The 62,486-nt window shown below is 34.0% G+C and overlaps 1 protein-coding gene, 2 long non-coding RNA genes and 12 other non-coding genes across 15 annotated transcripts; 1 reads left to right on the top strand and 14 right to left on the bottom strand.

Moving 5' to 3' along the window:
• The first annotated feature begins 24,391 nt into the window (after positions 1 to 24,391).
• Positions 24,392 to 26,527, top strand: LOC145588783 (uncharacterized). Its single transcript, XR_014101619.1, has 2 exons — positions 24,392 to 25,336; positions 26,025 to 26,527. It is a non-coding gene; the product is annotated as an uncharacterized LOC145588783 (long non-coding RNA).
• A 17,091-nt stretch (positions 26,528 to 43,618) lies between these two features.
• On the bottom strand, positions 43,619 to 47,943 carry LOC145601636 (uncharacterized). Its single transcript, XR_014104426.1, has 2 exons — positions 47,696 to 47,943; positions 43,619 to 46,808 (listed from the first exon to the last, which is right to left on the bottom strand). It is a non-coding gene; the product is annotated as an uncharacterized LOC145601636 (long non-coding RNA).
• LOC145608690 (small nucleolar RNA Z103) lies at positions 44,173 to 44,269 on the bottom strand. Its single transcript, XR_014105865.1, has one exon. It is a non-coding gene; the product is annotated as a small nucleolar RNA Z103 (small nucleolar RNA).
• LOC145608736 (small nucleolar RNA R44/J54/Z268 family) lies at positions 44,489 to 44,582 on the bottom strand. Its single transcript, XR_014105877.1, has one exon. It is a non-coding gene; the product is annotated as a small nucleolar RNA R44/J54/Z268 family (small nucleolar RNA).
• Positions 44,666 to 44,757, bottom strand: LOC145607303 (small nucleolar RNA SNORD96 family). The gene has a single exon (XR_014105540.1). It is a non-coding gene; the product is annotated as a small nucleolar RNA SNORD96 family (small nucleolar RNA).
• On the bottom strand, positions 44,966 to 45,061 carry LOC145608743 (small nucleolar RNA R44/J54/Z268 family). The gene has a single exon (XR_014105878.1). It is a non-coding gene; the product is annotated as a small nucleolar RNA R44/J54/Z268 family (small nucleolar RNA).
• Positions 45,520 to 45,610, bottom strand: LOC145608834 (small nucleolar RNA snoR26). Its single transcript, XR_014105906.1, has one exon. It is a non-coding gene; the product is annotated as a small nucleolar RNA snoR26 (small nucleolar RNA).
• On the bottom strand, positions 45,635 to 45,731 carry LOC145608848 (small nucleolar RNA snoR27). The gene has a single exon (XR_014105909.1). It is a non-coding gene; the product is annotated as a small nucleolar RNA snoR27 (small nucleolar RNA).
• Positions 45,992 to 46,088, bottom strand: LOC145608697 (small nucleolar RNA Z103). The gene has a single exon (XR_014105868.1). It is a non-coding gene; the product is annotated as a small nucleolar RNA Z103 (small nucleolar RNA).
• LOC145608730 (small nucleolar RNA R44/J54/Z268 family) lies at positions 46,722 to 46,815 on the bottom strand. Its single transcript, XR_014105876.1, has one exon. It is a non-coding gene; the product is annotated as a small nucleolar RNA R44/J54/Z268 family (small nucleolar RNA).
• Positions 46,879 to 46,953, bottom strand: LOC145608710 (small nucleolar RNA Z267). Its single transcript, XR_014105871.1, has one exon. It is a non-coding gene; the product is annotated as a small nucleolar RNA Z267 (small nucleolar RNA).
• LOC145607236 (small nucleolar RNA SNORD96 family) lies at positions 47,027 to 47,117 on the bottom strand. The gene has a single exon (XR_014105528.1). It is a non-coding gene; the product is annotated as a small nucleolar RNA SNORD96 family (small nucleolar RNA).
• LOC145608851 (small nucleolar RNA snoR31) lies at positions 47,466 to 47,558 on the bottom strand. Its single transcript, XR_014105919.1, has one exon. It is a non-coding gene; the product is annotated as a small nucleolar RNA snoR31 (small nucleolar RNA).
• On the bottom strand, positions 47,690 to 47,797 carry LOC145608789 (small nucleolar RNA Z107/R87). The gene has a single exon (XR_014105896.1). It is a non-coding gene; the product is annotated as a small nucleolar RNA Z107/R87 (small nucleolar RNA).
• A 6,680-nt stretch (positions 47,944 to 54,623) lies between the features above and the next one.
• LOC145588779 (histidine biosynthesis bifunctional protein hisIE, chloroplastic-like) lies at positions 54,624 to 58,716 on the bottom strand. The gene is made up of 6 exons (XM_081645386.1): positions 58,537 to 58,716; positions 57,866 to 58,031; positions 55,750 to 55,995; positions 55,563 to 55,658; positions 55,308 to 55,459; positions 54,624 to 55,126 (listed from the first exon to the last, which is right to left on the bottom strand). The coding sequence occupies exons 2-6, from the start codon at positions 58,022 to 58,024 to the stop codon at positions 54,934 to 54,936; spliced, it is 846 nt and encodes a 281-aa protein (XP_081501512.1). The 5' UTR covers positions 58,025 to 58,031; positions 58,537 to 58,716; the 3' UTR covers positions 54,624 to 54,933.
• Positions 58,717 to 62,486: the final 3,770 nt, after the last annotated feature.

Below are 62,486 nucleotides of genomic sequence, written 5' to 3'. Positions count from 1 at the left end.
GAGTACATACAAACTACAACGCACAAAACCTAGCATGCTCAACTAGTTAAAGTAAATAAATATACAACTTGAATTCATTAATCAAGACTCCACACTTAAACAATTCAATTGACTCAACATACTTTGCTAATCAATTCCAAACACTTGACTCTTTATATTTAATTTAATTAATTTAGTTTGGAGTAAGCAATAGACGAGGTTGTCCAATCCACCAAATCATTTTGGTCCCAAATGACCATTTAAAATAAAAGTTTAGCGCGATGCAAGAATGGGCGCGACTCCATTCTCACAAAGTTAGTCTAGGATCCCATCTAACTTTCATTATAAAATAAAATGTAAATACCAAAAGAGAAGAGGACATGTTGATCAAACAAGCCTCAAAAAGCCACGGGCTACCACCGTGTACCCCAACCCATAATTGTCAATACTCTAGAAGTGCACGCTTTCCAGAGTTTTATTACTCATCCATGTTTCACTTTACGTGATTACAATTTTAATTAATAGCCGACTCAATCAAGAAGACCATACATAACAATCATACATCAATTATTTTTAATCTTATTTAGGGAAATGGTGATCACATCACAAATTGACCTTTAATTCCATTAAACTTCCAAATTATCCAAAATTGTTGAACATAGTCAACCCACCTAGCCATTTCGGCTTAATCCACCTTTACTCAACATACTAATAAGTCATGATTGAGTAATAAATAAATAAATAATAACCTTGTGGAATAATTAATAAATTCATTCCACTTAAACCATTCAATTCCAATCCTTTAATAATCCAAATGTGGTTAACAAACCAATCCAATAAAAATATGCTTGTATCGACATTCCATACAAACAATTAATCCAATATAATTCAACATGTTGGCATCCATAATTCCATACAAACATAATCAATTCACCAGAACATGTCTCATTAACATAAGCACATAAATTAAATCAATGTGTAACCAAACAATTTCCATCCAAGTGTTCCCTAATCATGAAACTAAGTTCTTTCCTTTTGGTACCTAAACATGATACTACTTGCAACGAAGTAGACATGTACGTACCTCGTATAAACAATCCTTTGTGCCACTTTTAATCACTTAAAAGTCTCCTAAGAAATAATCACTTCTTAGAAAACAAGCAACAACAATAAATTAATACTTAACCAAATTTCCAGCAATATAATTTAGATTAAAAGTCCTTAAAACTCCATTAAAAACATGTTTTTATGGTTAATTAATCATTATAATTACAATAGGAACAAAAGCCCCAAATTAATTGCTCATTAGAACCCTAAAATCCCAATTTGAATAAATTGAAACCCTAGGTTTAAAAATTATAAAATCTGAAAATTATAACAACAATTATAATCTGAAATTATTAGTTTAAAACATCAAAACATGATTTTGATACTAAAAATATAATCTTTATACTACAAAAACAAAACCCAAAACAATTAAATCAAGTATCAAGCAAAAGAAACAAAGGAGGAGGAAGAAAGGGGGGTGGCCACAGCTGGGCTGCCTGGTGGGCCGGCAGGGTCGTCGGCGGCGGTAGGGGGGGCGCGCCGGTGGTGGCCGGCGGCATAAGGGTGGCAGCAAGGTGAGTGCAAACTCACGTAGGAAGGAGGAGGAAAAGAAAAGAAAGGAAAAAAAAAAGAAAAGAAAAAGGAAAAGAAAATAAAATAAAGGAAAAAGGAAAAAGGAAATAAATAAAATAAAGGGAAAATAAAATAAAGAAAATAAAGAGGATGAAAAATAAGACTAACCTTTTGTGTGGGAAAAATTTGGGGATGTATGGGGTATTTATAGGAGAGAGAGTGGTGTAGGGTTAGTTTTAAGATTGGGCCTCATAAAATTAATGGGCCTCATAAGATAAATGAAATGGGCTAGCTTTGTTTAATATGTATGGCATAAATTGTTGAATGAACAATTAAAAATCCTTTTAGAACAAAATCAATCATCAACCCAAAAATAATTTGGAACTTTAAAACTTAAATCCCGGAAAAACACATATAAATATTATTAATAAAATAAAAATTCATTTATAATATATTTATAAATATGGGGGATTACAGCGGAGGCCTTATCGGGTTTGATTTCTAGAGCGGTGGAGAGGGGTTGTCTCCATGGGGTGAAAGTGGCATCGTCAGCTCCTATGGTTTCACATCTATTTTTCGCGGATGATAGTATTATTTTTTCGAAGGCGAAACTGGAGGAGGTGAACACGATTCGAGCAATATTGAAGGTATATGAGGAGGCTTCGGGTCAAATGGTGAACTTTGACAAAACAACGGTGTCATTTAGTAAGGGTGTGAGTGGATCGAGAAGGAATGAGTTAGCAAGTTTGTTGGGGGTGAAGGAGGTGGATGTGCATGATAAGTACTTGGGCTTACCAACGGTGATTGGGAGGTCTAAGAGGGTTCTTAAGAAAGGAATTAGAGAGAAGTTGTGGAAGAGACTTCAAGGATGGAAGGGGGGTTTTTATCTAAAGCAAGTCGGGAGGTGTTGATTAAGGCAGTGGCCTAATCTATCCCAACCTACGCGATGAGTGTGTTTAAATTCCCTTCTTCTTTTTGTGACGAAATGCGATCTTTAGTGGCAAACTTTTGGTGGGGGCAAAAGAAGGGCGAGAGAAAAATCCATTGGATTGCTTGGAAAAAATTATGTGAACCAAAGGCTAAGGGAGGATTGGGATTTCGTGATTATAAATTTTTTAATGCTGCCCTTTTAGCCAAACAAGGCTGGCGATTGATGCAGTACCCAGAGAGCTTAATTGCAAAAATCTTGAAGGCCCGATATTTCCCTAATGGGGATTATTTATCTTCGGAGGTAGGAAGTACCCCAAGCTATACTTGGCGGGGGATTTGGGGAGTGAAGTGGGTGCTGCTACGGGGTCTTTGTTGGCGTGTTGGGGATGGACTGAATATCTCGGTTTGGAGGGATGCTTGGATTCCGGGTACTCAAACTCGGAAGATTATTTCTCCTAGAGGAAGCGCGCTAGAGGACTTACGTGTGTGTGATCTTATTCACTTAGCAGCTGCTCGATGGAATGAACCTTTAATTGAGTCTCTTTTCTTACCTTTTGAGAAGGAGAGAATACTTAGAATTCCTTTAAGCTTCCGTCTTCCGGAGGATACTCTTGCGTGGGATCTTGAGAAGAGTGGGGAATTTTCTGTACGCTCAGCTTATCGTGCCATATATGGTGATTCTAAAGCAGAAGATGAGGCCTCTCCTTCGAGTCCGAGTACTATTTGGCAACAGGTATGGCATGCGAATACTCTCCTAAGAATCAAACTGTTCTTTTGGAGAGCTTGTTGTGGCGCTTTACCGATACTACAAGGGTTGAGCAAGAGATTGCCAGGAAAGGAGCCTACCTGCTCGTTATGTGGTGTTGAAAATGAGACGGAACTTCACTGTCTAAGGGATTGTATAATTGCGAGAATGATCTGGGATGCGAGTGGTTTTGCGGGTGAGCTAAGTGGGTTTTTTCACAATTTTGGAGAAATGGCTCTTACTTGTTTGGATAGATTGCCTAAGAAGGATCGTGGTCTGTTTATGACAATCTGTTGGTCGATATGGAATGCTAGAAACCGTTGGATTTTTGAAGGAGAAGCTTGCAATCCGATTACCTCGATGGAGTATGTTTGGAAGCTCATGAAAGAGCTGTCTTGCGAGGAGGAGAGTGGGCTGGGTACCAACTTATCAAGCCGTGTGTGTTGGAAGCCTCCTGAGGGTAATGTGCTGAAGCTCAATGTGGATGGTGGGACGGTGGAAGGGCTGGGGTCATCTGCAGGGGCTATAGTGAGAAACTCTGAAGGCGCTGCAGTGTGGGCGATGACTTGGAGAACGGAGAGTAAGTGGCAGGCGCATATTGCTGAAGCGATGGCTTTACTTGTTGGTTTGAAAGGTGCTGTTGAGTACGGTTTTAGGCATTTAATTGTGGAGAGTGATTGTCTTAATTTGATCAATGCTATTAAGTCACAAAGTAGAGGGGGGAGTAACTTTCACTTGATTTTAGATGATATTAATCATGTTAGTCGTTCTCTAGCTTCGGTTTCGTGGAGTTTTGTGCGTAGGGTAATAAAGTGGCTCATGAGCTTGCTCATTGTATGCCATGGATAGTAGGTAGTAGTTATTTTGTTTCGGATTTCCCTGATTGTATTGTCCCTCTCTTGGTTTCTGATTTTCCTATTAATGATAATTAGTCCCCCTTAGGGGCTTTTATTCAAAAAAAAAAAATATTTAATCATAATAATAATTAATATTTAATTATAATAACAATTAATATTTAATAATAATATAATTAATATTTGATATTAAAAATAATATTATTGTTATTATTATTAATTATTAAATATTAATTATAAATTATTAAATATTAATTAATTATTATTTACTTTCAAAAAATAATAATTAATTAATATTTAATAATAAAAAGAATAATTAATAATAATATTTAATAACAATAATAAATATGCGATAATAATAAAATCTTATGCTATATATGCTGAAATCTTATCTGCTCTGCCTAAAAGCTCAAAGAACTGGGCGTAAATGTGTTTAAAAAAAAAAGTAAGATATAGTAAATGAAAAAGGGTGAATGAGTAGATTGGTTACTTTAAACTATCATTTACGGAGGAGTTGATAGAATAAAAAGGTGGCCGGCTTGGAGGCGTTAGAAATTATGGAAAGTTAATAAATAACGGATGAAAATGTGTATGTATTGCGAGGTAATAATAATACCTCAAAACGGGTAAATAAATCGAGAGTACACAACTTTTATAAAAATACAAGTACTATAGTTTGCAATTCAATGGAGCAAGGAAAAACTACACTAAACATATAAATTCCATGTCACGAACATTTCTAAAGGTGATCTGACATATCTCATGTTTACTATTCCTAATACGAATACGACTTCGACCTACACACAAATTCATTAATGCAATAATAATATTGCCGATTGAAGCTTCATGCGACATTGGTCCGACATGAACACTAGAAAGTTAGCTTATACATATACAAAAATATTACTTCAATTTTTCAATTTAAATAGCCATTGACTTAATTACCCTATATATAGCCAATATAGGGTTATTTGTTATATTGTTATACGTATCATGTTTCTAACCTTATTCTTACGACAAACTTCTTAAAAAATTGGATTTATAATAAAATATTATACATTCGTTATAAAATTATCCTAAAATAAGCAAAAGTAACCCCTAAAACGAATAAAAGTTACTCCAATATTCATAAAAGTAACCCAATACTAATAAATATTATCTACGCTTTATTAATAAAGAATCACATTTTAAATTACTAAATATTAATTATTAGTGGTTGAATGTAATTAAATTACCTTTATAAATTTTTCTTGTTGTCTATATTATTAAATTTTACCCAAAAAAGACAAAAATTTACCCTGAAATTAGCTAAAAATTACCCTTATAATGCTCGATGTATACTAATATTAGTGTAAACTGGGTGTATACAAAAAGTTTTCATCCTCTTAAGTCGTGTTTACAACTTACAAGGAGATGCGCTTTGTTTATATGTAAAAAGAAATTTACAAATTTCACCATAAGTAATAAAGTCATTACTTGAATTTAATAGCTAGCACTTAGTTAAGTACGTATTGGTCTTGTAGGAATCTGTTTCCTTCCCCTTTCCATTTCATAGTACAATATATATATATACAAAGTATTTTGGGAATAATACAAGACATCTAGGGAATGAATATTACAATGATAGTAAATGCAACATCACAATTACATAGGCATAGGCTAATACACCCCCTCAGTTCGAGCGGGAGGTAATCGGATGCTTAAACTGGAACGGAAGTCTTCGAATAGGATTTGTGGTAGCCCCTTTGTGAAGATGTCGGCGATTTGGTACCTTGAGGGGACGTGAAGAACACGAACCTGACCTTTGCTTACTTTTTCCCTAACAAAGTGGATGTCCATTTCTATGTGTTTGGTTCGTTGATGTTGAACCGGATTTCCCGAGAGATACACGGCGCTCACATTATCACAGTAGACTACCGTGGCTTTATGTATGGGACGACGAAGCTCGAGGAGGAGATTACGTAACCAACAGGATTCGGCCACTACATTGGCCACTCCCCTGTATTCGGCCTCGGCACTAGAACGCGAGAGGGTGGGCTGCCGTTTGGCAGACCATGAAATCAAATTGTCACCGAGAAAGACGCAGTAGCCGGAAGTCGAACGGCGCGTGTCTGGGCAGCCACCCCAGTCCGCGTCCGTGTAGGATATGAGTGACGAAATGGAAGAGGGATAGAGGTGTAGACCAAGCTTAAGAGTGCCTTGAAGGTAGCGAAGGATACGCCGTAGAGCTTGCATATGTTCTTGACGGGGTTCATGCATAAACAAGCATATTTTTTGTACGGCGTATGAAATGTCAGGCCGTGTAAACGTGAGGTATTGCAATACTCCGGAAAGGCTTCGATATAATGTTGGGTCAGCTACCGGTGGACCGGAGGTCGTGCTTAATTTGGCCTTGGAGTCAACTGGAGTGCTTGACGGTTTGCAAGATGACATATTCGCCCTTGCGATGATATCCTCGGCATAGGATTTTTGACATAAAAATAGCCCACTTGAGTGATGAGTAACTGAAATCCCAAGAAATGAGTTCAAGAGGCCGAGATCTTTCATTGCAAATTCGGATTGTAACTTACTCATGATAGATAGCCGAAGAGCTTTGGAGGAGGAGGTGAGAATGATGTCGTCGACATAGAGCAATATGTATGCAATGTCCTTGCCGTGAGAGTAGATGAAAAGTGAGTGATCTGATTTGCTGTGAATAAACCCAATAGTAGACACAAAGTTTGCAAACCGACGATACCAAGCCCGGGGAGCTTGCTTGAGACCGTATAATGCCTTTTTGAGACGGCACACATGAGAAGGTTGATTCATATCTCGAAGTCCCGATGGTTGATGCATATAGACGGTTTCCTCAAGATCACCGTTCAAGAATGCATTTTTGACATCCATTTGGTGTATCGACCAAGACTTGGAAAGGGCAATGCTAAGAACGGTGCGGATGGTAGCCGGTTTTACTACCGGGCTAAATGTCTCATCACAATCCACGCCAACCTGTTGATTCCTGCCATTAACAACAAGACGGGCTTTGTGCCTCTCAAAATCACCGTTAGCATTTTTCTTGTGGCGATAAAGCCACATGCATGGAATAATGTTAACATTAGATGGTCGGGGCACCAACTCCCAAGTCTTAGATTTAATTAGAGCATTAAATTCGTCAAGCATAACATCTTTCCAATTCGGGTCCGAGAGAGCCGCTATGGGGTTGCGTGGAAGAGGTGATGGAGAAGTGGAGGTGTGTAGTTTGAATGGTGTTTTTGGTTTATATATGCCATGTGAGCTACGGGTTCTCATTTGAGGAGAAGGGGGAGAGTGCTGCACTTGAGAGTTAGGAATTTCATTGCTGGGCTGATCCAGATGAGGTGGGTTAGGGGAGGTGTATTGGGCCGCGGCATGCTGGGTAGAAGAAGAGGCCCGCGTAGCTGGGCTGCTAAAGATAGGAGAGTTACGGGTTTGAGGGGTTGGAGTTGTGTGGGCCGTGGGAGAGTGAGGAGTGTGTTGGGCTGCTGGAATGGGAGAGGTAGTGTTTTGGGCCGGATCAGGAGAAGAGAGATTTGTGAGATGGTGAACAAGAGAAGGTGAGAGCCCACTGTCCAGAAATTCGTATGTGTTGACAGTGGGTGTGTGGACTTTTGCAAAAGGAAATTGTGTTTCGTCAAACACCACGTGCCTTGAAATGAAAATTTTGTTACTTGACATATCGTAACATTTGTAACCCCGATGATTCGAGGGGTACCCTAAGAACACACACGGAGTGGAGCGAGCTTGAAGTTTGTTTATGGATGTGGATGGGAAGAGGGGATAGCATAGGCATCCAAAGACTTTAAGATGAGAGTATGACGGGTCTTTGTGATAAAGGATTTTGGTGGGAGAATGGAGGCCGGTTGTTTTAGAAGGGAGGATATTGTGAAGGTAAGTAGCCATGTGGAGGGCGTGGTGCCAAAATGATGGGGGCATGGAAGAGTGAGCAAGGAGAGTACATATCATGTTATTGATAGTACGGATTTTGCGTCCCGCTTTACCTTTTTGTGAGGAGGTGTGGGGACATGAGAAGCGGAAAACCATACCGTTTTGGTCACATAAAATATGGAAAGGGCCATTGTCATATTCCTTCCCGTTATCACATTGAAAACACTTTATTTCTTTTTCAAATTGAGTTTTAGCATAGGCACGAAATTGGAGAAAGTATGAGTGAACTTGAGATTTTTTGCATATAGGATAAGTCCATAAAAAATTACTAAAATCATCCAAGAACAACACATAATAAAGATGGCCCGCGGAACTCATTTGAGGGGATGTCCAAAGATCACTGTGGATTATATCAAATGACATACAAGTAGTAGAATGAGAATTAGAAAATGGCAGTTTAACTAATTTACCAAGGGGACATGACACACAAATTGAAGAGTTCAAATTTCTTTTACAATCAACAAAATTGTGCCTAACAAGAGACTGTAAAATATTGGTGTCGGGATGCCCGAGTCGTGCGTGCCAAAGGGAAGGGGACAAAGCAGCGAAGGAGGACGGTGAGGAGGATAGGGAGGTGGCGGTGGAGATGGAGATGGGGTAGAGGTCGCCGGAGCTATCACATCGCATACGAGTTGTTCCCGTCGTGAGGTCCTTCACAGAAAAACCAAACGGGTCAAATTCAATTGAAACCCAATTGTCACAAGTGAATTTTCGTACTGAAATCAGATTTTTAATAAGCTTTGGGGCATGAAGAACACCATTCAAAGAGAAAGGAGGGTATGGGGAAGGAAGGGAAGTGCAACCGATGCCTCGAATTGGAATAGCATGCCCATTACCGACAATAATATTGCGAGAATTGCTCAAATTAAAGTAAGACGAGAGAGTACCTGACTGAGATGTCATGTGGGAGGTGGCGCCGGTGTCCATGTACCACCCTTCATCCGGCGGTGTGAGGGAGAGAGTGTGTAAAGCTGCGTCGATATCGGTAGGGGCGTAGTTTGCGGTGGGAGGAGCTTGAACAGAGTAAGCTTGCTGAGGTTGTTGTGGCCGTGGGCCAAGGATGCCCTGCTGACGTGGCCCGGTGTGCCGCGACCAAGGAGTGGTGGGATACGGGCAAGGTGGTGCCGTCCACGGTTGCGACCCCCACTGTGCCCAGGGAGGGAAGTTCTGCCACGGAGCCCATGACTGCCAGTTTTGGTTATTGTGGGATTGATATCCGCCACGAGCGTTGTTGTGGTGGTTTCTGCCACGGCCGCGACCTCCGCTGCCGCGGTTTCGGCCACCGCGACCGCCTCCCCTGTTTCCTCCGTTGCTGTTGTGGGTGTTGGGGCGATAATTGTGGTCTTGTGACGAGGAATTTTCCTGGTGATAGGGAGTAGAGTCATTTCCAGAGGCAATAAGGGCTGACCCGGCGGCAATGGCTTCGCTGGCGGCCTAAGTAGAGAGGCGTGACTCTTCAAGAATTAACATCGATTGGGCTTTGTAGAAGGAGGGTAAGGGTTCGGTCTGTTGCAAAATTGAAGCAACACCATCGTAAGATTTGGGAAGGCCACGAATCAATGTGAGGACGAGGCGGTGTTCGTTCACCGGCGCACCAACATTCCCAAGTTGGTCGGCAATTGATTTTACCTGCTGACAGTAGGTTGAGATGTTGGGGTAATCCTTCATATCAATGGAAGAGAAGACACATTCCAATTGAACCGCTCTAGAAGTTTTATTGTCTTGAAATATGTCGCGAAGGCGTTCCCACGCTTGTTGAGCAGTGGAATCTGGTTCTAAAATTGTTTGAAGGAGTTCGTTGGATATCGTTCCATATATCCATTGGAGCGCGATTGCATCAAGGCGGGTCCAGAGAGCCTTGTCCGCTGGTTCTTCGAATTCAGCAGGCGGGATAATGTGGTGGAGGAGATCGTGAGCACGAGCTTGAATTTTGAATAATTCAGCCCAGGAGGAGTAAAGAACATTTTTCATCTCCAATGTGATTGGAATTAGAGTTTTTATATTGCTGACTGCCATTGCAGGGTGAAAAGAGGAGGCTTTGGGCTGCTCAGTCGCCATGGAAGAAAGGGGACAGACGGAATGAAGGAAAGACTGAGAAAGAGCGGAGTAGAGGAAGGAGAGAGAGAGAGAGGGAGATGAAAAGACAAAAGGTTCTAAACCTAGTCTGATACTATGTAGGAATCTGTTTCCTTCCCCTTTCCATTTCATAGTACAATATATATATACAAAGTATTTTGGGAATAATACAAGACATCTAGGGAATGAATATTACAATGATAGTAAATGCAACATCACAATTACATAGGCATAGGCTAATAGGTCTATTGGTTGAGCCATTGAGGCGATTTATGAATTTGTGCCTACCTTGAGGAGTTGAGGCTTGTGAGTTGTGAGTGTGACCATAATACAAGAAAGTTAGAGGTCATATGTCTGGAGCATACAACTCGATTTTTGAAAGTGGGAATGTAGAAAATATACGTAGATCTTATTGTCCTCTTATACTTTGTATATATTGATCAATGAAAATCACTCCTAAGATAAACAAAGATATACTATTACTCGTACAAAATAGGAACATATCCTACACCTAATTCTCCGTCCATACCCTCATCCCCGATCCTCCAAAAGTCTAACCTATGTTGATTATTAAACTATAAAATGGTTAATTTCAATCGAATGAGGTCATTCAATTCTCCCCCATAGATCTACAAATACAATTGATTGAGGTTTGACCACTATAATTGAGTGTAAGGTGGCAAAATTTGGAGAAGGTGTTTACACCTGAATGATCAGTGTACATGAGTACATGCATAGGTTGACACTTTGGCCTTTTGGTTCTGATTATTGTGCATGAAACTTTGAAACGTGACTTCCTTATTGTAACAACAACTGTTGCACATTCAGTTGCAAAGTGTTTTTTTGGACATTTTATGTTCATTTTGTTATTGTCCCACTTATCAAAAATGAAGTAACCCTACTACATACAAACTCAATTCCGATTTTGTTTCCTTGATAGAATGATATTTTAGTTTGTTGTTCGATTAATTCCAAAGTAGCTCACAAGTACTACGGTTTCATGATTTCACTATGTTTGGTTGTAGTGCTTTGTATAGTGAATGTGTTGTTTAGAGCATTTGATGTTGGTTTGTAGAGATAACATCGGGTTGTGTTAGCAGAAAAAGTTGTACAGGCGAATATATGACAATTATGTGATCGTAACTAGGCATAGTGACCTAACATTTAGGTCCCCTACACTGGGATTGTCACTTGTGCGTATGGGGGTTAGGGGTTTTTGGATGGCAAAATAACAAGGGCCGAGTACAATGAGTTAGCACGAAGAAAGTCATGAATAAGCTAGCATGGTTCATTACTAGCCTACCTAATCTCTTTTGTCTATCTTTTTCTATCCGTCTTGCTTCGTATGTGCTATGTAGTATAAATTTGTTAAGGAGTACCTCACTAAGTTATATAAAAGTACTCATTATGAATTTTTGAATCTTCATAAGAAAAACACTCGACACGTTATTTTTTATTATATTGATATTTAATATGAGATGGTTTAGTTGTTACTGATTTTCAATGGTATCAATCGCTAGTATATATATTTTGGAGCAACATATAAAATGTTTACCATAATATAAATACAAAGTATATTTTAATTAAAAATTACTGTTAAAAAATTGTAACCTACTTAAACTTCTTTTACAAAACAACCTGTACAACGGCTAATTATGGTTTAGTCTTTTTTATATTAAGTTTCGAGTGCAAGATATAATTGCTACCTATAGCCTACGTAAAATCTCAATTTGAAAGGTCAATTATTACATGCTATCCAATTTTAAATTACAATTATATAATACTCTTACTACGTTTTAAGCTCTAATAAAGTAAAATATGCTCAAATAAGAAATACTTGTAGAATCTCGATTTTAACCACCTTGATCTTAATAAAATAAATTAATAGAAATTGAGGTTCTTTTAATTTGCATAATTGCCCTAGCTTTCAAAAGTGTAAGAAATATTCTTAGTTAGTTAGTTAAATTACGTATATGGAAGATGAGCTCAAATGCGGTAGCAAAAGTGAGACAATATGATGCTCGCTTTAATTCTCCGCTTCTATCTGTAAAGCAACTTTGATGACTGTTATCAATTTAACTCAATTCTTCTTTTAATTAGTTCATATTTAGTGACCTTTACGTGATCCTCTTCGTCAGGCTTCACTGTTTTTTGCTCCTTTTTACTAATTAATCTAAATTATTACATCTTTCTAGCTATACGTTACTTCATTAATTATTCTATTTGAAATTAGTCGTCACATCATACTGCCTCCTCGCCTTTCAATGAAGATATAACATGATTTTTAATTTTCGTATCAACTTAGACAATTCAATCGGACTCTATGTACATATAAATATTTTCTCTGCTTTTTATTAGTTGCACGGCTTTAACTTTAGAGTAGCAAATCTTTAAAGATGGTATTAGCACCCCTGCTTTAATTTAATTTAGAAGTAGCATCTTCAAAAATGACTGGGATAATTTCTTTTGTCAGAATAGTTTTGTTTTGTTTAATGTTGGTATTTATTCCTTTATGACACAACATGCAAAGTTGTCAACTGCCAAAACCGAAAACCGCCTAATCCATTTATAGATTTTTAATTTGAAGTAATAAACCTAGTCTTACTTTAATTTATACACCTTATTATTGTCATCAGTTGCCAATTTTATTAATTGGCACTGCATGTGGCACTAGCTACTGGACTAATGTAATTGCATCTAGCAAGGTTATATGCTTAAGAATTTTTTTTTTTTTTAACATTCATTTTTCTACTCTTAAACTAGTTTGAATTTTAAGGTGATGATAAATACTTAGGCTGTGTTTGGTAAACAACTTATTTGAGCAAAATTAGCTTATTTGACCAATATTAGCTTATTGACTATTAAATAAGCTAATTAATTCAAAGGTGTTTGGTGGTAAGCTTATTTGAAGAGCTTATTCCACTAAATAAGCTCTTTTTCAAAAAGTTTATGGTGATGAAATGACACTTATACCCTCATTTAATTTAAAATCCTACCTAAACTACCTACCCCACAATTAGCTGATTGGTAATTTCACATACTCAATCAAATTTAAGCTATTGGCCCTGTTTGGTAGTTAGCTTATTGGGGGTATATTAGCTTATTTGACTAACTTTAGCTGATTGACTAGTCAAACGAGCTAATACAAGTGTTTGGTACTAAGCTTATTGAAAGAGCTTATTCCACTAAATAAGCTCTTTTTGAAAAAGCTCATTTTAAGAGCTTTTTCAATTAGCTTATTCATTAATTATTGTGAAATTACACTTATAACCTCATTTAATTTAAAATCCTACCTAAACTACCTACCCCACAATTAGCTTATTGGTCATTTCAAATACTCAATCACCTTTAAGCTATCAGCTATTTACCAAACACTTTTATATAATCAGTTAATACAATAAGTTAGTCAATTCAGTTAATAAAATCAGCTAGTCAAAATCAGCTAACTCAATCAGGTTCAGCTTTCAGCTTTCTCCCAAACAGGGCCATTAGCTATTTACCAACATACTTTTATACAATCAGCTAATAAAATAAGTTAGTCAAATCGGTATACAATTAGCTAGTGAAAATCAGCTAACATAATCAGATTCAGCTTTCAGCTTTAAGCTATTCACCAAACATGGCCTTAATATAATTTGTTTCATATAAGATATAAGTACCAGAAAACGAAATGGCAAAAAGAGGTACTTTGTATTCCATTTCTTGGACTGAAATATTATTTTGTACACAACATTAATAAATGCATGGAATGTATGTAACGTATGACACTTATTACCAAATAAACAATTGATACCTTTTCTAAATTTGTACTCTGTATGATCATAATAACATACTCATGTGTCAATCGGTGTGATTAATATTCTACTTCACTAATTATTTTCACAACCCTTATCATTTTCCTAAATAATACTCCGTAATATAAGGAGTACGTCAAGGTGCAAAAAAAATTCAATAATACTTGGTATTTCCATATACAACAGCTGATCTGATCTTCTCCTGAACTTGTACGTACGACTTGTAGAAGAAGATTGAGATTAGAAAAAATTAGAAAAGAGTAAAACAAAGAAGATAATAGGGTGAGAACTAAGAAGGAAGAGAAGTTGATATTTTATCGTTGCCATAAAAATGAAAAGGTGGGGGAAGGAGCATGGACCGCATGGCCAAGTAACGGCCTCAACGCCCAACCTACGAATCTGTACCCATTTCAAGGTGCGGTGTTACCATTTTTTAAATTCGGCGCCTGCAAAATTACAATTAAAATATACGCACACAGAGTATCTAATTCTAATATATAGCTAAAATTTTGTATGTCAAGCTTCGAATAACTCTTTACTATACTCTTTATTCCAAAATAAAATTGCACACTTCGTATTTGACCTATATCAGGTCGATAACTTGAAAAAAGAGCTCAAACTTTGGAATCAAAATTTGATTCAAATTGTTTTTTACGCCCTCCGTTTTTAAGTACTTGTTACATTTATCTTGGACACGTATGCCGATTCTAATCTTTGATCAATAATATCTCTAATTACTAATAAGTATATATTATAACAATTGAAAATTAATAATCTATTTATTGAGACGATTTTAACATGTACCCGCAAGGCTATATACTACCTCCGATTTTTTAGTTGCAACTTCGGGATATTATTTGAGAGATATAATATATTCCAAAGTTGTAACTTAAAAAAAAAAGTCGGAGGTAGTATATTTGTTACTAGGTTAGTTTCCGTGCAATGCACGGTAATTTTCAATAAGCATTATTTTTTTTTAAGAGTTCAATAACCATTATTAAACAATCATTTTTATAATTAATAAATGTAAACAAAAAAAATTCTAAAAATATAGTTGGCAGAATATATTTTTTATATATATGAATATGTGTTTTACAGATATAAAACGTATCAATTTTTTTATTTTAAGTAATTATATTTTTTTATTTTTTTTGAAAGAATGTTTTAAGTAATAATATTGTACAAGGTCAGACAATTATTTTTGTAAAAAAAATTTGTTTATTTAATTAATTTTATTTAAAAAAAAAAAAACTAAGGGCACACCATAAAATGACACATGTCATAAATAATAAACATTAGTGAAAGTTGGACAAATGAATAGTGTAAAAAATAGAAATTAAACAAGTATTTAAAAATGGAGGGAGTATCAAATTTCAGGTTTTTTTAAATTGTGAGAGTTTTTAATAACTCTATGACTCATATTAATCCGTATTACTACGGTATTAGAGATATGGGAATGAGGGAATTGTTTTATGCATTAGGAGAATTATTTGAGAAAAAGTAAATTAAAGAATCATGAGAAAGGTTATTTGGAATATTTATACAGAGAGGAAGCACATGGAGAGTGATGTGTGTAATGACATAAGAATACGGTTAAATGAACATATGCGCGCTCTTTATCATGTCATGACTCATGAACTCATAAAGTCATAACCAGAAATATAAGATGGTCCAAGCCAATTACCACTTGGCTCCTCTCATTTAGACTTATTAATGTGTATACAGTACACTCCATTTTTACATGCATTTCTTTTGTTTTTTTTTAAAAAAAAAAAAAAAAAAAAAAAAAAAAACAGTATTGTTTACAAAATACGGTATATGTTTATATAGCAATAATTTTATGAAAAATTGTAAATAATCATCCCTCAAATTACCTAAAAGGCTAAAACTAATTTTACCACCTTTTTTTTTTTTTGTTTATTACAGATAACCAGCCTTTTAAATAAATAAAAAAAATTAAAATCACCAGGCCACCCTTTAAAATCAATTTTAGGTGCTTTGAGGGGTCGTTATTAACTATTTCAAAAAAAAAAAGGTCGTTATTAACAATTCTTCCTAAATTTATATACCTAAGCTAATCAATTACCACTTTGTTGATAATCACCTCAATATTGGTTTAACACTCTATTATACCCCTTCATATGAGAGCCAATAATAAGCTTAAAATATGGATACAATACAGAGTTATAGACTTTTTCATACCGGGCCGTAAATATTCCATTATCTAAAAGAAGTGGTGGATGAGATTTAAACATATGATATTTTTTTCACTTTAATTCTTAATACAGAGTATCGATCATATTAAAGAACAAATTCAACCAAAATCGTCTTGAACTACTTTTATACATGCTATCACCTATAGCACGGCCAAGGATCGTGTAGGGTTTTGTGAGAAAAGAGAGAGAAAACTCTAGTAGGGCTCTGATACCATGTAGAATATTGGTGGAGGCTTTCTCATTAATTGAATATATATAGGATTTACAACCTAAGTACGAGATAACTTAAATTACACAAGATACATTTTACAGAATATTCACAAGATAATACAAACCTATTATATATAACAAGGATGATAATCAAGTAAAGAATGAAGCACGTTGTTGGCACCACAAAATCCGGTGAAGTGGTGATTAAGCTCACAGTGTGTAGTCGTGAGTGTAGTCTGTGGTACTCAGCAACAATTACATAATACAGTACAGAGTATAGACTACAAAATACTCGAAAGTTACAACGACAAACAGTGCGTGTTACCTGGAATTCTGACTGTAAAAAGCACTCTATCATCATATTACATGTTTTTTTAATAACCGTAAGAAGTGATTTGGAGGGAAAATCAAACCCAACTGCCAATTTCATGTTAATTGGTGATTCTGTTGTGCATTTTTGTCAGCTATTTCATTCTCGTATTTCCCATCTTTTCTACTTTTTCATGTTTTAATCCTTTTTTAATGCGTTATTTGACCAAAGTCTTTGTAATTTCAATTAGGACATACTTTCATGCAAGCAAGAGTATGTAGGCGGTTACGCACTCTTCATTTCTATATTACGGTTATTAGTAGTAACTGAATGCAGAGTATGGAGTATTTTGTATTTTAAAGTTGTGGTGGAAAATTTATTTTATTTTACTCGTTAATTAGGAGGTGATTCGCATATTTTCCCATCTTCACAAATTTATAGCATGATCTCATTGATCGAACTGAGCTGAAATAAACTGAATTTATTAGAGCTGAACTGAACTCAACAGAACTTATAAGAGCTGAATTGAATTGAACTGAACTAAACTGAAATGAAATGAATATTTTATAAGAGAAGGAAATTAGGAGCTGAACTGAACCAAACTGAACTTAGGGCATGTTCTCACTAATTAAACTCAGCTGAACTGAACTGAACTAGGCTGAGCTGAACTGAACTGAATATTTTATAAGAGGAGGAAATTAGGAGCTAAACTGAACTGAACTGAAATGAAATGAATTGAAAATAAACGTATGTATGAGAACAAGCCCTTATTAGAGTTGAACTGAACTGAACTTATTAGAGCTGAAATGAACTGAACTAAACTTATTAGAGCTGAACTGAACTGAACTGAACTGAAAATAATCGTATCAGAACAGACCCTTAGGTCGTACGTTCTGAAGGGGAGTAAATGAGCCGATACTGTTCTGAAACCTCTTTTATGTCTTTGCCTATTATACTCAATACTATATACTTTAAATTTTTTTTATTTTTCAATCTAATCAAATCGGCTAATCTAATGAAAGAAAAGAAAAAGAAAAAAAGTGCGTGCATACAATTTCTTTAACCTTGCTGCTATTGAAGAAAAGGCTAGAACAAGCAAATTAATTATGATGTCCCTAAAAAAATTTAACATGATTTTGAAGTTGCGTTACTAATGTTCTTAACAAATTAAAGTTATCTGTTGATTTGGACTCACAATTAGGTGTCCGAGTAAATTATTCACTTTTGCTAATATAATTTCAATCAATGAGTTAAATTGTCTTTGTAATTTTCTACGTAATAACGCCATGTGCATGTTTGTCGTAATTATAAAGACGTAAATTAAAAGTTGATTGTTTTAAAAAAAAAAAAAACAAGACGTAAAGTTGATGTTTTGGATCTCTAAGATTAATTAAGGAGACTAAATAATATGAATTCTCTTCTTAAATGTTATTACAATTAGGGAGTTTATTGATAAAAGTTAACTAATCTTAAGATACAACTATACAAGCCCAAGAAAAAAATATATTGATGATTTACTACCATCGTTTATGATATTTTTCCACATATTCCAAGCTAAGGAAAAATGAATAAGATAAGACGGAACAAGCTAAGTCTTTCTGCATATATTTTGTGGAGAAACGGAATGAGCAGCAAAATCAACATATATCTCACATAATGCACCAAATAGGTTTAGTAATTAAAGTTAGTAAGATGAATTTGATTCCTAACTTTAAAAGGGTGTCACACACTGCACTTTATAGGGTTCCTTGTCATATGTTACAATATGTAACGTTCATAAAATTATTTGAGGTAAAAAAAAAATAAATAAAAAATAAAAAAAATAAAAAAAAAAACTTTAGGGGTTGTTGTATGTGGGTGAAATAAGTTGAATAATTATCAAATTGAACAACTCTTGATCGTTTTAGAGAAAGAGAGAGAGGGAATGAAGTTGAGATATAAAAATGGATTTGTGCTATATATTAAAGGTATAACTAGTAATTGTATGAGGATTATGTTGTAAATATGTACTAGATTTATTAAATATATTTATGTAAAATATATATCCGGTGCAAAAACTTTAGTGAAGATGAATGCGACAGCGGCATACAGAATAAAATCATGAAAATGTAGAGAAAAAAAGGAGGGAAAAAAACTGGGTTCCTTTAAAATATTGAAAAATAGGTGGGTATTTCTAAGTAGTGTCTAGTGTGTCTTGAGAGGTGGTTATTTACAAATTATCCTTTATTAATTGAATTCAATAGTCCGTTTTTAGAATTTTCATGTAAATATACTTTTTTTATTTAATTTTGCTCTTCTCATTTTGAAATAAACTAAATGGGAGAATCTATTAAAAAAAAATACAAAAAAACTAAATGGGAGAATATATAAAGTTATTTTCAACTTCAAAAAAAAAAAAAAAAAAAAAAAAAAAAAAAAAAAAAAAAAACATTTTTAGCATATAAATCATAATGCAATCATCTTGGATCTTTAAACATACAAAGTATATATTAATAGTGGAACGTGTGTAAGAGATCAGAGAAGGTAAAAAGGAAAGGTATGTAAGCAACTAAAATAAAGGTATATAAGGAACTATTAAATTTAGGGCATGTTTGGCTCTAGTTTTTTTAGTATCTTTTAGTGGTCAAACCACTACTTAACAAAAAAAATGTGATTGTTTGGTAAAGTAGTGTGGTTATGGTAGCTTTTAATGGTGGAGGTACCTTTTATGAAAATTTAAAAATATTAGCTTTTAAAGTTAGATGTAGATTTTGAAGTAGCTGTTGAAATTTAATCTATAGTTTTTTTAAAAAATAGGAATAATTGATGGGAATAATCCCACCTTTTGAGTGTCGGAGATTAATAATCCCACCTTTGGGATTCTTTTTAATAATCCCACCTTTGATATCAATCCGCTGAAAATAGTCCCGGGTGACCAGTAACCGGTTGAAGAGGTAATATTTTTTTTTATTAAGTTTATTTTACACGTGTTATAATTTGATTTGTCTAAAATAAAAAATAAAAAAAAAAAAAAAAAAAAAAAAAGATAAAAGAAAACCAACACCAGGCCACCTCAGCCACTCCACAACCACCACCATCCAAACCCATAATCAGAACCACCACCCCACCACCCAGACCCAAAACCACCGCCACCACTAGCCACACCCGAAACCACCGTACCGCAGTCCACCCCTGCCAACCCAACCCCAAAACCACCTTTAAAAAATCAAAAACCCACCAAACCCAAAACCACCTTCAATAATCGAAAACCCACCAATCCGACTGAATCAAAGCCGAGGAAAAGGGAGGGAAGCCGAGATCGGGACTGAGGAAGGGGACGGAACCCACCCCTCCCCTGAACCATTGCGCCGACGACAACCAGCCTAACCCCAATGGTGGGATTTCAAAAAATCGAAACCCACCAAACCAGACCTAGAAGAAGAAGGCTGAAAACGGAACGGGGAAAGGGCGAGGTGAAGAGGAGGGAGGCGTGGTGGTGGTTTAAACGTGCCTGAGTTTCGTGGAATTGTGGGTGAGGGAGGGGGTTGGTGATTCAGGGGAGGCTGGCGCTGCCACCAGCGCTGTCCCCGACGTCGTGTCTGAGAGCTTGGTGGTCGGAGACGCGGGGCAGGGGAACTAACAGAATCAGGGGCGGGGATAGTACGTGGCTGGAATTGGTGGGTTTGGTTTTTAATTATTAATTTTTTTTCCATAAAAAAATCTATTTTTTTTTAAATAATTATTTTATTTATATTTTTTGACCAATCACAGACCGCCACGTGTCATGTAACTTGTTATAACAGGTTACATGACCGGTTGGGACTATTTTCAGCAGATCAATATCAAAGGTGGGATTATAAAAAAGAATCCCAAAGGTGGGATTATTAATCTCCGACGCTAAAAAGGTGGGATTATTCCCATCAATTTTTCCAAAAAAATATTGATTATTATATGTAATAGTTAGCCAATCGCTACTTTACCGAACACTAATACCTAAATTATCTATCTTCACAGCTAATAGCTTGTTGATAGCTAACAACTATCGACACAGATAACAGTTACATTCACAGCTATATCTTGTCGAACACGCCTAGCTAGGTGTTGAAGAAATACTGCACTATTGCTGTGACGGAGTATTATTTATTCTAAAATAATTAAATAAATTGACTAAATGCAAATATCTAACTAAAATATTTAACATTGTAACATAGTTAATGAAGATGTTACAAAATTAATGAATTAAAATTTTATTGTTAAAACTTAGTTGAATTTACATATATTTAGATATAATATGATTTTACATTATAAATAGCTTTGTTTTATTTGTAATATATATATATATATATATATATATATATATATATATATATATATATATATATATATATATATATATATATATATATATATATATATATCTAAACAAATATAAACTAACGAAAATTCATCAAATAATAAAAGAAAATATTTTCAAGAATCATTCCTCTCTAATTTTTATTTTCCGGTAAATCAGTTAGATGTCCAATCAAGGGACCAATAAGAGGGATCCATGTAGGATGAAACATTAACAGATGTAAAGGTGGGCATCGTGTCGTGTCGTGCCGGGCCGTGCCTGACTGTGCCTGGGGGTGGCTCGTGTCGGGCAGTGCCGTGCTTACTTTATGGAGGGCCGTGCAATGCGGTGCCACCTTTTGGCTCACCCCAGCTCACGGCACGGCAGCGGGCCGCTTCAGTTTTAAAAAAAAAAACAATATATATTTTTTTGAACAACTTTAAAAATGAGTATATTTAAATATTTTATTAATTTATGTTTATGTTTTTGTATTATTATATTACTCCGTATTATTTAGCAAAAAGCAACAATTCATATAATTAAAAAATTTACGAGTGCAATAAGCCGATAACTAAAAAATTGATGAATAACTTATTTTATTATATGCCGGTACGATAAATCGATAATACAATAATTTATAATGATAATTAAAATTCATACAATAATTGGTGAATAACTTAATTTTATAGCTTATTTTACTATATGCAATACGGGGTTTGATAATACAAAAACTGTACAATAACTTTGCACGTGTGGTGCCGTGTCAGGCCGCATGCCGTGCTATGGGTCTTGCCTCTGTCGGGCTCGTGTCAGGCCGTACCGGTTTTGTGTCGGGCTCGTGCCGGCACGGCCCATGCCTACCTCTAAATAAATGCATTTAGGTGGATGTATCCAAATCATTGGAAAAGTAACGGTACTAAGAATATTAACATAGAGGATGATTTGAATGAGAAATTAGTTATTGATTTGGGTAATGCCCCGGATCAATTAAAAGTGCAATATGCCACCTAAAAAATATTACCTCCAGTGTCGTAAGAAATGAGAATAATTGAAACGTACTACCTTCAAATGTAAATTATACGCACTTACTCATAAGAGTAATTGAAACTGTATCACTTGTACGTATATTATGAAAGAGACCTAAAAATTACATATAGACACATGCTACAAACCCAAACCAATTCAAAAGATAGTAGAAAAAAGTACGAAAATAAAAACCTTTAGCATACAATTTCTTTTAATTGAAGTTTGAGTTAGAAAAACAAAAGAATAAGATCATATTAATAACATCTAAATTTTATTCATTTTACGTTTACAAAATCAAATAATAAGCAATGAACTATTACTTTATAAAATTGTTCGATGCTTATTGGATCTAATGTATAAGTATCCAATGAATATCATTTAATATTAGGAGTTGTTTAGTTTACCTTATTTTTACTTTTCAGGACAAATAAATTTAGATTAGATTAGATCAGAAAAAATAAGTTCAGATTAGATCATCGTTTTATGTGCAATTTTTTATCGCTAAATATCTTTGATTTCTTAATAAAAAAATTATGAAATATTACATATTTAATTAAATAAATATTATTACGAATCTAATATGATCACACTTGATATATATTTTTACCTACAGATAATTGTACACTTAAGGTCATAGATTGGTCAAATCAAACAATAAGATCTGATCAGATGAGACCAAACCAGATAAGAAAAAAACAAGTGAACAAAACTGGGCTTTAGCCTCCATATATTCTAGCTCAATTAAATAAGAATTGAATATTAAATGTGCGACATGTCATACTCACATAACATGCCAAATGTCATCATAATTTGTAATTCTTGAGTTTTATTGATATTATAGATATGAAATCAACAAAGTGTTCGAATATATAAGGGAATAAGAGTTAGTCAAAAACAACAATTTTGTAAAATCAATTTAATTTTAGGGTTTAGAAAATCTCTTAAAAGATATTTGATATCATTTAGGAAAATTTGATATCACCATTATTAAGTATGATCCTTTTACTTAAGAAGGACACAACAATCGATTAACTCATGGCAATCCCAACTTTAAGAGATCGTTTTTAAAAAGGACCCTCTAAATTAAAGTTATAGGCATCCTAAGTTATTTAGAACCTTTTACATACTAGTCCTAGTCAAGCACACTGCACACTTGCTTCACGATCCCATCAACAGACAAATCAATCAAAGCATGTGTAAGTAAGAGTGTTTGTATGAATGTTGCGAAGTATTTGATAACTTTTACAATTTGTGGATTAATATATACAAATGAATTGTATTTTTTTATTTATAGAATGCAAGCCCATAAGGCCCTAAGCCTAGAGTCATTTTGAAGTTAGATAATTCTAACCTTCTCTCAAGGAGAGTTCTACTTCTACACACTAACTCAAAAATATGTACAATAGATTTATTTCTTGACAATCCACAACATCACCCAAGTGGCCTTTTAGAACACTCTAGTCCCTTCCAAAAAAAAAAAACACCACAGCTATGCTATGCACGTAATGTATATTCAAGAGTTCATTTTGGGAATCAATTTGGCCATCAACTTCACAAATTCTTAGCTACACTAAGCTGCTGATATATGAACATATAACACATAAAAAATGAACATATACTTTTTCCCTTCTTTTTATCTCAACACACTCTCTCTCCTTATTTCTTATCTATATGAATTTTCTCTTTCCTCTGTTTTCTTTTTCATTCCAAATTTTCTCTCTCCTCTTTTTTTCCTTTTCTTATTCGTTAATTTTCTTCAATCTTTACACTTCTTTGTTCTTCCACTTCGGATATTCTCCAATTTGTCACCATTGTTGCATTCTCCATCATCATCATCTTCGTCACGATGGTGATCTTGAGGTAAATTTGATTTTTTTTTTTTTTTTGTTTTTTTATAATTATGTGAATTAATTTTGCATTTGTGCTTCATAATCTACCATGTTATAGATCGATAATTGTTGTCTCTATGATGAATAAAAATTAAATTTAAAGTGAATATTTAAATTTTTAGAGTTAAAATAATTACAATCGAACTTGTGTATACTTTCCGTAAAAAAAAATGAACATGCACTACTTTAAATTTGAACATTTTATACAAAATAAACATTTACTACGCTAAGATGGAACATTTAGTACTGAAAAAATGAAATTTTTTAACGATTTAAATATTTTATCCTTGTTTTTCCTTTAATAATTATATATAATTTACTTGAACCTACATGAATATATGAAAATCATGTTCATTTTGAATATACTAAAGGTTCCTAATTTTTTTTTTTTGACGTGTTCATTTTATTCCATGTTTGTTTTTTATACTAAATGTTCATTTTATTTGGCGCTCATATATTTTGTGAAATATTCATTTTATTAGATATGGTCAAGCTATTCTATAATTATATGATAAATATTCATATATAATATAATAAGTGTTCATATTTCTTTTTTAACGTGTTCACTTTTTATTGTTAAATGTCCGTTTTCTATTACATATATGTTCATATTTTATTACTATTTTTTTTTTGGTGCGATATATATATATATTTTTTTTTACGTGTTCATAATTTATTTTTACTAAATTCATTTTTAAGGTTGTGGTCCATCAATTTTATGATTGTATGATAATCATGTGTCATGTTTAGTATACTACAAAATGATCAAAATTTTTTAACATGTTCACTTTTTAGTACTAAATGTGCATTTTTTTTACGTGTTCATTTTTTTTATTAATGAATGTTCATTTTATTTTTACGTGTTCATATTTTCTTACTTAATGTTCATTACTTTTTACGTGTTCAGATTTTTTTTTACTAAATATTCAACTTATAGGGTGGTGCAGCTATCTTAGGTGCATAAAGTGCAGCTAAGACTTATTGCATCAACTTTATTAAATGCTTGAAGTATTGCGGACCATCATCATGTAGCCTGTTTTGGCCCACAAAATAAATTCATGTCGAATGGATTTTAAAATTTTTACCTACAACCCCCTCTAGGGAAAGTTCCTTAGTCCCCCCTCCCAAACTACCTGGTTTATTCTTCTGATACATTCTTGATTTCTCTCTCTTCTCAGTTGTTTGTGAACATTTTCTCTCTTATCATAATTGTTTTTTGATCTAATATCTTCGCTCGATTGAAAAACCTTACTCTTCGTTGTTTCCATGGAATTTTCTTCGATCGGAAATTCGAAGGTTTTGCTACTGAAAATGCAGTTGCGTATTCTTTGATTTCAAATTTTGATCGTGATTTTGAGATTGTGTTTCCATCTGGTGTTGGATCGGATTGCTTAATTTGTTTGTTGATCAATGTAAGTTTTCATTCAATTTTTCATTAATTTTGTTGTGTGTGTTTTATTTTCTCGCTCTTTTAGTTCAATTTGTAATACTTTGATTTTAATTAATATTGCTTTTGTTTATCAAATGTGAGTATAATTTGTTGATTTATTTTGTTGTCGTGAATCATTCATCAATGTTGTTGTTGTTATCTATTTTTATTTCAATTCTAATACTATGATTTTTATAATTATAGTTTTAGTTCAATTTGTTGATCAATTTAAGTGATAATACATAGCTATTGTGTTTCATTGTTTTGCAGTTTTAATTTCTTAATTGCAATTTGCTTACTGTTTTATTTAATTTATAACATTATTTTAATGTATAATCCTAAATAATCAAATATTTTTATAGTTGTATTGTGATAAATCTTATAATGCTAAATGATCATTCATAAGGCTTATATATCAATTTTATTACTGTTAAATGAAAGTTCATAATCGATAAATGTTCAATTTTATTAATGCTAAATGAATATTTATAATGCAAAATGATAAGGATAAATGAACACTTTGATAATACTAAATGTTCATTCATAATATCAACAAATTAATTTTAATAATTATGATCAAATAGGTAATGATAAATGATCATTTATAATGATTTTGTTTAAATATTAAACATGTATGCCAATGTTTGTGTTCATTTGTTTTTAAAATGCAGTGGGAAAAAAGGATGAAATTGTTGTTGAAGAAGCAAGTAAATTTGAGTTACTTAATTTGTAAAGAAGCTATGAAAGGTACAATGAATATGCTTTTAAGAAAGATTTTAGTATTGTACATGCAAGTGCGTGCTCCAAGAAAAGGCCAAGTTCCTTAAAGTGCTCCAAGTAATGTCCAAGTTTCTTTAAGTGTGCTAAGAAAAAAGGTTCAATTTTGTCCAAGTGTTTCAAGAAATTTTCAAGTTCCTCCAAGTGTTCCAAGAGATGTTCAAAGTGTTCAACATGGTAGCTAGTCAACATATTACTTCTAAGTATGATAGGTTGTTAGTTTTTTTGACACTAATATAGCGAATAAGTTGGCAAATAATAATAAGTAAGTATTTGGATTGAAACAATATATATTTGTTTGAGCTTAATTTTTTTCTGATAAGTGATATGTAATTGAACATATTTTCTTTTGACACTGAACATTTGCCTTTTTGCTTATGATCATTTTATTGTATTTCGTTATAACTGTTACGTAATTGAACATATTTTATTCTGATAATGAATATATGACTTCTTGATAATGAACATTTTCATTCCAGTAAAAAAAATATATAAATGCATATGTATATGTATATGTATATAACAAGCACTAATGAATTAAAAAAAATATTAATGTACTTGATCAATTAGAAATCCATGAATGATCAAATATTTGAAAGAATAATATTTTTAGTAATCTAAGTTTCCATAATTCTTCTTGCTCCTTTTCTATTGCCTCTAGCTTTTGTTTAATCCAAATAGCATCAATTGAGCAATGTACTGTATTTTCAGCTACTTGATTTGGTTTATCTACAATTCAAACAAATTACAATGTCAATGTGTGTATTCATTATTTTAAAAATGAACATTATGCTATATGTCAAATCAACTTACTTGTGGTTCAATATATGTTTCTATCAAAATATGATTCCCACCAATTACTATGTTGTTCATTTTTATCTTTCAATATAATTGATGGCATTATCTCTTGTATAAATATAGGATCAGAGTGTCCATCTCTAAATTATTGCAACGTGTGTTTCACTCTATATAGAACATCACTACAATTTATATTGTGTTTGTATATCAATATATATGCATAAACATTATATTGATATTACAAATTTAATGAATGTTCAATTGGCAAAACAAAAATGTACATTATGTTTTATATAAATGAACAAATTATCACAAATAACATGAACATATATATTCTAACCAAAATTCAAAATATACATGTACTGTTCAAGAAGATATATAAAAATGAACATTAATTATCTTTCAATTATGTTACATGAACCTAAAAAATCTATATCAAAGTGTTAGTGAAATGAACATTTTTATATACTTAAATGAACAATCATGCATAAACATATATATATGTATCAAAAGAATTTAAAAAAAATTATCATGTCAAAACGTACATATAATCTATTATAAATGATTATTACACATTGCAATTGCAGATATGTCTTTTTCAACAGGGACACTTGTTATTATATCTTTTAAGAGTTGAATATCAATTGTATTTTATTCACTCTTTGATTGAATAGGAATATCATCGTCATCACTGTTTATACAAATTTAAAAAAAAATAAAAAAAAAATCAATTAAGAATTATATAACTCCATAATGTAAGTGACAATATGTGATTTATTTTTGAACATTTTTTAAAATAGAATAATATTTTAAAATAGAATCATCAAAGGTTTATGATGAAGGAACAATATGTGATTTATTTTTGAACATTTTTTGACATGTGAATGAACATACATTAATATACGTGTGAATATACACATATCCATATGAATATCTACGTATCAAATTCAAATAAGCATCTATCAATTCAATATTAGAGCTAAAATGTATGTCATATAATATTCAAATGACGCTCATCAACATATAATTTAATATGAAGTTAATTAAACATGTATTATTATAGTCTATGTGGATATTTTCAATATGAGAAAGAACATGTACATATTTACATTCAAATAAACATATGTTTAAATACCAGCAAACATTTATTAATATGTGAAGATCATAAACAAAATTAAAATAATCTTCTCTCAAGAATAAACCCTATATAGATGTAAGGTAAGAATGTAAATAATCATATACTAATATCATAATGAACATCTATCAAAATGAAAATGAATATTTACCAAAAGTGAACAGTTGTTCATCAACCGTCTTCTCCGATGGAACCTTCGAAGTGTTCTTCTCTGTTTTGTTTCTACAAAAATACCACCAAATATAGTTGATTTTAGTCTATTTTGCACATAAATAAGTGTAATTATAGTAGATTTTGTTTTAGAAAATAAAAAAAAATAATAAAAAAACTAGGGTTTACACTCGATCGAAATTATACTAAAATGAACAAATTCTTACTCTTCTTTTTCGAAATTTAGTTGCAATTCACGAACTTCATCTCGAATGTCAGGCATTTTTAGAAGTTTTGATGCAATTTGAAGTAATTTTGAAGCAGTTTGTAGGGATTTTCATGCGAATTTTTTGTTTTTGATGAAAGAGAATTTTTGAAAAATGGGTTTGAAATGATGCTTTTGTTTTTTTTTTTTTTTTTTTTTTTGGTATACATGTGAGGAATGAGCGGTTACTTGCATTTACCGTGGTTAATGGTTGGTAACTGCTTGGTTAGTGGGTTGTGGGTAAGGGTTTTATTGTAATTTCGGGTGGGGGGAGTAGGTAGTAATGGCTAAAGGGGGTGTAGCCATTAAGAATTAAAATGGATTTTCACTGGGAAATTAGAACACAAACATATTCTAATCCTCTGCTCCTAGCATCAAAATTAGTTTTACTCTTTATTTGATGATTAAACGAAATACCTATGAGTATAGGTTACTCATATGTATATAATACACTCCCCCTGGCAGGCTAGCACCGTATAGGGCCATAAGCAATAAGCACATTAATTTGATTAATATACAAGTTAGTTTAATTTGAATCTATAATTAAGTAATGAATCAATTTTTTTTTATCACAAAAGGGAAAGTACTTATATTATACCATGATAAATCTGATGAAAGAAAACATCAGACCAAAAAAGGATAGTAATCTGATGATAAAGATCAACAGACCAAAATGATGATAATAAGAGGACGTAGATATCCACTTCAAATTATCAAAGTTTATCTTACAGCCATAGATAACAACATAACTAAAAGCAGAAATAAAAGAAACAGAATAATAATAATAATAATAATAATAATAATAATAATAATAATAATAATAATAATAATAATAATAATAATAATAATAATAATAATAATAATAATAATAATAATAATAATAATAATAATAAGGAAAAATTGATTCTAATAATCCCACCTTTGGCCAATTTGTTGTTAATAATCCCACCTTTAGATTATTATTTAATAACCCCACCTTTGTAAGGAATCTTCTTCTATTGGTCCTTAGTGACCGGTAACCTGTACATTAGGTTAATTATTTTGTTTTTTAATTTGAGTGACACATGTCACCAAATAATTGGTCAAAGAGAAAAACAAAAACCTTTAAAAATATTCTGATTAAAAAAAAATTCTTTTAAAAAAAAAACCAACCGACCCCAACAACCACCCTAACCCCCAACCTCCGGCGGCTCTCCTCCCCATCCCCACCGTTGGAACGCGCGCCCATCCATACCGCCGGAACCCTTATTTCGAACCCCACTCAAGGAAACCAGCCATTATTTCAATGAATTAAGAAAAAAAAAAGTAAAAAAAAAAAACCTTCAATAGCAGAAGGGGATGGCTTGGGTAGGAGTTTCAAAGGCTAAAGGGTCTTTTTCGGTGGTTTTTGGCGGTGAAAGGAGGTTTTTGATGGTTTATGACATTTTTCAAGGTGGTGTTTATGGTGGTTTCGGGGTTGGATTCGTTTTAGAGGGTGATATCGTGGGTGCCTTTTGATCGGCTGGGTGGGTTCTGATTGTAGGGGATTTTAGGTACTACGCAGCGGGAATAATCATGAATCATATTCATATAGCACCTAACCAAGGATCTCATGCATAACACATAAAGAGTAAGAATAATACCTTTGAAGCGTGATTCCACAAGTGATCGAGCAAGAACAATAAGGAGAACAAGAACCCCACGTGTGATTCCTCTACTTAGTCCACGAGCACGGATTAAACCTCCACTAATGCTAGTTAGTTGTGACTGAACGCTTCAATCAACCTTCAACGGAGATCCGAGTCACGAACACACCACACCACCACCCACGCGCCACCACACGCGCCACCCACAAGGGAGAGTCGTACAGACAGGAAGGAGAGAGAGTGAGGGCCGAATAGAGAGAGAGAGAATCAGGGTTTTGGGATGCTTGGTTGCTTGTGTGACAATTTACTGTATGTCAATTGTTCTGTCATGCAACCCTAGGCATGGTTTATATTTATAGATCATATCTAGAAATAAAGCCATGTCCTGTCCAAAACCCATTATACTCTTCTAATTCTCCAAGCCCAAATATCAATGTGGTATGTCATGAACTCATGAGGCCCAATAATGGGCCTCTAACTTGTTTAACCCAATACTCTTATGTGTGACCTTGTAGGATCCATTCTATAAGGCTTTGGGCCATTAAGCTAGCCAAAGATCAATTGTCATATCTAGCACCAAACATTGACGACCCTATAGAATGAACTTATTATCTCCATAAAAGTGATCCTTGATATATCTAGTAATTGCACTTATCGAAGACATAACTCCTTCAATCTCCCACTTGTCTGAGACAAGTGCGCAATATTCAAATTCCTTAAGTCAATGTGTGTCGATTTGATAATATGATTGCATCTCATGTCGTGATCATATTAGTCTACAAATCTTTTCTTGAAAACTGAGTGAGAATTACAAAACAAATGATTACTATGTAATCTATTTGAGCATGGCCATGCATTTTTCTGAATTCTCCCTCTTCAAGAGGCCAAGACACATTCCTAATTAAATAGGTAGACTCAATTCAATCTTGTGGCTACCAAAGCTCCCACTCAATTTCTGAAATAACCGGGAAACACCCTTTATAATCTCCCGTTACGGGCAGACGTTTGAGTGTACCACAGCTATAACATCCATTGAATGAAATCAATGTTCCACTCATGTCAAAGGAATCCACTAATATATCCGGAAGCTCTATACTTGAACTTCAAAGTAGGTCTATAGTTCGATCATGCATCATTCATGCATATCCATTTGATTGACCGAGCCTCACTATGCTCCTATAGCCCATGAAACTGCGCTATCCAATCAATCTTACATGCTAGTCAATTATTAGAAATCATTTATGTCCAATTTAATGACTCTGAACTAGGAACTTTAAATAATATATGGATTTTGTTCACCTGTGGGGTTTCATTCACCAGGTCATCAACCTGATGAGCCCATCAATCCATAATTATTTTGGACATTTTATTTAATATTGAAAACCATCATTAAATAAGAGAAATAATAAAATTTCTGATTAAACATAATTCTGCAAATGAATGTATTACATATGTAAATTATTTTTCTCCAAAAATAAATACAACTTCTAATTACATCATTTGCCTCAATCCAGATTTACTAGCATGTTTCTCATGCTTTGGAAGTGGAAGGGGTTTAGTAAGTGGATCAGCGATGTTCTCATCCGTATGAATTTTGCACATCTTGACATCTCCTCTGTCAACGATCTCTCGAATGAGGTAATATTTCCTCTCTACATGTTTGGATTTTAAGTGTGACCTAGGCTCCTTTGACTGAGCAATGGCGCCATTATTATCACAATACAACTCGATTCCCTTTTGAGCACTTGGTATGATATCCAGCTCAGCTAGGAACTTCTTAATCCAAACTTCTTCCTTAGCTACTTCAACAACAGCTAAATATTCTGATTCTGTTGTAGAGTCTGCGACAGTGCTTTGCTTCGAACTCTTCCAGCTCAATGCTCCTCCATTCAGACAGAAAATGTATCCAAATTGTGATCTGAAATCATATCTATCTGTTTGGAAACTCGCATCAGTATAACCTTTGACAACCAACTCATTTTCGCCACCATATACTAGAAACATTCCTTTAGTCCTTCTCAAGTACTTAAGGATGTTCTTGGCAGCTGTCCAGTGTGCTTCTCCTGGATTTGCCTGAAACCTGCTACACATACTCAGAGCATATGCAACATCCGGCCTCGTACATATCATGGCATACATGATTGACCCTATTGCCAAAGCATAAGGTTTATCAACAATACGTCTCATCTCTTCTGGCGTGTTAGGGCATTGAGATTTACTGAGCGTAATGCCATGAGACATGGGGAGAAATCCTCTCTTAGAGTCTTTCATGGAATACCTGTCAAGAACCTTATCAATATAAGTTTCTTGACTTAATCCAATCATCCTTCGAGATCTGTCTCGATGTATCTTGATCCCCAATATGTATTCAGCCTCTCCTAAGTCCTTCATGGAAAAACAACTCTTCAACCATTCCTTGACTGACTCAAGCATTGGTATGTCATTTCCCATGAGTAGTATGTCATCTAAGTACAAGACTAGGAAGACAATGCTGCTCCAACTAGACTTCTTGTATACACAAGGTTCCTCTTCACTTGTGATAAAATCAAACTGTTTGATTGCTTTATCAAAACGAAGATTCCAACTCCTGGATGCTTGCTTCAATCCATAAATGGATTTCTGAAGTTTGCATACCTTTCTAGGATTTTCTGGATCTTCAAAACCCTCAGGTTGTATCATATACACTTCCTCCGTCAAGAATCCATTCAAGAAGGCGGTTTTGACATCCATCTGCCAAATTTCATAATCGAAAAATGCAGCAATCGCTAGAAGAATCTGAATGGACTTAAGCATGGCTACTGGGGAAAAGGTCTCATCATAGTCAATACCATGAATCTGTCTGTAACCTTTTGCAACCAGTCTTGCTTTATGGATGTAGGCATTTCCATCCTTGTCTGTTTTAATTTTGTAAACCCATTTGCAACCAATAGGTTTTACCCCATCAGGCAAGTCAACTAGGGTCCACACTTCATTTTCAGACATTGATTCCATTTCGGACTTCATGGCCTCAAGCCATTTATCTGAGTTGGGGCTCGCCAAAGCTTGCTTGTAGGTTATGGGTTCTTCATTCTCCAATAAGAAGATTTCAGAATCCTCAGTTATCAGAACCTCAACAAACTGTTTGTTTCTGATTCTGACAGACCTACGAGGGGTAGGAGCAACAACAGAAATATTCTCTCCAACTCTTTGAAGATTTTCACAAGAACTAGGTTCAAGTGGGATTATAGGAGTCTCGCTAGTCGAATTAGCTTGCTCCGACGCATGATCAATCGACTCATGCGCCCTCGCCTCTGATGCGGTGTTATCCACATCCATTTGTTGCTCGTCTCGAATTTCTTCGAGAACCACTTTACTCCCACTTGGCTTTCTAGATAGGAATTCCTTTTCTAGAAAGACACCATCGCGAGCAACAAACACTTTTTTATCTTCGCGATTGTAGAAGTAATACCCTTTTGTTTCTTTTGGATAGCCCACAAAGAAACACTTGTCTGATTTAGGTTGTAGTTTATCGCCTTGTAAACATTTTACATAGGCTTCACAACCCCAAATCTTGAGATAAGACAACTTTGAAACTTTTCCAGTCCATATCTCATATGGTGTCTTCTCAACTGCTTTGGACGGGCTTCTGTTTAGTACTCTGGCAGCTGTTTCTAATGCATATCCCCAAAATGATATGTGAAGATCAGTAAAGCTCATCATGGACTCACCATATCAAGTAAAGTCCTGTTCCTCCTTTCTGACACACCATTCAACTGTGGCGTTCCTGGAGGAGTTAACTATGAAAGTATTCCACAATTAATCAGATGTTCATCAAATTCTTGGGTTAAATATTCACCACCACGATCTGATCGTAATGCTTTAATCGTCTTCCCAAGTTGGTTTTGTACCTCATTCTGGAATTCTTTGAACTTTTCAAAGGATTCCGATTTGTTCTTCATTAAGTAGACATAACCATATCTACTTAAATCATCAGTAAAAGTAATGAAGTAGTTAAACCCACCCCTTGCTTTTGAACTCATTGGTCCACATACATCCGTATGTATGATTCCCAAAAGATCACTAGCTCTTTCACCTATACCCGTGAAGGGTGACTTAGTCATTTTCCCAAGCAAGCATGACTCACAATTTTCAAATGATTCATAATCAAATGAAGAAAGAAGTCCATCCTTATGTAATTTCTGGATGCGCTTTTGGTTTATGTGACCAAGCCTACAATGCCATAGGTAAGTTGGGTTTGAACCATCTGTTTTCTGCCTTTTATGATCAATATTGTAGACATGGGTTGTATATTCTAATACATACAAACCATTAATTAATTTGGCGTTGGCATATAACATATTTTCTTTCGAAATAAAACAACACTTGTCTCTTATTTCAAATGAAAATCCTTCAGATTCTAAAACAGGAACTGAAATAATGTTTTTAGTTATTGTTGGTACATAACAACAATTATTTAGCACCAAAATAAGTCCAGAGGGAAGTCTTAAATGATAGCTTCCAATAGCAAGTGCAGCAACTTTTGCTCCATTTCCTACTCGAAGCGTTACTTCCCCTTTTGCCAACTTCTTACTTTCTTTCAAGCCCTGCACGTTATTAACGATATGAGCACCACATCCGGTATCAAATACCCAAGTGGAAGATGAAGTAAGATTAATTTCTACAACGAAAACATCAAGTAACTCTTTACCTTCTGTTTTCACTGGTGTATAGTGGGGACACCCTGGTGTATGGCATGGCCAACTACCGCAAAAGAAGCATTCGCTTCCTCTCCTCTTCAGGAACTCTTCAGCATGGTTAAGCAACAGATTGATCAATGTCACCGAAGATCCCTCATCATTATAATGAGCTTGACAATGTCAAAACCATCATGGAGTGAGAACAAAATAATATCATGAGCAGAGTCATCATCGATCGGTTTCCCAAGGACATCCATTTGATTGAACATTTCAATCAATTCCCTTACATGGGCCCTTACTGGCTGACCAGGCATGAGTCTTTTAGCCATTATTTTACAATGGACATTGTAAGCCTCATACCTTACACTGTCAGTCCAGGAATAGTAAATATGAGGGATCGAGTTAACGACCTCTCTTACATTTTGATCATTTATGCCTCCACTACCTAGTGCTCCTATGCCACCTCGACAGATAGCACGAAGACATTTGTACAATATGGTTAGCTCATAGTGCCTGAATCTTCTTTTCCAACAAGTTGGAATAGATTCTAAAATGAGCTCTCTGATTTTCTCTGCAGCTGAAACAATTTCAGCATGCCTTTCAGCTCCATACTTTTCTGTGTATTTGCTCTCAACAGGAATGTATAAACGAGATTCAAGCCCATGTCTTGTGAGAACATTTCTCAACTCCTTTTCCCATTCCCTGAAGTTTCTGAGATTCAGCCTTAAGTTAAGTTTCATTAGTAAAATTGTGTTGTCGTATAAGTTATTCATCTACAAACAAAAACAAAAACGAGGCAAAATTCAATAATTATGTTTAATAAACTTTTAAAGTACCATAAGCGATTATAATACTGGTAACTTTAAAACATTCATTCAATTTAATTGATCCCTATTGAATAGAATGATTCCAAGATCCTTTATTTGTGCAATAATTGACCGGACTTTGGCCCTACCATCAACTATTACATTTTCAAGGTGAGTAAACTCTTTACTGATTACAACTCTTTGTAATTCTTGGTTGAATAATTAACCATCACATGTTTAATTATTACCCTTAGCTTCAAGGTTCTAAACTCTTTAGGTAACCTTGTTGAGTGTAACCAATCAAAAGTGTAAAATTTGTTTTACCCCCACTCCCCTAAGATATAATATGACACCCTGCTTTGGCATGACCCATCATAAATATCAAAGGTTTCATCGGGTTTTTGATTGGAAAAGCTACCTCAATATTACTGGGACCTAGATTCATTATGTTGTGATTATTTAGTGAACTCTAGCGCATCATCAAACAACATAAATAAAATCTAACATGCATAATCTACTAATGCATAAATAAAACATGACATAGTATGGCCCCTTAATCCTAAGAAAACTAATAAAGCAAAAGCTCCCACTTGAACCTTCATGGATCTCATCCATCTTGCTCCTTTGGGCCTCCACTCCATGGATTCTTGGATTAACTACAACCTGTAATTCTATTTTATTCTATTTACTACTTAAATAAAATAAAATAAATTACAAAAATACTTAACAGTACGCAAACCGTATTTAGATTACAAAAATACGAAACGATGCACAGATCGTATTTATAATCTATGGGCCATACTAGTCTATATAGCAATATACAACATCATATATTATAAAATGCCATATAATAAATCACTCATCATGCTTTCCTAAACTACAACATCGAATGTTCACAATAAAGGAAACATGGCTCCTAAAATATCTCATATTTTAATTAATTACTGTAATTAGATAATATCATATATTATTCATAACCAATTATAAAATATCATATATTTTAAGTTAGGTATGAAATAGAATCAAATCTTATTTTAATTATGGAAGATAAATCATATTTATTTTCCATGATTATCCTAACTCTTAGGAGATTCTATCCTAATTACTTGCCAATCACATATTTTAAATCAATTAATATCCTAAAATAATTATGGGATAATCATATTATTTAATCAATTATTATCCAAATAGAATCTTTTGCTCCATAATTATCCTATCTTAACAAAATTAACAACTTTAATTTTGTTAATTATCTTTTCAAAATCAAAACTTATCTTTTTAATTTTAATTTTGAAAACTGATTTTATTCAAAATAAAGTAAAATTTTTTTTTTTTGAAAAAACCGCGTCAGCCACCGTGGTGTGGCTAGCCGAAGCCGGCCACGGTGGCCGCACCCCTTGCGGTGTGCGTTGCCCCTGCAGCGACGCGGGGACAGCAGCAGCAGCACACACATCGGGGTGGTGCACTGCTGCGCTGCCCCTTTGACTGACCCGTGCCCAGCCCACCCTCCCTCCTGGACCACCACCGGTACGGCAGTCGCCGTGGCTGCGCCACCTAGCCGCGGCTGCCGCACCTTAATACCCTTTTTTTATTATTTTTAATTTAAAACAAAACATTTTTATTAAAATTAAAATTAATGTGGTCCATCCAATTTTAAAATTAAATCACATTCAATTTTAAAATTAGGGTTCTTCATGAATTTAATCCCAATTCAATTTAACTTTTAAATTAAATAGGTTGATCATGAAAAATTCATAATTTATCACGAAATCAATTAGACAAATTCTTTAAACATAAAACTTTCGAATTAAATCAAAATCAAAACACAAATTTCATAAATTAGGGTTCTTCATTTCGAAATTTTCGAAATATTAATGGGGGGGGTTCGAATTTTTTGAACTTGATAGGGCAATTTTCGGATCTTTTTAGGGCTAATATGGAGCAAATTAAACACCTTTAATGATTCTATATTTTTAAATCACATTTAATATAATAATTGACCCATAATTAAATTATTCTCCCTACTAATTGAATTAAAATTGTGGATTAACAAAGGTTTAAAACTCAATATATGTAATTGCAAGAGGCTAACTGATACCACTTTAGGGGATTTTAGGTACTTTAAAGCGTGATTCCACAAGTGATCGAGCAAGAACAATAAGGAGAACAAGAACCCCACGTGTGATTCCTCTACTTAGTCCGCGAACACGGATTAAACCTCCACTAATGCTAGTTAGTTGTGACTGAACGCTTCAATCAACCTTCAACGGAGATCCGAGTCACGAACACACCACACCACCACCCACGCGCCACCCACAAGGGAGAGCCGTACGGACAGGGAGGAGAGTGAGTGAGGGTCGAATAGAGAGAGAGAATTAGGGTTTTAGGATGCTTGGTTGCTTGTGTGACAATTTACTGTATGTCAATTGTTTTGTCATGCAACCCTAGGCATGGTTTATATTTATAGATCATATCTAGAAATAAAACCATGTCCTGTCCAAAACCCATTAGACTCTTCTAATTCTCCAAGCCCAAATATCAATGTGGTATGTCATGAACTCATGAGGCCCAATAATGGGCCTCTAACTTGTTTAACCCAATACTCTTATGTGTGACCTTGTAGGATCCATTCTATAAGGCTTTGGGCCATTAAGCTAGCCCAAAGATCAATTGTCATATCTAGCACCAAACATTGACCACTCTATAGAATGAACTTATTATCTCCATAAAAGTGATTCTTGATTTATCTAGTAATTGCACTTATCGAAGACATAACTCCTTCACTGATATTGGGGGGTTATGGCCGACCATTTACGGGGGGTGTAGGGTGGTGGACGGCCGGATTTTGGTGAGGCTAGGGCGAGGGACGAGGGTTAGGGTTCCACTGCACGATGGGTGGGGGTGGCTAGCTGGTGGGGCTTTTTTTGTTTTTTTTAGTTTTTAACTTTTTTTAAAAAAAAAAAATTCAACCAATTACAGAATGACACATGGCATATTAACTTATCAAAACCGGTTACTAACAAGTTAAGGACCAATAGAAGAAAATCCCATATAAAGGTGGGATTATTAAATAATAATCCAAAGGTGGGATTATTAATAGCGAATCAGCCAAAGGTGGGATTATTAATCAATTTTTCCTAATAATAATTGTTTATTAATAGCGAACCAACCAAAGGTGGATTATTAATCAATTTTTCCTAATAATAATTGTTCTTCAGAATAACAACAGAGGGAGTGAAGAGCTGCGCAGCATGACTAAGGAGTTGGCATTTCTGGGACTTTCAGGGCATAAATCTGGTAGACTTTAGGAGGAGGATGAGTAAAAGGAATTGTTTCCCCTGACTTGAATTTTGTTCTTCCCATCATGGCTAGTCTATCATCAACAAAATTAACACTCCTGCTGGCATGAAAAATGTAACATTCCAGTCCATTTCCAAGAGAGAAGCTACATCACAAATTATATTGCCCAAATCTCCATCCCCAAAGGATTTGAGATCTTTCAACATCTTATATATTTAAGCCATCTGCATCGGTTTCAAGCTCTAGATATTTGATTTTCTTCTCCCAAGCAAGAAGTAAACCTTCCCTAATAGCCATAAGTTCAAAAGAGGCGGCAGAGATAGCATTAAACTTAGCAGCAAAACCAGTAACCCAAACGCCTTTGTCACACCTGATGACACCCCTCCACCAACATTATCCACACTGATCCAAGAGCCATCAGTGTTCAGTTTATAATATCCTATATGAGGGGGAGCCCAAATCCTAGGAATCTGAGCAGTGGAGGATGATGGAGAATCCACAAGAGCAGCCTGATTTAATCTCAATCAGAAAATATAATCCACATAGAACTTGTTAAAAGTAGTTTGTATAAAAACCATTTTTTGTTCAAAAATAGCTACATTACTAGTACTCCAGATATGCCAGATTCAACTGAAAATGAAAATATTTTTTTTCCAAGAAGTGCTATTTGTGAGGTTATAATCCAACCATTCAGTTAGATAACTATTATAAAACTTCTGCAAGTCAACATTTGAAGAATTAAATCTCATAAAAACCATGGACCAAAAAGCAGAAGTATTTGGACAGTCCCTGAATAGATGAATAGTATCCTCAATGGGGGCTTCACAGCGCATACAAACAGGGTCAAAGTAAGTGATTTTTCTTTTTATAGTGCTCCCAATAGGCAGAATATCCCTAATTAAATTCCAAAGAAGCATTTTATACTTATAAGGGGTTTTAATTTTCTACAGGTTTTTCCAAGCAAAGGAAGAGAGAAAAGAGGTATTAAGGTTAAAAGGAGGATTGTAGAATTGTTAACAGACTTAATAGAAAATTTTCCAGATTTGTGTAAAGTCCACTTTAGTCTATCAGAGACTTGCACCAACTTAGGTAAGGGATAGGCTAGAATTAAAGAAACTAAAGCAGAAGGAATGATATGGATAACACTATCTAGACACCATTCATTATTTCTTATTATATCAGACACATGCGAATATCCTTTTGAGTCATGGATGTGAATGTTAGGAATGAGGTAAATAGGGCTATCACCTATCCAATGATGAAACCAGAGTGATGTATCTTTTCCATCTCCTATATTCACATTAATACCTTTTCTGAGAACTTGTCTACCTGCCAAAATGTCTTTCCATATAACTGAGTCAGTAGGTTTAGGAATGTAATCTAAAAAAATTTCATAATGTTTATCCATAGCTTTTTGTTTTGAGTGAGAATTTTCCATCCAAGTTTTGCCATGAAAGATAAATTCCATCTTTTAAATCTCTAATGCCTAAGCCCCCTTTGCCCATAGGATCACAAACCACTTTCCAATTAGTCCTAGAAATAAATTTAGAACAATTAACTCTATTCCAAAGAAATTGTTTATATTTTTTTTTGAAGCTCATTGATGACACTCATGGGTAAGACATTGGTTTGCATAGCATAAACTGGGTAATAATTCAAAACCGATTTAATAAGAGTACACCTTCCGGCCATATTTAAAAGTTTAGCTTGCCAACCTTTCATCTTATAACAAGTCTTATCCAAAAGGGGGAAATAGTCTAGTTGATTTAAACGTTTGTGAGATATAATAATACCAAGATATTTCCCAAAGTTGGTAGTATTGGTAATATTACACACATCACAAATGGATCTCCTGACATTATGGTTCATTTTCTTAGGGAAGATAACAGAAGACTTAAGAATATTAATGGAGAGACCCGAGATACACTTGAAATGATCAAGAACTTCGATCATAGTTTTAATATTATTAGTAGTGGCTTTTCCAAAGAGAAAAACATCATCGGCATAAAATAAGTGAGTGATATTGAAATTTTTAGCAATTTTTATAGGTTTCCAAGTACCATTATCCACTTTATCATGAATCACAGATCAAGGCAGAGGACAAAAATATAGAGTGAAAGGGGGTCACCTTGTCTTATTCCCCTCGAGGGAGAGAAAGACTCAGTAATTTCCCCATTCCAAAGAAGAGATATCTTAAGGGTGCAAATACAACTTAGGATAAGATTAACAATATTAGCAGGGAGATTGATACTAAGAAGGGTGTCCTTAATAAAATCCCATTCTAAGCAATCAAAAGCTTTTGAAAGATCGATTTTAAGAACCATAAGGTTAGCCTTATTGGAAGCCTTATTAAAATGATGGGTCACTTCTTTAATAATGATAATATTTTCCTCGATAGATCTATTAGGAATAAAACTAGACTGAAAGGGGCTAATAAGATCATCCACAATAGGCTTCAAACGATTAGAAATACATTTGGTGATAAGTTTTTAGATAGAATTGCATAATCCTATAGGTCTAAAGTCAGTCATAGAAATAGGACAATCACATTTGAGAATCAGGGAGATATAGGAATCATTAATGGCAGCAGGAATGGATCCTTTTGAAAAGCAATCAGAAATAAAACTAGTGATAGAGGAGCTAAGGGAAGACCAATGATGTTGGAGGATAATAGGTTAAATACCATCAGGAGGATTTAAAGGAGTCCATCTGAAAAAGAATAAATTTAATTTATCCTCTGTTGGAGGCAATCCAAAATTAGGGTTAGACCAGATAGAATTGATTTTAGGATAATGATAGCTATTCATCTGATCAAGATTAATGTCCATACTTTGAAAAATCTTTATAAAATAATTTCTAGCCATATCTTTTACAAGAATTAGATCATTAATCCAAATCTCTTCACTATTTTGTAAAGATAAAACTTTTCCTCTAGTTTTCTTAATATTAGCCAGTAAGTGAAAATACTTAGTGTTACAATCTGCATTTTTCCTCCAATCTAGACCCGACTTTTGAGCATAAATTATTCTTTCAATTTTATAAATATGATTTAATTCAAAAAGTAGCTCTTTTTCTAAATTAACTAGAAAGGTAGAATACTTTTTTGGCAAGGGCAATTTGGATTCATCAATCCTAGCTACCAATCTCCTTTTTTTTATTAGTAATATTACCAAAAATATCATGATTCCAAGTCTGAATATTAGTAAGAAATTCATTTCTGCCTTTAAGAAAATAAAAATTATGCAAATCCCAATTTTTGACAAAGAAAGCAGAGAAATCACAGTGTTCTAACCAAGCAGGTTTGCACCTAAAAGGATAAGGGCCACCTTTTACGCTCATTAAAAATCAAATATATATAAATAAAGTAGGCATTTTTGGAGAGTATTGGGAGCGCCACATAAGAAAAGGTATATTTTCGACCAATCAAAAATTAGATTTTTATTTTATTTTAGAATTAAAAAAATCACTCGCCACCTAAACAAAAGTGACGAATGAAATTTTAAATTTTTGTCACTTAGGTAAAAACGACGAATAGTAATTTATTAGGATTTTAATTATTTAAGAACACTAAATTTTATCATTTTTATTTGTTACAAAACTAAAAATTATCTTTAGATATTAGGATTTATATTATTAAAAAAAATAAAAATTATATTTTGATATTTAAAAAATATAAACTATCATTTGATGTTAATGGTTTTATGTATATATCTGATGATATATACAAAATTTTAAAACTTATAATGCAAGAAAAAAATTAAGAGATCACCACAAAAATATTTATATAGAAAATGTATATAAAAATTCGTGCATTGCACGCCACATAAGCAAAAGTAATATTTCGACCAATGAAAAATTAGATTTATAATTAATTTAGAATTTTAATATTCAGTCGCCATTTAAGAAAAATTTAACAAATGAAATTTGAGAATTGAAAACAAAAAATAGTAATTTAATATTTAAATTATGAAAAAAAAAACAAAAATTATCTTTTATATTATCTTTTACATTAGGATTTATATTATTTTAACAAATAATTAGAAATTAAAAAATATATTTTGATTTAATGATTTTATCTAACTATCCGATGAATGAGATAATATTTATTTCAATTTATATATTCAAGTTCTATATACGTAAAATTTGAATAAGAATAATTTAAAACTTAACAAAATATTTTACCTTAAATTAATGTTAAAATAATAGAATAGAAAATAAAAACAAAAAATATTAAGAAATCACAAAAAAAAATATACAAAATGAAATATTTAAAAAACCGTACATCGCACGGGCTTACATCTGGTAGAAATTAATATAGGGCAATGATCAGAATAAGTACGAGCGAGATGCGATACTTGGGTATTGGGATAAGTATTCAGTCAGCTCTAGTTCCCTAATGCCCTATCAAGACGTTCCTGGATAAGGTCGAGCCCTTCCCTCGCATTATGCCAAGTAAAAGGGTTTCCCAAGATCAATTTGAATAGCCTTCGACTAATAAATTAAATACATAAATTAATTAAACACTCAAATCATTATTTTTTTAGCCTAAATTTGTTTCATTCGAGTGTTTGCCAAAAAAATATGGGTTATGTGCTCTACAAAGCAAGTCGAAAAGGTAAATAGAAGACAACGCAGATAACAAAAGATATAACAAACAAAACACCAAAGAGATTCCATTAAAGACTACTCAACATAAAATACTCACTTTAAAGCTTCTGATATCCATGTCAAAGTAAACCAACAACAACTAATGAATTGAATTACCATAATTATTAAGTAATCAAGTACAAACTCCAAATGGGGAGAAGAAATACGCTAGTGCTGTTCAAAGCAAGATCTCAGATTATACATGTACCATTGCTCACAGAAAATGATCATCAGTAGCAATTGAATCTTTAACCAAAACTAGACACCAAAGTCCGAGTCCCGAGGTATCAGAACACTAGCCCAACTGAAGATACTTCACACTTCATTTCTGAGTGAACTGATAGTAAGTAAACATAGTTTAATGAATCAAGAACAAGCTCCTACAGAATGAGAAACATGCTAATTATCTTCAAAGCAACATCACTTTATTTTTCAGGTTATGCACGCACATTAAGTCACTGAGGTCCGAAATGTAGGAACATCCTGCAATGTCCATCTCAAGTCCTTGATACCCAACCTCGATAGATAATGTTCGTATCCCTGAGTGGTGTCTTTGAAGTACGAACTTATGACATAGCATAGAAAAACATACAAAAACAAACAAAATCTAACAAATCTTCAATTAGAAATGGAAAAAGAGATGGATCAGAAATCTGGCTTGAATTCTCAATAAAGAGAATTAAAAACGCTCAGTGATTTCAACTTCGATCATCTGGGGAAATAATCATCACTTCCATCACATTAACACATGTAATACAATGAACAAACTGAAACTAATGTAGATAATGACATTAATATTTGATGATATGTAGGAACATCTGAATGCATCAACCATTGAAAAAAATGGAGATGCCAGATTATCTAATTCCAAATTAGTATTGGCAACGTACAGCGCTAAAGACGCTATTAACAAAGCGAACCAGAGACTCTAATTTGTTGCCATAGATTGAATAAATTGTGCATCAAAGAGATCCCATTTAAGACAAATCAACATAAATGTACTCCTAAGAGTTTCTGATGTCCCTGTCTAGTTTTATCATCATTTGCAACAATTAATTTATTAACAATATACTAAAATCAAAATCAATAATACTACGTATAAGAGTACAAACTATAATTTATAATTTGAATAATTACCTCAGAATTGCAGAATTGTGTCAACAAGGCCTATAGGCCAATCAGTCCCGAAAGATGGTGTACTTTTAATTAATTTCATCATTGGATAATTAATCGAATTTAAAAAGTTCATATAAACTTAACAATTTAATAAGAAAGAAAAAAAAACAAAAAATTGGTAGGAATAGGAATGTTGACCCTAATGAACAAACTCTTGTTCGTTTGTTAATAGCATCTTTAGCGCTGTACGTTGCCATTATTTTTTGGGTCACGGCCATTAGGGTCAACATTCCTATTCCTACCAATTTCCATGTAAAAATGCATCAAAAAGATTCCCATCTTATGACAAATCAACATAAATGTACTCCTAAGAGTTTCTGATGTCCCTGTCTAGTTTAATCATCATTTGCAACTAGTACTAAAATTAATAAAATTACTACCTCCATTAAATATTATTTGCAACGATTTAACATAAAGTAGAGAGAAAAAAATGTCTAATCGTGGCACATAATATGTAACGGAGGTAGTATATAATACAATACTACCTTCGTTACATATTATTTACAACAAAATTTATAAAGTAAGAGGGAATGTTGACTCTCATGGCCTGACCCAACAGATAATTGCAGCAACCCGCTACTCAAGGTCATGGAATATGAAACCGTTAAACGACGGAAAACCCAAAAGGATTCTCAACATCACTAACTTACTTTGTGACGTTTCAATTTGGGATTTACAAATATTAACAAATTTGCCCCAATTTTTATTATGAAAATGAGATTTTCGGACAAATCTCCGTCACATTTAACATAAGAAATAAAAGATTAGTACCCATTGTACAAGTATATATAAACTAAAACACTCGAAGATTGAGCATCTCAGATCAAAATTCCCCCTAATTTTCATCACTTGTAAATCAATGTGCAAGGATAACATAGGATTTTACTCTTCATTGATGCCCAAATAAACACAAATTTACACAATTAACTGGATATCAGTGCAACTTAATTTTCTTCAATCCCTTTATACAAAAAGGAAATTGCAGAAAGATAACGCAGTTAATTATCACATCATTTATCCATCCCAGAAATAAACAGCAGAACTTAAAACAAATTCATAGATAACAATAAAGTCTACGTTTAATATTTCAATGTACAATCCTTAGCTCCAATGTAGTTCAGGTGTTCATGATCAATAAGAAAATGTCCCCATGTCCCGATTCGTGCTTAAGTTCATGGTTAAACAGGTAATGTCCCATGTCCTAAACTCCCATGCCAATGTTCGAAAGAATTCTCGACGACAACCAACATAAAACAAAACTAAAGCTAAAATAAGTTAAGGAGACGGATCAGAAATCTGGCTTGACTTCTCATAAATGAGAAATTAAAACGCTCAGTGATTTCAGCTTCGATCATCTGGGGAAATAATCATCATTTCCATCTCCACAACAAACAAATTTAACACATTGCATTAAATGAAATGTAGGAACATTTGAATGCATTAACCATTTGTAAATAATGGAAATGCCAGAATATCCAACTCCAAATACTTTTGGCAACGTACAGCGCTAAAGACGCTATTATCAAAGCGAATCAGAGACTCTAATTTGTTGCCTTTGCATTTAAAATCAAACTAACATATTTTGAAATTAACAATGAAGAGCCTTCATTGCTTAATGCAAAAGATTTTTAATTACATGTAAATCTCTTGGAGCCAATATCAATAAAATTTAGCTACTACAAGAGACTTCATTCATATCTCCGTTCTTGTTTGCAATCATTAGGCATTCTAACCAAACTAAAACTTCCATTACAGGTTATCTGCAACGATTAAACATTTTCAGGTAACGGAGGTAGTATAAAATCAAATCAATTTTCCAAATTAAAGTAATTTTTATTTTATTGGATAATAATATGAACTAGAATGCCTCAGAGGTAGTGACAATTTAGAGATATCATCAGCTTTTTAATCTGATATAATACATTCTAATTCAATACATCATTGGCAAACTATATTTTTATTAAAAATAATCATAAAAATTGTAATTTTGTATCCTAAAATTAATTTATGATTAGTGCATCAAAGAGATTCCCATTTAAGACAAATCAACATAGCATACTCATAAGAGCTTCTGATGTCCCTGTCTAGTTTTATCATCATCTGCAAATATTAATTTACACATACTAAATATTTATTCAACTAAAATCTATAAAATAGTGATAAAAGCCCAAAAAAGCCTCAGATTGAAATTAGTTTCATTGTATTTTACTACTCAAAGTATATTTATCGCCATCACCGGCTAAAAGGGCAATATAATTATATTTAAAACTAAAAAACAGTTAAAAAATTGAAACTTTATTCATTGAATGATTTTAAAAAAGCCTCAGAATTGCAGAATTTTGTCAACAAAGCTTTTGGGCTAATCAGTCCCGAAAGATGGTGTTTTTTAACTGATTTCATCCTTGGCAATATGTTAAATTGATTTAAAAATACGAATTCATAATCAACAAAATAAGAAAATTGATTTTATTTTTTTAAATAATTGAAGAAATGTCGACTCTCATGGCCTGTCCCAAAAGATTAATGCAGCAACGCCGCTACTCAAGGCAATGGAATATGAGACCGTTGATTTGACGGAGAATCTCGAAAGACTCTCAACATCAAATCAACTTAATTTGTGACGTTTTTACTTTGGGATTTACAAATATCATCTAATTTGCCCCAATTTTATGTAAATGAGATTTTCGGATAAATCTCCGTCACATTCCTTAAATTTCAAAAATACAAATTCAAAAAGTTATAATATTAATTTGAGAAGAAGATTCAGGAACAATGAAAATGAACTTCATACTCGTAAAGAGTCGGATCAAGTGTTGGATTATATATATTTCATTGGATCATCCTCATCAAACCCTAAACAATCCAATTAATCTAAAAAATTGAATTAAATCGATGTTTCAAACTAATATTTGAAAACTAAATTTGAACAAAAAAGGAAAAATTAAATAAAAAAAAAAAAAAGAGAGATGATTGAGAGAGAGAATTACTCAGTTCAGCGGGGTTTTCGACACGCAAAAGAAATCTCAAGAGTGAGAAATTCCTGCAATCCGGTCTGTTGAGCTTGAATTTGTGAAGTCGTCACTGTAATTCTCCCCCAAATTGGAATTATTAAAACCCTAATTTTCGTAAAATCGAAAAGAAATAGCAGAAAATTGTGAAATAGAGAGAAAAAGTATGATGAATAGAAGAGAGGCGGAGACAATGAATTGAGAAGGATCTGGAAATTGAATTTATAAGAGAGAAAGATTGGGTGAGTTAGGGTTTTTCTAGGGTTTGGACTAGGGTTTTAATTGTTAAGGGGTAATAAGTCGGTTTATGTTGTTTTTGGGCCAAAACCTCCACTTTGTAACTGGTTTACAGCCCACTCTTTTTAACATAACAATATATGGACTTTATGGTCTTCATTCTTCGAGAGTCAAGACTACGGCCATGTTTGGTAAATGGCTTTTTGGTTAGCTTTTGGCTTTTTTATGAGGTCAAACAACCAAAAAATGTGTTTGGTAATTGACTTTTTAATAAGTGAAAAAGCTGGCTGAGTAGCTTTTTTGTTGGCTTTTGGCTTGTTGGCCCACAAATTATCTAATAAACAGCCAAATACCAGCAATTAATTTACCAAACACTTTTATAAACAGCCAGCTTTAACAGCCAATTTCAAAAGCCATTATAAACAGTCAAACATACCAGCTACTCAAACAAGCCAAGTGAACCAGCCGACAGCCACTTGCTAAACAAGGCCTACAACTTGTAGGAATATCCAAAACAATCGTTAGGTTAGGTTTTATGCAACGGTGCATCAGGGTTGCAACTGATTCTAGGCAAGACAAATTTTAGTCTCTTCGAGCTAAGTTTGATAAAATAAATATTAATGTTTGAGTCATCTTGATCTTGAACTAGCTTTTGTTTGTGCTCGACTTGTTATGGAATTGACTTGTTCGAGCTTTGTTCACGAATGTGCTCGTTTGTATTTCGATGGAACGAGCTTAAATCAAACTTAACTGAATAAACAAGCCCTAAATTATTATAAAAATAATTTTTATTTTCATGTTCTAATGCATGTAAGTAATTTTAGTTTGCATTCGTGATTAGAAGTATGCATTTGGATCAAGTTTGCATTAGTTCATGAACGTATCGACTCATTTGCAACCTAGTACATCAAGTATGAATATTAGATTAACATTTTTGGTTGATCAAATTTTTCAAAACAATAATAAGTTTTGTAATAAACTTGAATGTTAAAATGAAAAGTAAAAAATGTGTTGATTTGGCTATTGATATATTGAAGTTGAAAAAGGTATAAAAAGGACGAAATCCACATTCATCATATTTCATACATGTTAGATATTCGTGTTTTTTCTTTTACAATATTGTAAACGTGTGTACATTGTATAAGGAGTGGGAGTAGACTTTCATTCCAAAGCTACTTTTTTAAAGCACCAATGTCTATATAACTACTTGTAAAATTGCTACTTAAAGTCAAGATCTATTATTCTCTTCACGAAGAAAAAATAAATTGAATAAGGTGTCGTTTGGTTGCTATGGGAAATTACTTCCCATGGGAATTTGTATTTCATGGGAATTAAATTCCTACATCAAAATCATGGGAATTGTATAAAGTTGTTTGGTTGGCATGAGGAAAGTTGTAAATCATGAGAAGTTTGACTTACCTAGGGGGGTTAGGTAATTAACTTCCCATATTTTGTGGGAAGTCACAATTACCATGAATTTGTAATTCCCTCATTTACACTTTTTATTGTCAACCAAACTCATGTATTTTCAAATTCCCATGATTTTCCACTTCCCCCATTTTCTTTGTGTAACCAAACAACCCCTAAATCAAATTGTTGATGGTCTATCTCATATTAACCCTTCAATCAAAAGGGGTAACTCACACTCCTATGTTCCATTCAACTATTCTCATGCTCTCTTTCTCTTATGTTACTTCCACAACTAGCAATATTTATTGGCTACAACCTTTGTTAAACATTAGAGCAAGTATAGTTTGTAAAAACAAGGCCTTGTTCGATAAAGTGTTTTTAGCTTATTTTTCCCACTTAGAGGATTGACCAATTAAAAAAGCTAATTTGGGTTAATAGCTTATTAAAAAGAGTTTTTTGGGCTCAAAATTAACTTTTTGACTCTTAATACACTAAAATAGCTAGCAATTAACAGCTATTTACCAAACACTTTTACACAATCGACTAATTTTTACCAGCTAGTTAAATCAACTAATACAATCAGCTACCCGCTAATTATCTAAATAAGTTTTAAAAGTTAGGTTAGTTAACTTTTAGTAAGTTTGTACTAAAATGTAAACTAAAATGAATTGCTTACATTCCTTTCCAAGATTTTTGAGGCCTTATCTTTTTTTTTTTTTCAATAGTCTGAAAAAGAGGCTTCCCGATAGTTAATGAACATGCTAACTACCGGGCTTGCAAGTCATAGGTAGCTCAACCTGGGTTGATTGTTGTCGTCCGGAGGTGTGTAAGACCTTATAGGCATCTACCCATAACCGGGAATTGGCCAATCTTAGACACGGTCTCTGCGAGATGACCGAGGGTTCCTCCTGACAAACTTTAGGAAGTGGATTGCGAGGCCACTAGTGTTCCCTCCATGCCAGTTTTGCTATTTTTGAATGTTTTGAGTTTAAAATATTGAAACTATGAAATTATTACTTATTTTGAAGCTTATATGAATTATGAATGAAATTAAGTGTTTTAATACCAACTAGCTATTGGGCCCGTACGACGTACGGGCTTATTATAAGGATATTATATTTTAGTTTTATATGTATTTGAATATTGAGCATAATATACCGTGTATTTGATAATGTTCCCTCTCAGTATACAATTGATATAGTAAAAAAGAGTGAATTTTTTTTTAGTAAGGTAGACCGGTATAGCGATATAGTAAATAAAAAGTACTTGTATGACTTATTTACAATAATCTCATACAATTGATAAAGTAAGAAAGAGTAATTTTTTTTGCAATAAGGTAAATAATGAAATGAAATAATTAGAAAGTTAGCATCCATCATGTTGAAGTCATGATTTAGTTTTTTTTTTTAATTTTATTTCTTTTTACTTTTGTACTTGGGGCCTTCCATCTTTCAAACTGAGGCTTTTGCTTATTGAGAAACATTTGTGTCTTCATTTGGTTGGTTTTCTGCCACTGTCACGCCGAACCTATATATATATATATATATATATATATATATATATATATTAATAATAATAATATCCCAATTTAGTAATATGAATTTAAGTACTCCGTAACATACAGGTAGTATTTGCATAACTTTCATAATAAGTAGTACTTGTCAAAAAAAAAAAAAAAAAAAAAAAAAAAGAATAATTTTATAATAGCTAATAGTTGAATTCTTATCTAAAAAGTGATAAATTCTAAGTGGTTTGGCAAATAATCTATCAACTACTTCTAATGGGAATATTTCGGAGTACTAATATAATTATACTAAAGCATGTGATTTTTTTTTTTTTTTTTGACGGGAAGCATGTGATTTTAGTTAGATACAGAGTATTTATTTAGATTAATTAGTAAATCAAAATTACCAAGCCTAACATACATCCCTTTGAGATGTCAGATTCACAATATAAGATTAGTATAAGAGCTTTTTAGTTTTTACCTCTCGCAACTCGCAAGCACCATCCCATCAATCTCTCTGCAAAACACACAATAATTTCCCAATTTAGTAATTGGGGGTTTCATATAATAACTAATTCGTCTATAAAAATTTTATAAAAATAAAAAATCACAAGGTGAGAGTTTCTCACTAAATCTGAATTTGCGTGTGAATGATAATGAAGTAACTTTGTTATATAGTGTTAGAATTGCATAAATTATTTTGGAGATATACCATAATACCAATAAATTATTTTGGGGGAAAGTGTAACCGAAAACTTGAGTAAAGATATTAATTGGTAATTTAATTCGAAGTGAAGCTAGATGAAGGAGTAGGAAGGTTGAGCCGGATTAATGCTAAAATTAAAGAGAGAATTGGAGAAGTTGAAGCTATCAATACTAAAATTAAAGAGAGATATGGAAAGGCTGGAGTGAAAAGATGAAGTGAGTCTGTTGGCTTTTTGTGGTTCTCTTTTATAAGAAGACACGTGGCTTTCTTGGGTTGAAATAGAAATGATGGGGAAATGTAGTAGGATGATGACACGTGGATTCCTTGGATTTTTGTGGTTAGAGTTTTTAAATACTAAGTATAGATTTCTTAATTTAAGTTTATTGCGAAATATTTTATAGTTTTATGGTTTGAAGGTTTTAAGTGATTTCATTTGATTTCACAAGTTGTTTGTGATTGTGCTTTCTTTCTATTAATTTAAGTCTAAAATCTTTTATTTCTGATTTGAGGGAAAAGTGCTAGTTGCTCCCCACTGATTGTGGAACGTTGTTATAATTTGCAGGTTCTATTTGTTCATTTGATCTATATGACGATGGGATGGGAATTGAGAGTTTAGAAACCAACCTTTGGGATTGTATGCCTTTGTTGTTAGTTGATTGTTTAAGTACTTTGAAATTGGTTTTAGTTTGATTTCAATTTGGTCGACAAGGGTTGTTCTGCCCTTGGCTTTTGAATGTAATCGATTTGTCTATGTTTATGTTCTTTTGTTTTTTTCGATTTCATCACTTAGTTCGCGCTTAAGTTAAATAACTTAATTTGGATGTTTGAATGACTTAAGTAGCCTCCCGTTCAGGCATATCCGCATATTTCCGCTAACGCTTCCAATTCTAAAAGGACGGGGTATTACAATTGGTATCAAAGCCTTCTTGGCTATAACGCTCCCAACTGACTCAAGATTACAAGAAAAACAAGGAGGTTTAGCTCTCTTGGCTAAACTAACACAAGAACTAGACTGATAAGAATGGCGGATACAACATTCATGGCTTGCTTGGCAGTACAAATAAGGAGATTAACAGATTCGATCACTGAAATTAGTCATAAGCGGCTCCAATCGTAACCCTTATTATGATACTACTAAGGGGCCGTTTGGTTGGGGGTAATCAGGAAAGGGAATGGGAATCAACTGGCCCGATTCCCTTTGTTGATGTTTGTTTAACACTTTTATTCGTTCCCTTTACCCTCCCCATTACCCCAAATCCTTCCAACTTCATTCCCCACCCCCCTAGGTATTTCCATTCCCATTCCCTACCCACCTTCACACCACCACATCACCACCGCCGCCCCTACCTAGACCACCGCCGCCTCTCCCCGACCACCGCCTCTCCCCGACCACCGCCCTCCCCTCCCCCGAGCCTCGCCGACCTCCCCTCCCCTGAAAAAACCTCCCCTAGCCCCGCAAAACCCTAGCCCCGATCTCCCTTGACCTCGAAAACCGCCGCCCAGCCCTCCCACCACCCTCAAAACCCTAGCCGCTAGGGTTTCGAGAGTGGTGGGAGGGCTGGGTGGCGGTTTTCGGGGTCAAGGGAGATCGGGGCTAGGGTTTTGCGGGGCTAGGGGAGGTTTTTTCGGGGGAGGGGAGGTCGTGGCTCACGCGGCTAGCGGTGATGAGGCGAGGGGAAGGGCGGCGAGGGGAGGGAAAGAGCCGGCGAGGGGCAGGGGATGGCCGATGAGGAGTTTGGTGGCTGAGAAAGATGAAATGTGTGGTGGTGTGATGGTTGTGGTGGTGGTGGTGTGGTGGTGTAGTGGGGGGGATTGATTCCATTTGTTTTAAAAACAAACAACAAAGCAAAAAAAGGGTATTTTCATTCCATTCTTCTCCTTTCCCTTTGTTCATTCCATTCCGATTTCCTCGTGCGAACCAAACGGCCCCTAATTTTGTTAGAGTCAATCCAATACCATCAAAATTATTAGCCTTGTTTGTTTATACCATTATATATATTGTGTCTATACGAGTGAAGCAAAATTTTGTTATGACTTTAGCCCTAAAGATATTATTGGTACAAAGAACTTAATCACTGAAAAATTGTTGGTAAAATATTGGGAACTTCTTGCAAATTAAGCTCTTGGCATATGATACATACCGAGTTTTTTATATGAATGTACACAGTAATACACTAATACCTCTCATTTGTGATTAATTCATTCTTTAATGGAGAATAAATTATCACGCCAATTGGATGATTTGAGTTACGAAGGTTATACGCAATGTAAAAAGAGTGCAACCAAAAGTTCCATCCCTAATCACACCATTAAGATGATCAAACAAAGGATAATCCCATATGCAACATGTTTAGATACAGTTATAATCATCCCAAGACATAGTAGTATATATACATCCTAAAACTGGGATGAATTCACAAAACAACACAACACAAAGCAAAACATAACAAAACAAACACATTCAAAAAGACCGAGTTAAGGAAAAAAAGAACAAGACTTGAACTATGAATTCCCAAGCAAAATTCGTCTTCTGCATTCTAGCAATGACTTCAGTGATACTATCTGAGGTAATTGCTGAGCCAATGCCTGAATGCTTTATCGACTGTGGAACCGACATTGTTGGGTGTGCAGGGAAGTGTATCATGGATGCGACGCCAGACATATTCGATTGTATTACTGGCTGTGGACAAGCAAACCTTAAATGTTTGGCCAATTGTACAGGAGATGAGCTGCCAAAAGCTCCGGCTCCTAGCCCTAAAAGCTTTAAATTGCCATACTCTTTATAAACAGCAAAGAATATGGTAAAATACATCATATTTAAGCTTATTGTAATAATTATGTAACTCAAAAGATATGCCCTTCTACAGGGGTCAAAATAATGGGTTTATTCTTGTAAGAATATCCCTCTTCTCATTGTACCCTGTGATATAAAACAGTGGAAATGAAATAAATTACAGTTATGTATATACTTTTATGAAAGCATCTCTCAAATTCTCACTCATCATTTCATCAACAATCTGCATCATATTAGAGAAAATGATGATGTCATATAGACAAGTAGTTTTTAGTAAATCATTGTACATATACCAAAGTTAGATACAGAGTAACTAACATAATTCAGTTATTCACAGAGTGTACCTTAAGAAATACAACATGTAGAGTTTCACATGTCCATTTGAAATTAACCATGGTACGACAAAAATCAATAATTTTCTTGACCAAATGATAAATTAAAGCAAGGCTCGCCTGATATCAATGTCAATTTCCAATAAGATAGAAGAAGAAGTGTAGTACAGAGTAGATCACGTGTCTAGTCAGCACAACATCTGCTTGCAAAAAGCTTGATACTTAGTCTCGTAATTAGCGACTGTTCTTCTCTTCTATTCCTGATTTGGAGAATCTTTTTCGGAGGACTTCAAGGACATCCTCCATCTTCACATCTTTAAGTGCCAGAAGAACCATAGAATGATAAAGCACATCTGCCATCTCTGAAGCAGCTCGAGACTTCTCCTCGTCATTTTCTAGTGTGCGGCACAACTCATCTGCCTCTTCCCTGAGATATAAAAATGGTGAAAAAGAAACCTCTATATATATTTTCTTTTATAAAGAGAAGACTAAAGGTCGTACACCCAAGTTATTTTGCCAAGGCATTGAGCCTGTCATTCTATTTGTTTGGAATCTAATTAGACTAATATGGCTGAAAACCTGAAGTTATATTAGGTAAGGTCACAAACCTGACTTTTGAGCAGAGCAATTTTTCATCAAGCAATAACTTTTTCGTCCATGAAGGTTTGCTTTCTATCTTTCTTACTATTTCATCTTTCCGCTCAGAAATTGTTGATTCAAGTGAGTACAAAGTAGTCATGGCCAATATGTCTTTTTCAACCTAAAGACCACGCCATAATGCATCAAAATTTCTTCAATTAACTATAAAAGTCTGGCCTGGAAAAGTTGCATGTGCCACAGGGTGCCATGGGCACACAGTATACCTGAGGATTTTCCACAATGCAGGAAACGGAGGAATAGTAACAAGTTTCTGCTCCAGTATGACAAGTTGGTCCATCAGGCTTCCCCAGGTATATAATCTGAAACACAAATTAGTGCTTCTAAGCAAACAATAAGATAAAATAGAAGATTCATTTAAAAAAAAAAAAAGGCAGTACACACAATACATACCGAGTCACGGTCACAATCTAGAAAAATGTCATGTACATTGATGAAGTTAGAAGATGTCTCTCCCTTTATCCACAATTGTTTCCTTGATCTGCTGTAGAAAGTTGCCTTGCGAGAAGAAATAGAAGTGGCTAGCGCTTCCCTGTTAGCAAAGCCTTGCATTAAAATAGCTCCAGTATCCACATTTTGAGCTATAGCGACTGCTAAACCTTTATCATCCCACTTGACACTGTCTAACAAGGTCTCAACCTAGAATAGTCACATTTACCAATTAATCTCCATCACATAGAATCAGATAACAAACCTCAAGGATAGAGATGTCATCACAAAAGTTATTGGCGGCTATCAAAATGATCAATAAAGATGATCAAATAAGTTCAAACTGTACAAGCAACAAGAGCAGTTCGTGTAAAACCAAAAAAGGTTTTAAGGTAAGAAGTGTCAGATCAAAGAATTGATAAAAATCATGTAAAGACACAAGATCTAGAAAATTCCTAGCAACTGCTAGAAGCTAACCAAAGGTTAACTTTTAACAAGCAACCAATCTTTATATAGCAGCTTGTATTTGAAGAAAAGAAGCAACTAGAACAATACAACTTGCTAGAATTTTTTTTTTCTTCTGAAGACAATATAGGTGGTGTTTAATAATAATAATGGCAATAAATCAATAATGGTCAACTGTATGATTCAGTCATGCACAAGGCAAACAAAAAGATAAATCCTATAGTAGGATATTGTAATAAGAATCATGTATTCAGTTAAGCTCCAGCTCAATAAAAACAATGCACACTACTGGAAAGTAATGGGAAACCTTAATACCAACTTAAGTCACCATATTACTGCTACAAACCACCCTAGGCATCTACCTTTATTCACATAGAAAGACCCCAAGGGTAACAGGAAAAAGCAAGCCAGAGTTAGTTATTGTCAGAAGCAGAAGGACAAAGGGGCAAAAGAAAGTCTGATGTAATTAATAGAGAATAATGAATCTTTGGAGAATCATGTTGAATAAAGTGAGAGAAAAATCATGAGGTATGCAGTCAAGCTCTAACTCAATGGTTACCAATGCAAACTACTGGAAAACAATGTACATTGACCTGCGCTTGGATCTCATCTAAAGTCCAAAGCTCATAACTGCTGACGCTTCTTACAAAATCTAGCTATTCACAGGAACTTTGACTAAACATTCATGGCAGGATCCCTGATGATCAACGAGAGATACAAAATTTCAATTGATGAGCAGGAAACTTATCTTCTAACATCATGACCTTATCCTTTCATTTTTTTCTAGCAGCAATAAGCATTATTTTCAATATAAGTCAACTACAACACATCCAAGAATCTACCCAAATATGAGTAAATATCATTGGGCATTTTTAAAGCATGGAAAAGAGTATATAATTGTAGGAAAAGAGCATGTAATAAAACTAATAATTAATAAGAAGTGGGGAAAGAACTTCTAGATTGTTTTAGAATGATTTTCTACTCCTAATAAACAGTCAGCAATAGAACACAAAATGCAAATTGGTTACTGTCTGACTAAAACATTCAAAATTACATCGAACATCTCCCTCTTGCTCCCATGTTTTGTCTTTGAAGGTTATGCACACATTTGAAGAACTTATGTCCAAAATTTGTGTAAGACCGTCTTACTATCATAAGACCACTTTTGTGTGCCACTCCATAAGACTCTATCCTAGCTTCTCTATCCCCTTGGCCCCACCCACCTACAATGTGGTCTTAACAGTCTAATTCAAAAAATTTGTCAATCATTGCATTAGAGATCAAAACTGACAAATCAAATTTTATAGTACTTTAAGGTAACTATGTTCAACCAAAATACACTTTTGAATGGAGGGAGTATACAGCAATAATCTGTTCTGCAGCAGATAATTTGGTGTAATGTACAATTGTTGAAACAACAGGTTGATACTTATTATAGTGTTACTAGATCATAAAATAGCTTATTTACACCAGAGTGTCTAGAAACATAAATTTAAACAGCATTTAGTCTAAATTTGTGCTGTAAACAACAAAAATACCCACCAGTCTATGTAAGCAGCCAAAGCAAGTGCAAACCAGTGCCAAAACAAGCAAGAAGCAGGAAATGAGAACTCACTCTCTTGTCAAAGGAAAGAACTTTGTCTGCTACAGACGAGCATGCCAAAATTTGGAACCGCGTCTTCTTTAAATTCCCACATCTATAATTCAAACCCCTGGGTAATGCAACGCGAGGAACAATGGAATTTCGTATACAATGAGGGGAGGAAATCGCCATTGATGAACTACAAAGGAAATCACAAGTTTCTTTGTTAGCATTTAGAAATTGGCAATGGGGTTGTGACTCTTGTGAGTACAATAACAAATAAACCGATTACTTTCTTCATCTAGATACACCCATGAAGCCAAAATTAACAGCCAACTAATCAAAACTCAATACATTATAAATTAATCGACTAAACTACACACATTGAGCTAAACTCGTCAAATCATTGGTCAATTTCATGCTACTAATCAAACATTGAATGGTTAAAAACAAAAGGGTGCTACAAAATGGCAACCAAATTAAACTCAATTATCAAATTAAGCTCCAAAAATCACATGAAGTACTTCTAGCATAATAATATCAACAAATGGCGGCTGATTATGAACTTTCATAATTTCAGCAATCACAATCAATAATTCAATAATCAAACATAGAAAAACCCCAAATTGACTATACTGACAAATAAATCAACGATAAACCCTAGAATTTGTAATTGAAAATTGATGATTAAAAAAGAATCTTACTTGAGATGATTCAATGGAGGAGAGAAAAATCAGAAGCCGCTTGGAGGGATAACTGGGAATATGCTTCAATGGAGGAGAGAGAGAGGCGCAGCGTAACAGTGAGTGAAAAGCTCCAAATGAAGATACAGGAAGAAGACTCATGACACCAACTCAACACGGTGATGAGGTCGAGTGTTCGAACCTCACTGCCCTCAGAATCACACTTTTCACACTATTCATCATGGGTACTTTTTAAAATTGTTTTTCCTTATAAATATCGACTTGTTATGAAGTTCGGAATATAATTTTTACTTATTGATGATACGAGTACTACATTAGAAACGAGTATTAATTTTATTGTAAATACTCAATCAATATAAGACATTTACTTGTATTTCGAATGCCTTATTTTGCTGAACATTAATTATTTTATTAGTTAAAACCTATTGCGTAGTTCAGTTCAGTTCAGCTCTTAATTTCCTTCTCTCATTGAATATTCATTTCAGTTTTATTTAGTTTAGTTCAGCTCTAATCAGTACAGCTCGGTTCAATTCAACTCGGTTCAATAAATATGAACATGCCCTAATTAAGTTAATCAAACTTATTTTTTATTAATTGCATTATGCTAATCACAACTTATTTTCTCGATTCCGTTACATTTACTCCCTTAAGGCGTAAATACTGTTCGATGGACTCCTCCAATCCCCCAATGAGTTACAATAAACTCAATTTAAAAGTGTCTACTAACAATAATTTGAACACGCGTGGTTGGTGCGATCAATCGTGATTGTCCTGGAAATCATTTAGCATGTAGAACCTATAATAGATTCCAACTTGACTTTCAATTCCTAGCATATGTAAAGTCCTTTGCAATGGTCTTCTACTCTTCTGTAAGTTTAAGACTATAATATCTCTCGCATATATAGAAGGGGATATTCTAACTAATTTAACATCAATATTGTGCAAGGCCATTTTTTGCTGTCCATGTAAATAAATTACATCTGTTGTTGTACAACATGAACAAGATTAAGATTTATTTTACCTCATTTAAGCTAAGTCTCAACATGTTTTTTTTGTGAAGGAAATTAAGTAGGGGACTACACTACATTGCTTCTTTTGGCTATGTTTAATTTTCTCACTTTATTTTTTGAAAAATAAATTAAGTCATGATCATAAGTTCTTCAATGTATCCTACCTTTTTCCAAAGGAAAATAAATTATTATTGTTTTTTTTTTATATATATAATTTTTTCTCTATTTTTATTTATTTATTTATTTATTTTTATTATTATTGAAAGAGTACTTGTATTATTTTAAGAAAATATAGTGACCGTGGAATGAAACTAGTGCACCTGTTCTTATACACACAGACGCACTAGGTATGAAATAAATGAAAGGAAAAATACAGTTTAATAATCCCAACTATTGCTCATTTACCTAGAATAGTCCCATCTAACGTTTATTCTGTAATAATCCCAACTATTCATCCTATTTTCCTCCAGCAGTCCCAGCAGGTCACTTACCTGCTAGTGCAGGTCAAAAGCCTACGTGGCATTTGTTTTTCCTTTTTTTTTTTAAAATTTCTTGTTGTTAGCTTGTTATTAATAAGGTGAGTCAGCCTTAACTTTTTTTTTTGCCCGTTATTTCTTCTTCTCTCTTCTCTCCTCATCTCCCCTGTTTGTAGTGTGATTAATTTTTTTTTTTTTTGAATCTTCTTTTGAATTATCAATGGCTACAGGAAGGAATAAGTTAGGTGGGTCCCCAGCATCATCTTCAAGCTCTAGGGGAGGGTTGTATGCCACGACTAGATGCAGTTGTGGGCTAGAGGCGGTTGTGCGTACGGTGAAGAAGGGCCATAATATTGGTTGCAAGTTCTTTGGTTGTCCTAAATGGCCTGTAAGTTAATTGGTTGTTTATTTATTGAATTGTTGTTGTTGTTGTGGGTAAATTATTTGTTGTAATGTTGAAGTGAGTAGTTGCAATTTGATTGAAATTAGGCTTTTTGTGAATTTGTACAGGATACAGAGTGCAATTTCATGAAGTGGGTTGATTGTGGCAATGGAGATGACTTGCGGTTTCAAATCTTTGAAAGGGAAACAACTATAGCTGAGTTAGAGATGCAGAAGTGTATGTTGGAAGACAAAGTGAAGAGGTTGCAAGGAAAGAAGGGAAATTTTGAGGATGAATTGTTAGAAATGAAAGCTGAAGTAAGCCAACTAAGGATTGAGCTGATGAGGTCTTCAAGGACTGAATATAATTTGACAATGGCTCTGTTTTGTTCATGGTTGTTCTTTGGCATTTTGGTGTTGATGTTCAAGTAGTATTGTTTAGAGTAAATTAATGATTAGTGACAATTATGTAAGTAGCTTAGTCTTTGGACTTTGAATTAAGGAAATTAGTGTTGTTGTAGGCAGTGAACTTTGTTGCTTGTAACCTGTGCCTATTTATGCAATATGAAATAAAATTTGGATTCAAAACATAAGTCATTTAATACTTCATACATTACTTAAGTTGTATGTCATAATAAGTTCTCAAAATCCAAAATAAGTAGCCAAATATACAAGCTACTCCTACTACCCCAAAATATTAGTAGCTAATTTTTAACACAAAATAAGTTAGGCTTAATTGTTTCATACAAACAACTCCTAAAACTACTGAGTTTGATGAGGCTGGTTTGATTGTTGGCTTGAGCTCAATCCACCAATGTAATTTGTTGGTTGCTGACTCATAGCCTTCATGCTCCTCATAGTTGTTGTTGTTCCTGCAACCTCCCTTGAAGATTTTCCTCGAACCTGAAACAAGATTGCATTAATTATGAATTATACTTAACACTCTCATAAAACCATGATATAGTTACAGTGCTGTTAACTTACATTGGTAAGGACAGATCCATCATCACCAAAAAGAACTCCAACACCCCTAGGAGCTCCTCTTCCTCTAGCTGTTTGGCCTCTTCCTGCACCTCTTCTACCTCTTCCTGCACCCCTTCCCTGAGCTCTGCCAGTGCCAGATGCCTGAGTCCCCACTTGTGTTATATCTGATGGCCCTGCAGATTGAGACATCCCTGCACCTGAAGCAGAAGATGGTGGTAGGGATCTTCCTGTATGAGGTTGTTGTCCACCTCTTGCTCCTCTTCCTCTCAAAATAGTCCTTCCACCTCTTCCAAGTTGTGTGGGCTGGGCACTAATGTCATGGTGTGCTGGTGCATTCACTGCAGCAGAGACTTGGGCCTGAGGAGTTTCCCCATCTTTTCTAGGTCTACCCCTAGGCTTTTTTGATGGTGGTTCACTGGGTTCCTCAACAGATGGCTTGTTAGGGCATTTCCTCTTGTTGTGTGAAGTTGACTTGCACACAGAACAGGACATTTGAATTCCATTTTTGGATAAAGAACCTGGTTTTTTGGGGTTCTCAAATGGGTCCTTAATTCTGTTTTTTCTTGGCCTCCCTGGTCCTATCTTAATGGGAGGTGGTGCAAGAGGGCAAGAGACTTTTGGCCAATATCTTTCTCCTTCTATAGGAGGAATAGATCCTATCAAACAAGACACACAAGCTACTTTAGTTAAAAATAACAGGTGGCATGTCTATCAACATTTGATGAATGAAAGCAATATGAAATTGTACCTGCATATGCCTTCAAATAGTTCTCCCTTGTATAGCATGGATCCACAAAGTCCTCTACTTCTTGGTTTAGGAAAAAGATGCAGGCACAAGCATGACAGCAGGGAATGCCAAGCATATCCCATTTCCTGCAACTGCATCTTCTGTCTTCCAAATTAACCACAAGTTGGTCCATGTTGTGAGAGACATTGAACAAAGTCTCAGAAGAGGGATACACATTACAATATGCAGCCTTGTCTTTCTCCTTATTCAACTTATTCTGAATTCTAGGGCATAAGGCAGTTGTGCACTTAGTCATTTCTTGCCTTTTCTTCACAAGCCTTTGCATTAGCCCAGTTCTTATTTCTTCAAGCA

Source organism: Chenopodium album, chromosome 2 (genome assembly GCF_948465745.1).
Source record: "Chenopodium album chromosome 2, dcCheAlbu1.1, whole genome shotgun sequence".
In the NCBI taxonomy this organism is placed as follows: Eukaryota; Viridiplantae; Streptophyta; class Magnoliopsida; order Caryophyllales; family Amaranthaceae; genus Chenopodium; species Chenopodium album.
This window is presented reverse-complemented; position numbering and strand designations above follow the sequence as displayed.

Bases quoted from the DNA above. Each gene is read 5' to 3' on its own strand.
- LOC145588779 (XM_081645386.1), bottom strand. From the start codon at position 58,024: ATGGCGATTTCCTCCCCTCATTGTATACGAAATTCCATTGTTCCTCGC. The intron at 55,996-57,865 runs GTGAGTTCTCAT...TGACTATTCTAG, and splicing joins TTCTTTCCTTTGACAAGAGA to GTTGAGACCTTGTTAGACAG. The intron at 55,460-55,562 runs GTATACTGTGTG...CGTGGTCTTTAG, and splicing joins GCATTGTGGAAAATCCTCAG to GTTGAAAAAGACATATTGGC.